At 39.6% G+C, this 60,948-nt stretch overlaps 1 protein-coding gene across 5 annotated transcripts; it reads right to left on the minus strand.

The window, feature by feature from the left end:
• Positions 1-33,632: 33,632 nt before the first annotated feature.
• On the minus strand, positions 33,633-55,085 carry rnpc3 (RNA-binding region (RNP1, RRM) containing 3). Of its 5 annotated transcripts, none has more exons than XM_085467753.1 (16): positions 55,025-55,085; positions 54,067-54,217; positions 53,920-53,967; positions 53,715-53,824; positions 53,487-53,576; positions 50,285-50,396; positions 49,573-49,641; positions 46,982-47,124; positions 45,960-46,085; positions 45,429-45,574; positions 41,202-41,399; positions 39,092-39,186; positions 38,373-38,431; positions 36,271-36,403; positions 34,106-34,183; positions 33,633-33,986 (listed from the first exon to the last, which is right to left on the minus strand). In XM_085467753.1, exons 2-15 carry the CDS (start codon positions 54,211-54,213, stop codon positions 34,115-34,117), a joined length of 1,545 nt encoding a protein of 514 aa, XP_085323879.1. In that variant the 5' UTR covers positions 54,214-54,217; positions 55,025-55,085; the 3' UTR covers positions 33,633-33,986; positions 34,106-34,114. The 5 variants fall into 5 exon arrangements, with proteins under 5 accessions (XP_085323879.1, XP_085323880.1, XP_085323882.1 ...); XM_085467754.1 differs by having other exon boundaries at positions 54,867-55,055; XM_085467756.1 differs by having other exon boundaries at positions 33,633-33,696; positions 54,288-55,055.
• Positions 55,086-60,948: the final 5,863 nt, after the last annotated feature.

Consider the following 60,948-nt stretch of genomic DNA (forward strand, 5'->3'; position numbering starts at 1 on the left):
TATGGTTTTGGGAATACCCCTCATTCATGTGGTTGATTGATTGGCGCACTGTTGCCATCCTGGTGTCAATCAAACGTTTGCTCCATTGAATGAGACCACCAGCCTCAAAGCAACTGAAAATATAAATATTCTTAGCAGGCACGTGCTTTTTGGACATTTCTTTGCATTTGTATTGTACTGACTACCAGATTGCATGTGAATGTCACTATAACCGTGAACTACAAACCATTTCTTGTTGCTCCATTGCTAATTTTTACTGCAACACTGGCGACAACAGTTTCAAACAGTAAATTATGATCTTAGTCAAGATTTCTCTTTGTAATGTTGGTAGTATATTACAAAATATTGATACCCATGAACATATCAGATGAAAGATGCAATGAAAAGTGTTTTGCATGTTACCAAACAGTAATACATGCATAATGTGGCCTGTTAGGGGCCTCAAAGCTGAAGGCTCTTTCTCTCATTCTACTTGTAAATACTCTAGGAACCACAAGTAAGCCTGCAGTCTGAGACCAAAGAGCTCTAACGGGGTGATATGGTACTATAAGGTTATTAAGATGGGGCCTGATTATTCAAGACCTTGTATGTGAGAAGCAGGACTTTAAATTCTATTCTGGATTTGACAGGGAGCCAATGAAGAGAAGCCAGTATGGCAGAAATAAGCTCTCTCTGTCTAGTCCCTGTCAGTACTCTTCCTGCATCATTTTAGATCAGCTGAATGCTACACAGGTCCCATGATGATACAGTGCCACATTACTGCAACCCTATGTAGCCTTGTCACAATCCAGCACAACTGAAAGTTACAATAAAGGACAATTGGCATGCAAGGTCTTCTCTCATCTCCTGCCATGTTTTCTTGGTTGAACACACTGTGCATTTCACCTGGTGGGCAACAGCTGGAGGGCTGTTTGATTAAAAAAAAAAAAACCTCCCCGCTTACCAGCCCATCCTTTTGTGCTCACAGCACATGCAGGTGGAGAACATCTGAGCCACAGACTTGCTTTTATTATACAGCATGACATAACCTGTTAATGCTCACTCCCCAGTCATTCTGGAAAAATTAAAGTCACATCATATTTCACATTTTCTCTGTGTGAAATAAGATGACGGTGGAATATAAACTACGGTTTCATAAATAACGCCGAGGCCCACAAATGTGTGTGTTTCTCTGTGATTAATCGTCACTCAAGAGGCATTTATCATTATCAAAAGTAGGATTTATTGCGCCCATGGCAGCATGCAGAAACAAAACTTTAAAACGGAAGACAGTTTCTAAATGGTTAGTTTGCTATAAAAAATAAACAATATAGGTACTATACGAATAAAGGTATTTTCAGGGGATTCTTTCTCAAGGACTTTAGCATCATGCTTGTGATGCATCAAGGCCTATTTTTTTGCCAAAAAGAGGCTATGGAACATAAAAAAAAGCTCAGCCCAACCATTCAGACACCTATTCTCTGTGTTCCAGGACACCAATTCCTTTCTTGTACAGTTACATTAAAAAATGCTTTTGTAATCTTCTCAGATAACAGTGTATCGACACAAATACACCATACGTACATCTTTTTGTTCTGGAATATTTAAACTGTTGGAAAATAATGACTCGTGAATAAGCCACACAAATTTAGCCTCTCATTAATTGAAAGTAGACTGCTTGTTCAACTTGGCTGCATCACTCATCAAAGTCTTGGCTGTCTGCTTTCTGGCTGCGAATGAAAGTTGTTCATGTCTACAAATCTGAAAAGGCAAAATAACATGTAGCTCTTAAACCGAGGGTTGATAGGTCTTTAATGTCTCAAAGAGGCAGCACAATGGCATTGTTTTACAGTTCTATAAAAAAAAGCAGGCTTTGAAATGTGCATTTTCGTTGTAGTCTGCTGCTCTGCCCCCTCGTGATGACAATGTCTGTATTTTTTTTGCTCTGCCTTTAGGTTCGGCTTTACTTATGACTTGCCAGCAGAAAAAAAAAATAGAACATTTGGATGGAAAAGTACTGTTGCCTTGAATGGTTAACATGGGAATTGCTGTGAGAGTTGTAGAGACAAATGTTATCCATCACATTGATTAAATTCCTCTTAGCTAGTGTCCTTGGCCAAGTAAGTTTGTGCGAGCGGCTGTGGTGCTAACAGCAGTCCCATGGAGAGTTAGTGGATTAATTAGAATTGTACCAAATGGCTGGTCCTGAAGTCAATCTGCTTCCAGTTATATCACTTGTCACATTTCTTCCTGTAATTGTGATGTTTTGCGACTAATGTAAAGTACATATTTGTGAACATTGTGGCGTGCTGCGCTTTCTATATTTAGGTGAATAGAATGTATGGGAAATATACCAATGGGAAATACATTGGTATATGTAAAACACATTTTGTTTTTAAATTGAAAATGAGTGCTGAAAATATCACAGAAAGATTGCTACTGGAAACTACTCTTTGGTGGTATGCAATCAGCGGCTGTGAATTCATCTTTTTCATACAGTATTCTCGAGAAAAGTTCAAAGAAAAGATTTCCTTCAAACGATTAGTCGTCTCTGGGTGTGCCAGCTGTGCACTAGTATTCTAAAGGCACATCTTATCGTAACCCCAATCTCCATCTTAAGTGCCCCTGGGTTATGTTCATATTGAATTAGCTCACTTCAAAGCCATTCCACATAACAAGCCTTTTAAGATTAAATGCACGTTTAATTCTCTGATTACAAACTATTTACTACATTGAGACACTCTTTCCTAGATAAAAATGATATCAGTCCTACAGTTTATAACTGCATTGATAACATGAACAATTTTTAAACAAAACTCACAATGCCTGCAAATCAAAGAACAAATTTTCAGTCAAATACACCATGTTTCACAGATTTAAAGCAAACACATAGTTTTGTATTCAGGACTGTGTGTAATGTACTTTACTTTAAACATCTCTGTGAAGTCAAATACAAGACAGGACACAAAGAAAGGATCAACATCAAAGAAGACACCAGCACTTGCTTCCACCCTCATTTTGATTCATTACTGTAACAAGGAATGACTTATAGAAAAACGTGGCTAAAAGCCCTTCTCAAAAGGCTAATGCCATTAACTGCTTACAAGAAACAAATGTAGATAGATACTAACATGAACGTCAGTGTCATCTTCAGTGGCTGGATCCCTTAGCTATTTAATCAGTAGTTTGATATAAGCCTTGAAAATCTGTCAGAGTTGGTTATACTATGAGTCACTTGGACAGTCAGCATCAGTTGTTGCAGGCATTCACTGAGATTGATTCATTTTAAAGGAGGATTGGGCTCCACCAGTCACCTAATCTTGATAGATGTGACCGATTTAGGAAAGCTGAAGAAAAGGGCCCAGACAGATTAAAATGGATGATTATTTTCATGATACAGCCTTTACTGCAGACTAGCAATTGAGGCACCTACAAACATATATTTTGAGAAAACTTACTTTGTATTTGCCACAAAATGCCCCGTCTCCTTTAGCTATTCTCCTCCCCTTTGTCATTAAGCTGCCAATCAGAGTTAGGGAGAGGCTTGGGATCCAATCAATCAAGCTGATTGGGAGTGTCAGGAAGTAGCTGCTCTAAGCAGCCAGAGGTTGTGCCTGTTGCAAACATCATTTACCGACACAGCATGTTTAGGCAGCATAATAATTAGGACAATGTCCTTGCTCATCTCCCCTCTTAAGCTCAGACCAAATGTAACTCAAACTGTTAAAAGAACAGACTATGCTGTTACTAAATGTGTTAAATAATTAAAGATACTGTGCTTTGATATTTTTATTAGAGCGCAAACTGAAGAGAAGTCTGGATCAGAAAATATTATTTTGGAGATTACATGCTGTGAACAGCATATGACCAAGGTTGTACATCATTGTGTTTCATTGCTTTTCCAAGTTCTTTATCAATACCCCAAAATACACAGCTATTTTCTAATTGGTGAGACTTTCTCTGCAAAAATATATCAAACTGCTCGTCCATAAGATGAATTTCTGGCTTCAATTAAACCCTTTCAAGATCACGCTTTAGTGGATGGACCAACAAACAAACTGTGTGTTTCAAATAAGCCTTCACAAACATCCTCAGGCAAAATTTAAAGATAGTATGTGTCACAACACAAAACAAATTTCCATATAAAATTTTACAATAAAGCACGCCAGCCATTACTAATAATGATTAGGATTGCCGTGAAGCTGTATGAATAAAAGATAGCTGACCACCTTAAATCTCAAGCAACACTTAATGTCAGGTCAATGTACACAAACTTTGTTTTTTATATAATGTAAAAAAAAAGAATTAGGTAGTGGATTAGAAAGTAGTCCAATCCAACTACTCAGTATATTACTCAGTATAAGTCAGTATATTAAATTCAATAACAATCCAAAACTAAAATCTGTTTTACTGTAGTCCCAAGACCCAATTTGTCAATTACAGCCTTAGACCAACCAACTGGATCAGGAACAAAAACTAAATATTTAGACCAATAAAATACATATTTGATCAGAATATTTGATCAGCTGACTATAATTAAATTTTTGGTGATGCACATACATTTTACAAAATACACAATCAATGGGCTTATTCTTAACAATCTTTAAAGGAGTGGCTCTTTGCTCCTCTGAAGCTGAGTCCTTTGGTTGGGTAAATTAATGTTATTAAGCACAGGTTATACTGTTTATTTACAGAAAGCGTCAGTTCATTATCCATAACTATTTATACTTTTAGTGTTGCAGAAGGGCTAGAACCATCCCACCAATACGGAGAGCTCCCGCTGTCTCTTGCTCCTCTGTTTAGAATGAGTATATATCCATCCATTCTCTTCTGCTCATCCTTAAGCATGAGAAATAAGTTTGGTTTGAAAATCAGTCAGATAATATATTTATACGTGGATTTATTTATTTACTTATTTTAGATAAACTATCTAGAAACTTACCCACTAACATTCAAAATTGTGATTGCTGCCAAGTGGCAGCACCTCAATGTCTGTGGAGTTGATGTAGCAATGTGTCCAAGAGTCAGTGATGCCATTTCTATGTGACACAACCACACAAAAGTCAGAGATGTCATTTGTATGTGACACAAACACATCTGTAAATGAAACAAACCTTGACACAACAGAGGACGTACCTGCTGCTCGGTCTACGGCTTTTTTTCAGGGGCCATGGTTTTGTTTTTTGTAGCCATTTTCCTCGATGCCAGGTTTCAAAAATGTTTAATTTTTGTGAAGGAGTTGCTCTCATGACTCGTCAAGTGACACCACTGACTGGCCAATCAGTGCCATGCAGTCTGCTGACGCCACGTTTTCAGATTGACTCAGATTGCTTGGAACCCCAGTGGAGTACTAAACAGTACTTGGTACCTGGTACTACCAGTTAATGGAAAACTAAGCAAAGCTGTGCTGAGTAGCTACTTGTGGAAAAGGCCTATCATTTTAAATACCACAGCCTACTTGAGTATTGTATGCATCCTTTTATAGTCTACCCATCTGATGGATACTTCCAGCAGGACACCATGCCATGTCAAAAAGCAAAAAAACCATCTCAAATTATTTCTTGAGCACAACAGTGAGTTCAGTTTACTTAAATTGCTGCATGATGATATAATGTCAGTATGGACAAAAATCTCACAGAAATGTTCCCAACTGTTATTGGCTAGAGGTATTATATTTTTATAATAATTAAGGCAGTTCTGAAGTCCTAGCTGTGGACCATCCCGGCTACCATAGTCACCTTGACACTGTCACGGACCGGCTCTGGGGACTCGGGGTCCGTGAGCAGTGGGGACTATGACGTTATTATTATTATTATTATTATTATTATTATTATTATTATTATTATTATTATTATTATCATCATCATTTGGTGTGTTGTCTGCACTGCCTCTGTTCACATCTGTATGTAGGCATGTGTGTGTGTTGCCTCTTTTCTGTGGCCAAGTTACAGGCACCTTCAGCCCTGGGGGCGTGGCCTGGCTTGAGGACTGGCCACACCCGAAGTCCTTGCCACACACCTGCTCCTCATCTGGGCTCGTCGGGGGAGCTATTTAGAAGAGCGATGGAGCTTCCACCGATGCTGGATTATTGCGTTTGACTTCACGTCAGTCTTATAGCATAGTCAGAAAGTCTGTGAGTGTATGCTTGCCGGGATAAGGTGTGTTAAAGGCTGCCTCTATTGTTTTCCCTCCTGAGGAATGTGGGACGAGACGGTGAGCACGGGGAGTGCAGACACACTGGAGCAGAGGAGACACTGGAGCAGAGAGCACTACACTGGGACTTTTGGGAAGAAGACACGACACGGGAGTCTGGGACACTAGGGGATTTATTGTTGCTTGCTTTCACCACCTTGTAAATAAACGCACTGCTTATACACAGAGCACCGTGCCTGGATCCTCCTTTCCCCACCTCCCCACGGTCTGCCAGCCAGACCGTGACAGACAGGTCGCCATTCTCTCGCAGAGGTGCACTCACATTCACACGCATTGGCAATTTAGAATCATCAATTAAAGTTGCATGCCTTTTGACTGTATAAGGAAGCCAGAATCCCAGGAAGAACCCACGCAAACAGAGTGAAAACATGCAAACTCCACACAGAAAGGTTATTGGCAAATTTCACTTCACACCAGCCTTGGCATTGCTATGGGGGTTGCAGTTATCCTGTTATTGTACAATCTGCTCTTGAAATATCTATGTCTTTGAACAACTAGTATAGAATGCACAGAAATTAATGTACAGAGATTAACCAAACACAAATCCAAAAAATAGCTTTATAAAAATAACATCAGGATTAGCTTTGTTTTTAAACGCTGTGTCACCTGGCACTACAGGCTGAGGTCTCCTCTTATGCAGGTTAGGTTAGGGTCTTGATAGTTTCATAATTTTAGAGCAGGTACTTCCAAAAATAATATCAAACTTATGAACAGAGCTTACAGCAAAAAATGGGCTTGCATGGATTACCACAGTGGCCAGCTTCAGTAGAGAATAAGACCCGAGCCCCAAAGCCATCTCTCCATCACTCCCCCCTCCCATCTCTGCTGAACCAGTGCTGTCTGTCTCCCTGAGCTGTCAATAGAGCTGATGGCCCTTTTAGACACTTATCAATATTTAACCAGCCTCCCCCATTGACTCAGCAATTACTGCCTAATTGATCCGGGATTGATTATTATTTGCACCATAACAGCAGTGCTAGTCAGAGGCAAGAGATGATAAAAATCCTTAGTGTAAAATTAATTAACCTTTTTATGCAACCAGTGTGTGTGTGTGTGTGTGTGTGTGTGTCTGTGTGTGCATGCGTGTGTGTAAAGAATGAAAAGGGACTGTACTATATGAAGGTGGGTGCAAACTTCCATAGCTTATCTCAGCTGCTTCCAGTGAGACATCCTCTTGTTGACAACAATGAAAAGATGGCTGCAGATATGTTTTCTCCCTCAGGCTTTCTTCACAACACTGAAGCAGAAATCCAAATTTAATGACAAAATCTTGTTAGCTTATTAAAAGAGAAATCCTGCTGTCACTGTGTAATAGAACGTCATAAGGCTTGAGCATTGTACAACAAAAGAAGTTCAGAGATATTTAACCAGAAACTACTAATTTCTTTGGTAACTTAAAGCTTCTTTTCCTATACAGATTCAACTGAAAAGGTTAAGATGTTGTGGTGTTTTTGGTCGACTAGTACAAGCCCAAACAGTATTGTTTTTAGTGCTTATGCTGTTGGCAAAGTGATGTACTTAATCACAGTGAGAAAAGTATAAATAGGGTTGGCAGATATTGTTTATTTGCTAAAACAAAAAGAGGGGTGGGGGTGGGGGGGGGGGGGGGCTTCCACTATAAATCCACTTTTGTGGCTATAAATGAGATATTGTTATTGTGAAATTAAAACGACAGGATAGGATGCTTGGATCAGATATTTTCTTATGGTACTCTAGGTATATAAAGGTTTTAAGACAGATCACGTTAGCCTGCTGCTAGGTGACTGCCAAGGAACCTTATTGGGTCTAACATATTTCATGCATAACCTCAGTTTTGTAGATAGCAATTTGATGTTTTTGTTTCAAACTAAAAAACAGTAATGCAACACTGTGCGTTGCTAAAAACTGGTCATTTCAGCCTATTACTAGGTTGTTGCTAGGCAATGTGACAACTATATGTGACAATTATATCTGCTATAGATAAGAACCTTTAATGCCTAAGATTAACTCCTGGTGGTGTATGAGTTGGAAGTTGTAAATTGTATTATAGTAAGATGAGACAGGAACATTAATTTCTTTTTCAGCACTTTAAATAATGACAACCTGTTAGGTAACCATTTTTGTCTTTTAAATACATGCTACTCAAGGAATGCAGAAAAAAAATCAATCCAACTCATATAGAACCTAACATGTTACATTACCATGACCATAGTCAATTGTCTTCCAGGGGCCAGAGCAGAGCAGAGCAGGCGACATTGAAGGAAATTTAAAACTGCTGGCTAAGGGTAAACGTAAATTCAGTAAAATCATAATTCACGTCGGCAGTAATGACACCCGGTTACGCCAATCGGAGGTCATTAAAATCAATATTGAATCGGTGTGCAACTTTGCTAAAACAATGTCGGACTCTGTAGTTTTCTCTGGTCCCCTCCCCAATCAGACCAGGAGTGACATGTTTAGCCGCATGTTCTCCTTAAATTGCTGGCTGTCTGAGTGGTGTCCCAGAAACGATGTGGGCTTCATAGATAATTGGCAACCCTTCTGGAGGAAACCTGGTCTTGTTAGGAGAGACGGCATCCATCCCACTTTGGATGGAGCAGCTCTCATTTCTAGAAATATGGACAAATTTATTAAACCCCCCAAAATATGACTATCCAGAGTTGGGACCAGGAAGCAGAGTTGCAGTCTTACACGCCTCTCTGCAGCTTCTCTCCTCCTGCTACCCCCCCAAAAACCCATCTCCATAGAGACTGTGTCAGCTCCCAAACAGACAAAAAACAAACTAAAAACCAGCAACAAACAACTTAAACATAAACAATTACAAAGAAAGAACAATAAAGTATCCACATCTGAACCAAAGAGTAAAACAGTGAAATGTGGATTATTAAATATTAGGTCTCTCTCCTCCAAGTCTCTGTTAGTACATGACTTAATAATTGATCAACAAATTGATTTACTCTGCCTTACAGAAACCTGGTTGCAGCAGGATTATTATGTTAGTTTAAATGAATCAACACCCCCGAGTCATTCTAACTACCAGAAATCTCGAAGCACAGGCCGAGGGGGCGGTGTGGCAGCAATTTTTCACACCAGCCTGTTAATTAATGAAAGACCAAGACAGACTTTTAATTCATTTGAAAGCCTGATGCTTAACATTCTCCACCCCAGCTGTGAAACTCAGAAACCAGTCTTACTTGTTATCATCTATCGTCCACCTGGGCCTTACACAGAGTTTCTGTCTGATTTCTCAGACTTTATATCTAATTTAGTTCTGAGCTCAGATAAAATAATTATTGTGGGTGATTTTAACATCCATGTAGATGCTAAAAATGACAGCCTCAACATGGCATTTAATCTGTTATTAGACTCAATTTGCTTCTCTCAAAATGTAAAAGAACCCACCCACCACTTTAATCACACTCTAGATCTTGTTTTAACATATGGCATAGAAACTGAACATTTAACAGTGTTTCCTAAAAACCCTCTCCTGTCTGATCATTTCCTGATAACATTTACATTTACAATAATTGATTACACAGCGGTGGAGAGTAGACTTTATCAAAGTAGATGTCTTTCTGAAAGCGCTGTAACTAAGTTTAAGAATATAATCCAGCCACTGTTATCATCTTCAATGCCCTGTACCAACATAGAGCAGAGCAGCTATCTGAACGCTACCCCAACAGAGGTCGATTATCTTGTTAATAATTTCACCTCCTCACTACGTACGACTCTGGATACTGTAGCTCCTGTGAAAACTAAGGTCTCTAATCAGAAGTACCTGACTCCGTGGTATAATTCTCAAACACGTAGCCTAAAGCAGATGACTTGTAATCTGGAGAGGAAATGGCGTGTCACAAATTTAGAGGATCATCATTTAGCCTGGAGAAAAAGTTTGCTGCTTTATAAGAAAGCCCTCCGCAAAGCCAGAACATCTTACTATTCATCACTGATTGAAGAAAATAAGAACAACCCCAGGTTTCTCTTCAGCACTGTAGCCAGGCTGACAAAAAGTCAGAGCTCTTTTGAGCCAACCATCCCTTTAACGTTAACTAGTAATGACTTCATGAACTTCTTCACAAATAAAATTTTTATCATTAGAGAAAAAATTACCAGTAATCATCCCACAGATGTAATATTATCTACAGCTACTCTTAGTACCATTGATGTTAAGTTAGACTCTTTTTCTCTAATTGATCTTTCTAAGTTAACTTCAATAATTACTTCCTCCAAACCATCAACGTGTCTTTTAGACCCCATTCCTACAAAACTGCTCAAAGAAGTCCTTAATTAATTCTTCGATCTTAAATATGATCAACCTATCTCTAATAATCGGCTATGTACCACAGGCCTTCAAGCTGGCTGTAGTTAAACCTTTACTCAAAAAGCCATCTCTAGACCCAGCAGTCTTAGCTAATTATAGGCCAATCTCCAACCTTCCTTTCATATCAAAAATCCTTGAAAGAGTAGTTGTCAAACAGCTAACAGATCATCTGCAGAGGAATGGTTTATTTGAAGAGTTTCAGTCAGGTTTCAGAGCTCATCACAGCACAGAAACAGCTTTAGTGAAGGTTACAAATGATCTTCTTATGGCCTCTGACAGTGGACTCATCTCTGTGCTTGTCCTGCTAGACCTCAGTGCAGCGTTCGATACTGTTGACCATAATATCCTATTAGAGCGATTAGAACATGCTGTAGGTATTACAGGTACTGCACTGCAGTGGTTTGTATCATATCTATCTAATAGACTCCAATTTGTGCATGTAAATGGAGAGTCCTCTTCACACACTGAGGTTAATTATGGAGTTCCACAGGGTTCAGTGCTAGGACCAATTCTGTTTACATTATACATGCTTCCCTTAGGCAGCATCATTAGAAGACATAGCATACATTTTCACTGCTATGCAGATGACACCCAGCTCTATCTGTCCATGAAGCCAGATAGCACACACCAATTAGTTAAACTGCAGGAATGTCTTAAAGACATAAAGACCTGGATGGCCGCTAACTTTCTGCTTCTTAATTCAGATAAAACTGAGGTTATTGTACTCGGCCCTGAAAATCTTAGAAATATGGTATCTAACCAGATTCTTACTCTGGATGGCATTACCTTGGCCTCCAGTAACACCGTGAGGAACCTTGGAGTCATTTTTGACCAGGACATGTCCTTCAACGCACATATTAAACAAATATGTAAGACTGCTTTCTTCCATTTGCGCAACATCTCTAAAATTAGAAATATCCTGTCTCAGAGTGACGCTGAAAAACTAGTTCATGCATTTATTACTTCCAGGCTGGACTACTGTAACTCATTATTATCAGGATGTCCAAAAAACTCGCTGAAAAGCCTTCAACTAATCCAAAATGCTGCAGCAAGAGTCCTGACAGGGACTAGAAAGAGAGAGCATATTTCTCCTGTTTTGGCTTCCCTTCATTGGCTTCCTGTTAAATCCAGAATTGAATTCAAAATCCTGCTCCTCACATACAAGGTCTTAAATAATCAGGCCCCATCTTATCTTAATGACCTTGTAGTACCATATCACCCTATTAGAGCACTTCGCTCTCGCTCTGCAGGCCTACTTGTTGTTCCTAGAGTATTTAAAAGTAGACTGGGAGGGAGAGCCTTCAGTTTTCAGGCCCCTCTTCTGTGGAACCAGCTTCCAGTTTGGATTCGGGAGACAGACACTATCTCTACTTTTAAGATTAGGCTTAAAACTTTCCTTTTTGCTAAAGCATATAGTTAGGGCTGGACCAGGTGATCCTGAATCCTCCCTTAGTTATGCTGCAATAGACTTAGGCTGCCGGGGGATTCCCATGATGCATTGAGTTTTTCCTTTCCAGTCACCTTTCTCACTCACTATGTATTAATAGACCTCTCTGCATTGAATCATATCTGTTATTAACCTCTGTCTCTCTTCCACAGCATGTCTTTTATCCTGTCTTCCTTCTCTCACCCCAACCGGTCGCAGCAGATGGCCGCCCCTCCCTGAGCCTGGTTCTGCCGGAGGTTTCTTCCTGTTAAAAGGGAGTTTTTCCTTCCCACTGTCGCCAAAGTGCTTGCTCATAGGGGGTCATATGATTGTTGGGTTTTTCTCTGTATCTATGAAGCGCCTTGAGGCGACTTTTGTTGTGATTTGGCACTATATAAATAAAATTGAATTGAATTGAATTGAATTAATGCAAGCTGTTAAATTATTAGCATATCTGTAATTTAGTTCTCAGGTCATACCTACTCTTAAAGGTTGACAGAGCTCTTTGCTTTATCCTTAACTTGTCTTTTCAATGTAAACTGCCACTGCATACAATGAGCAACAACCCAAATGAAGCCTCTGATCACGTTTGCCCTAGCTAACCAGTGTCAACTATTAGCTTGAAAAAGACAGTCAACTGTTACACAAATGAAGAAACTTGACAAGAGAGGCAACTAACAATAAATCACCCTTCAATTACACTGCAGTTGTTCCAAGCTTAACTTGTAATCCTCTGACTACAATACTATATACAAAAAAAAAGCAACTGTATCACCCAATGAGCTAATTAGCCGTTAATAAGCACCAAATTAAAACGGAAGTGGCCATTGCTTATGTCAGGGCAGCACTTACACAACCAGGGGAAAATTGCTCATTTATTACTTACACATTTATAGAGCATAACATCTTGTTCACTCACTTTCACTGAGCAGGAAACATAAAGTAAAGTTCTCCTCAAACTTTACTGGCAGCTGGGCTCAGGATGAGGAGATGACTTGTTGAAGCTTTGCCTTCAGTAGACATTTTAACCTATCACAGCAAGAAAAGCACAGGAGGAAATAATCAAATTAATTATACCTCAAGTACAATTGGATGTGCAATAGCATGTGTAGCTAAATGCATTTGGTGTATTCTGCAAAAAAGGTGGGGGAAAGTATTTCATTTATTCAATTAATTTGGGGCACAGTTTTATTAAATTATCCCTTTTCAATCCTGATGAGCCATTGTTTTCATACCATATTCGTGAGTCTCCCGTGGGCATTGCACAACCATCACTCATGGGTGAAGTCCCTCACGGTGCCTCCTAACCTAACCACGTGTAAAGGTGTCTGTGGAATGCCATCTTGTTATCTGGTGAAACCTCTTTTTGTGGTCTCAGTTTTGAGGGCAGTAGTAAAATGCTACTGTCTTATGCTGTCCTCAATTCCCCGATGCTCCAGTATATCTTAATTCACAGACTTTTCAATAGACTTCTTTTATTACACTGCTGTCCTAAGGCCAATTTGGGATTTTGCAGAATAGAGACTTGTTTAAGGTTTTCCCCACCTTGTGCCCCATGACAGCTGGGATCCAGCTCCTGTGACTCCAAATTGGCTAAATGGAAGGAAACGGATGTATGAATGGTTTATCTCCAACATAAGTGTCAATCCTAAATTAGCAATAGAGAAAATCACTTAAAAATTGTTTCACAAAAAGAACACTATTACCACTCATGAACTGGGCAGTTTTACAGAATAAGACAGTGCTTTACTAGTAAGTGTCCAAAAACTAACAAGAGGCAGCAGAGTGTCTTCAGTGCAAGCCCAGATGAAGTACAGGTATATATTTATCCACAGGACTCCACAAGGTTAGGAACAAAGTGAGTGCTATGTGTTGCCCCTCGTTGAACATGACAGCTTAGTAGAAGAGGGTGGTTGTGAGGACCAATACAGGTCATTAGCCTGCTGAAATACCTCTGGCTTAATTTATTTCTGAAGTGATTATGACTGCATGATAGGCTAATTACGAACTCTGCTTAACATTTTACAGAGACTGTTTGTAAAGCATTAGCTTCAACTGATTAAGTGGAATCCTTGATGAGCGCTCGCCTGTGTGTTTGACAGGAGAATTTGCACTACAGCTGCATGGAAATTCTGCATTTAGGAATTTCCTTGAAAGACGAACAGTCAAATGCGCATGATTCTGTTTACATGAAATTATTCTGCTGCATGAGGCAAATACAAACAGTTCTTCTTCACAAAATAATCAGCCATTTTGTCAAAAAACTGGAATCTGCTGTCAAAAAATGAAAGGATTTTCTTGATGTTATTTTGCTCTTTGTATCATACTTTGTCTTCAACCTTTTCTACTTAACCTATCTGCTTACACTGATTTGATTTTGTCCATTTTACCATCTCCCTCATCCTCCATCGCCGTCTTTTCCTTCCATCTTCCTACTGTCCACTTATCCGATTCTTAAAAGTCATCCCAGGTTAGGCGGAATGTCACATCACTCAAGTGTGGCCTCTGGGGCAGCTCTTGTTATTTTAAGGGGTCATGTACATTTATCCAAGCAATGAATAAAGAAGCACTCAGAGGCCCGAAGAGCCATGAATGAAAGGATGGAAAACATTTACCTTGGAGGAGCATACTTGGAGCCTTTCCAAAGGTCACAGGTCAAAGATCATTTGCCACGTGTCACTGGCTAACTTTAGGCCTGGCTTAGTAGCCCATGAACTCCTGGTCGTTGAGAGGAAATATGGCAGTATACTGCAAATTTCACTGTCCATGTATAAATGTTACCACCACAAAGAACCTCTGAAACATAAGTGAGCAGCACACTGAAAGTCACATTAATGAGGTTCCTTTAGGGTCAACAGCTCCTTAAGGTGGTCTGACACCTATTCAATTAATAACCATGACTTATAAATGCAGGGTGTTTGAGTCCTTGTGTTTGTTATATATTTTGATTTTTAAAAGTTAAAGTATGTAAACATGTTAATTAACTCAAGAGATATTCTTATGTGCACACAGGGGGGAAAAGTCTATTTTAGGCTTTTTTTCTATTAGCTGCTGCCTGGAATGCTTGCAGTGGGTGCAGTGCTCATTAAGCAGTGATATAAAGCACAATCTCATAATGACTAAAGATCTGTTGTCTGGTAAGCACTAACAAAACGATTGATTCGTAAGCAGAGGAAGAGAGGAGGCCAGGAGGAAAGGGAGAAATTATAATGAGAGTGTGAGAGAGGGAGGGAGAAAGAGGCATTTAGTTGGCAGACAGTTTCCTGATTCAGCCAGGCTGGAGAGCAGGGGTAGCTGTCTTCTTCCATGTACCTCATCTATCACTGCCTACTTCTAGGAGACTCACCCATTTCCACTACCACACACAGATGGAAGGGAGGGAGAATTCAATCTTTCCCTGCCTCACAGTCATCTGCAGAAATGCATTCGTTCACCCTTCGCGGCAGGGCCACAAAACCTGCCAATAATCATCCACCGGGGCGGGAAAGAATGACTGCAGGTAACTAAGCTTTTCTCACGTGATCTTTTTCCAATCTGTAAAGTCCCACCAGTAGATTAGGAACAAGTGGAAACCCGATTTGAAAATTGCACTGGCCTTTGAAAGCAGGGGTCCTGTGGCACTTGTGGAACACACATATGCACCATATCATTCAAGAGCTGAGAACCAAATTCAACAAGGAATTACTCCATTTCCTTTTCAGGAAAATTATTCGATAACATTTTCCCAGAATTTAGTGTGAGGGCAGGCTAAACCAGTGCCGACCACAATGCTTACCTGCAGTATGGTGACATGCCAAACCTGCCTCTTTAAACATGCAGCAGAAAGTAAGCAATATTATCATTCATTTGGAGTTGTGCTACTCTGCAGTTTTTATGGAAGACAAACTCCACAACAAAGTGGAAACAACACAATCTTACACAAAGTATAAGTACTGCTATAAAGGCGATATGACTAACACTAGTGAGAAATCATATCTGTGCACGTCTGGTGGAAAAGAGAAGCATCAAAAGTATTTATTTTTAGTCATTTATTTGTTCTTTGGAATGTTAAAGAATATTTTTTGTAAGAGATTCTGTTAAACTGCAAATTCTCCATTTTTATCACCAGCTACCTGCCATTCTCTCTGCCACTGAGCACTGAACAAGAAGCAAGACATTGTGGCGTAATATTATAATATGGTGTTTAGAGCACAAGTGCATCCTTTCAAACATCTGGGCATGGAAGGTCACATGTGTGCTAGAAACTGGGGAAAGCATTGTCCCAGAAGACATGTTAATATCAGCTGTTTCATGGTAATTTAATGTCACGCTGAGAGACATTTATTATCTTAGTCTACCTAACTGTTGGTCTAAAATGCTATCTGTGGAAAAACGGAGCAGGCCCTCAGGGGACTGCCTCGATGGCAATAAACTGTTTTGTTCAGGATGTAATTTATTTATTTCATGTTTATGCGTACGTACATTTCCGATGTTGGTGCAAGCTGTTATGTCGACATCTGCTCCGCATCGGAATATTATTTATAAGGAAATTCCATATTAATATGCAGTCTGGCTCTCCCCTTGAATACAACAGGCTCATCATCAGACTGACGGGCTAAGAAATGCTTCCACGCTGAGCACCTTCAAACATAGAGACGACCTTTTCACCAGAACTATCTACATCAGGTCAGAACAAGGGGACGATGATCACAGCGTCTCAAATAAAACTATCTCCCTCTGGTGAATGCCAACACACGTTTGCTGACGTCCAGACTCTTCCTTTTCCCCCCCTCTCGTTGCTCATCGCTCTTTCTTAGTTATTTGCATAATCCCTGTGACTCTCTGATTAATAACTCCTGATTTGCATATCTATGCTGAAATTTAGGACAGACATTCACAGAGTAAATACAGTCCAGCAAAAAAAATAAAATAACATAATAAAGTAAAATATACTGCCAAATGTGAGGGTTTTTTTATGGGATCTTCAGGGAGATGGACAAATGTAGAATGCTCTCATCTTATAACATGCACAAATGTCCAGGCATGCATGCACAGACACACATATTTTAAAGTGTGCTTTCTAACTTCACCTGCATGTCTCCTCTCTGGTCCTTGTCCCAGACACATATAGGAGGGCAGACTTAACTACTCCAGCAGTTCCTTGCAGCAGAGGAAGATACAACACCCCAAAAATGACCAAGGCATCCAAACAGACTCTGATTAAACCATTTTGACCACTGAAGGCAGATTAGGCGTTACACTTGTATTTGCTTCAACAGTGCCCCCCAGTGGGTGAAAAAAAAATGGCTCATCATCATTTCTGCTTGATTTACCATCAGATCACTGCACTCTGCAGATATCATCAACAAGTTAAAAGTCCATTAACAGTGCACTTATTGCATCACAACAGCAAATAAACTGAATATTTCCATAAATCCAACATTTTCAAACAAGACATTTATCTTTGGTTGATTTATTTACTGAAATAGGCAAAAAAAATGTATTCACATTTAAAATGATTTGGCGTCTGTGTATTAAAAAAAGACATATCCCATAAGTTCTTCTGATTCGTGCCATTATGTTCATGTTTATGTCACAGCCTGATGAATATTTTCTGAAAACTTTACTATTATTTCACTGCCATCTGAAAATACCCATCATTTAACACATTTAATTATATAAATACATTTGATGGAACTATAATTACTCCAGTTTTCATAATGAACATTTTAATAAGAGGTTTACAAGTCTCTACAGAAGTGGCTATAAACAACGAATGTATGACTGGGCGGGTCTAGTTTTCAACTATCTGAATCCTTCTATACTAAGATGTTTTAGGGATTTGTGATGAAAGCAAGAAACTTTTGAGATTTTGTTTTATGAGCAAAACACTGAGTGTCTCACCACATGTCTGGCGGATGAGTGAGTTGTGCACACACCTTTGCACGCAAGCAAATTCTCGCTGTCCCTGGGAGACCAAAGGCTGGAAATGACAAGCCTGCAATGAGGTAATGACATTTCCTCCTGCGTAATGTGGCCAAAGGCATCTCTTTCTCTCTTGGGCGACCCGACGGAGATATCTGGCCAGCTCCTGTGACAAGCCCTGCTCTAATCGGCAGGTACAGCTTTCACTGCAGCTCAGGACCGAGCCACAGAGTAGCAGCTAAATAATTGAACAGGTGCAATATGTTAAGGCAGGGCGGGGGGGGGAGAGGTTTGGTAGTGTGTGGGGTGTGGGAGGGGTCAACCAAAATGTCTGCAGTGTCCTATGCTTGGGGTAAAATTCATCAAGTGTTGGTTTGGGGAAAATGTCAGAGTACTTGCCTCATCCTGTTTGGTCCACAAACATGCTCCCGTCCACTTTATTCCCCCAAGGGCATTAGCTGTCAGCAGCTATTATTATTTATTTATTTTTTTTTAGCTTTCAATTCTCAGATTCTCCAACACATTGTCCCTTCATACCAGATGTTGGTAAAACACATGATTTATTATCACGTCTTTTTGCTTTCAGTTCTTATATCAGGTGTTCAGGTTGCCATGACAAAAAATTGGGATGTCATGCTAGCATTTCACCCTGATCTTGCCTCATGCGAGCAACGACTTGTTGGCCATACTGATTTCTGATTTCATGGAAAAGGTTGTCAGCGGTGGGAAGTGAGGGGGAATAAGTGTGGGGTTGTGTGTGTGTGTCAGGTTGACTGACCTTGGGAGACTGTCCCTGTGCAGGGTATAGGGAGAGGGAGGAATGGATTCAGCTGAAGCAGGTACATAGTCTCCCAGCCACACATGGCAAGTGCCACAGCTGCAGTCAGCTGAAACAGAAGTGGCCTCTTTGTGAAGGCAAGGCGCTGCCCTCTGACACAAACAACAACAGTCCAGTGTACAAGTTTGGGTACATGAGCAGACAGTATATTAGTTAAAAGGTTCAAATATAAAAGGCTCAGGAAACTTAAAAGAGGCTTAGTCAAAGGGAAGAATGATAAAATGACTAAAACTAAAAGAATTTAATAAGGTAAAATTTCATTTCCTATGGCCCACTTTATACTTGCCCTGCAACTGTTTCCAGCCTGTAACTATGTCATATTTAAAGATGTATGGCAAACTAACCTAGCAATTAATCTATGTACAGGCAGCTTTTGCTTTAGTCTGTCCTAATTTATTATCATTAATTACCATGACAAGCTGCTGTGTTTATATAAAACAAACCGGTGGCGGATGAGAGCTGCTAAAAAGTGAACTTTCATGTGTCTAATGGGTGGTTCGATAAAAGAGTTTTTCAACTCCACGTACACTAACAAGTGTCTAGTATTTCAACTACTAACAAAAAAGTCATATTACTCTTACCTTCATGTCTGCATTATCAAGCATATGGTTGAAAAAAAATGCGTAAGCTGAATTTGTTTGTAATACGTACTATATATTGTTCCTAAATACATTTTATAGTTTGCACACATCCAGCTGAACATGCATACAAAGGGAGTTTACATGCACTCATCATGGGCATGAACGTCATGGTAATTTTGGGCTTTTAATCATTTCTTTCAACTGTTTGAACTTTTCCCAGTAATTTGAATGACTGTGAGTTTACATCTTATATGACTTGAAAAAAAGTGTGAATTTATGTTGGATTTTCTCAAATCTTCACATCAAAATTAAATATATAAGCTTAAATACAAACATACACCCCACCTTGATGTTAGCCTGTTCTATTCATTACAAAACCAGCTGTGATGTGTTGTGTGCTTGGGATCACTGCCCTGCATCCAATAGTTTCAATCCTCTAGCTGTTGATTTGAGGAAATGTTTAAGAATTTGAAGGTAGGCCTTATTCTTCATTATGCTATCCACATTGCGCAAAGTACACCATGATCTCAGAGCATCATGGTACCACCACCATGCTTTACAGTCGGTACGGTGTTTTTAGGTTTGAAACCCTCACATTCACTCCTCCAAACATACACATTGTCGTTGTGGTCAATTTTTGTTGACAAAGGCATTTGATTTGTCCATGTAGGGAGCTGAAATTTCAGTAAGCAGGGCCTTCTTTCTTGGTCAGCGCACTCTTTCTCCATGGTTACATAAACTCATTTCACTGTGAACAGGGGCTCTGGTGTTGCAGCAGTTTCCAGTTCATGCTGGGCTTGAGACCCGGTTGTTCCTGCGTTGTCCTCAAACATCCTAACCAATTTCCTCTCATCAGAGGGTGACAGGTCTTCTTTCAGATGCTGGCAAAGTGGGACACATGTGAATAACTTGTACTTATGTACAGTTGTTTGAATTGGAATCTGCAGTTATTTAGAAATGGATCAAAGATACTTTCCAACTTTTTGTATGTAAAACTTAATATTCAGGCATGTAGTTTAAAATTTGCCAAAAGCCTTTGACCATTATTTAAAGAATAAGCCTTTGCAAATGAATGATTCTTTTTTATACACCCTGAATTTTGGGCAGTATGACAGAGTCCATCATCTTTTGCTTCCTCTTCCTACACTCTTGATGTGTAATATGAATTGGTTAATGTAACGATTCAGACTTCATCACCTAAGTGTTGGGAATTAAGTTTTGGTGGGAGCAGCTTGAGTAAGGCTTTGAATCACACATTCAGCATTCATAAAGTTTCAGTGGGACTCCTTAAAAAATAATTATGTGTCAAAGTCTTCTATGGAAGCTTTCACTCTTATAAGTTTGACTGTGCCAATCAATCAGATTGGCGTTTTAGGAGAATAATATGTGTTTTCTCTCAAGAATGCCCGTCAAAGAGGTATTGTGGTTGAAACCTCTTCTGGACCCACAAAGGTGTCACAGTAAGCAAGGGTTGTCAGAGGCTTGTCACTGCTGGGTGGTTTGAAAGCATGAAAAATGCCCTCTCTGGGGATGGAAGGACAAGTGCTGAGGAAAGAGGGAATGTGTTGGTGTGTGTGTGCATGTGTGAAGACCTTAACTTGATTTAGCCTGTTGCATCAACCCTTGTCAATCCTCTAGACAATAGGTCTCCATCCATGCAGCGGACCTTTTTCACCTGCAAGGGTGATGGCTATATTATTCAACTTGACAAGCACTGCCACAGAGAGATCAAAATCTTTGCCTAATTGAATGCTGACAGTTTAAGTTCACTCACACTCAGGGCTGTATGGAGACTGATTATTTGACTGAATTGGATTATTATGGGGTAAAGATTCCATCAAAAAGTAATTTTGGCATTCAGCATTACTTATCTCTGACAGCAAAGCACCTTTGACACAGCTGACAGCTATGTCCTAAAAACAATATCCATCTCACAGAAGATTTATCCTGGGTGCCATCTACATTTTTCAGTGGCTTCGCTTCAAATAGATGACTGGTAACAATTTCTGGGTTTTAAACATTTATATGTAAACACTGCCCAACAATCATTAAATGTACCGTGTACTCTTCCTGTGCCACATACTCTTGGAATACTGTTGAGTTCAGCTACACTCCAACAAATTCAGTTTCAATCAATTTTTGAACGTATTTTTGTCTATCAGCCGGTATTGATGCTTCTGAATTAGTACAATCTGTGTGACTATAATTGATGATTCTGACTCTGCTATGTTTGTTCGACAACGTCAGTGGATAAGCCGCTGTGTTTGTACATGCTGTAAAAGCTTCCACCCGCAAAATCTCATACGTCCAACTTGTAATTATGATACCATGACTGAATGCAGCAGTCCCAGGCAGCAAATCTTCAGCTAATACAGCTCAAAATAGCAAGTCTGCAGTCAGTACGTGGATGCATTATAGTATATGATAAAGAAAAAGTTGGTAACAGGTTTAGCTGCAAACTAAAGGTAACAGCATCATTGACGTAAGGGATTTTATTAAAATAACAAATGACCTTAACAACCAGTCCTTTAGAACTGAGTCAGTTCTGTTAAATTTAAACTAGTCACATTAATGCAACTCCTCTGTATTTTCTTACATACTTACTCACAGTGGTTTTTAAACTACAATATCTCCCGAACCACAAAATATTTTTTTGGTTCAGTAAGGGTTATCTGTTATTAGTCTGGGTGCCGTGCTCCTCCTGATGACGCATTCTTAATTAATTTCTTTGCCCCCTGCAGACTTCATTTTAATCCATTATTTGTTATCACAAACAGCTGCTCCTTTTATAAGATATCTGAACTGGAGCCCAAACAATAAATCGGTCCACACTGGTCTATCACAGATATGACTGACAGCATGTAAGCATCTGATAAGTAGTGTATAAGGTGTATGATATAAAAACTGTCAAAGAACAATATGGCTGGGGTAATTCATCCCAGTCTGTATTAGCATCGGCCCCAAACACTTGAGTATGTGTCAGGCTCTAGTGCAGCCACTTTCACTGCAACTTTTGAAACATAAATTTGGCCTTTTAGGATACATCTATATGCACCATCTTTATGCAGCATAAGTATTATTTAGCTTATAAAAAACCCAGAGCAAACAATACAATCTGATTCTGAAATTCTGAGCAGAGAATGAAAGCTAATTAATTATAACATATATAGTTATTGTGTACCAAAAGACAATGTAATCTAAAAAGGAAATCATCGTCCTTGAGCTAAACGTCCTATTTTGGTGTGCTTCTTTTTTCATGTCAGTTGTGATAAGAGACAAGTAGAATGGATTTTCGGGGGTCTCTGGGGATTGGCTTGGCTCTGGTTAGAATTCATTTAGTCAGATAGCCTCTGTGGATTATCCCTGTTTTTCAAAAGCTTGCATTTCTGACAGGTCATTATTGTACATCACACTGGGACCTACTGCAGAGAGCATCACACAGAAAGCCCCACCAAGCAGCTGAAGTTCTGTTCTGTACAGCAGGTTCTATGTGCCCACATATTTTAGAATATGCAAATAAATAAATAAAACTTGCTCATCTGATACTCTGAAAGTTTAGTGGTGGACCTCATAGATCCTGTGCTCTGGCTCTTTATCATCAGTAGTGTTGGTATACATAACCGGGGCCATGGAGAGGACTCATATGTACAAGCGATGAAGAGAATGCCTGGTGGGAAGACCTGAAGCCTTCATTTAAATAATGGAGATAGGAGTTGGTATTGACACCTCTGTATATCATGCATATGAAAGACAAAAGTGTCAATGTACTTGCATAAACATGCTTTCAGTACTTTAAGTCAAAGATAAGCAGGTAATTCTAGGGTTGCTGTCAATGAATCTAAATGAAATTGAAAGAAATGCACTATTAAGTGTCGATAGATGCTACAATCACACATTCTGCTTTCTGCAATGGTCACAGAAAACAGAAAAAAAAATCTTTGTGCTGCAGATACACCTATTTTATTTTATTTATTTTTTTTACTGTTTTTGATAATATGAGAAACCAGCTATGAAACATTTGTTTGTTTGTTTTACTGAAATGAAAAACATTAGATACACAGAAAACAATTTCTGGGCTAACATCTACCGAATAATCATGTCTGAGCAGTGTTTAGTCTATGATCCATTGAGTGCCCAGAAACATGAATATATTGGGCAATAAATAATATCTCATACTGAAACTTTATGAAATGGCGCCTCTGAGAATCAGCCAAATGGGAATGTGTTTACTTTTCTGCAAAATGAATCGCCATTACCCCTGGAGAGGCAGGCAAGAGGGGCTTGAAATTCAGCCAAACATGACTCCACTTGACCTCTAATAAACACAAATGATTGAGGCTCTGACAAAGACCTGACCTGGCTGTCTGACAGTTGACTGACAGTTGGACTTATGCTTTATCTCCCCAAACTGAGGCAGGCTCAAGAACAAGAGCAGACGGCTCATCATATCCCCTAAGAAATATGCAACTGGTCCTCAACATACAGTGCCTTGGTTTGCTGGCTTAACTCCCAAATTTAAAAAAAATGTGCAAAAATAATAATAATAGGAATTTCTGTGCAGGTTCAATGGGATTTCATATGAATAAGGCCTTGCAATCTGCCATAGTAGTGTTAACAAGTGACCTGACAACCATTAATGAGAATTAGAAGAAAATTTCCAGTACCACACACAGCTAATATTCACAGCTAATTAGTGAGTGTTAGCTGCCTGTCTATCAAAACCGTGACAACAGAGAAGAATTACAAAGAGCTGCTATGGGAATGAGTGGATATCTAGATGGGATTAATGTAAACAAGTGAGAAATTGTTTATGATGAGGTTCCTGCCCGTCGAGGGACCGTTCCTGGAGTGTAGCTCAAAGAATTAAGCAGCGAGGAACTATACTGTCCCACTGAAAATGTGTCACTGAGTACACATCCAGGAACCAGGGCGCCTGTTGAATGCTAAAACGAGTAAAGACAATCAACCAGCAACTCGGCAAGGTCACTGTTTCTGAATCTTCCTTGTAATTATTCTTGATACAAGGATTAATATCTAATTCCAAGCGAAGGCCTGGATGACTCTTTTGTTATTAACTTTGGTACAGTGGGGGAACCTTACAGGATTATTTCAATTCAGTGATTACTTTGGGCCTAGCAGCTGATTGCAGACTGTGCTGGTAGGTTTACTCACCACATTGATTTCCTTGCCAATATTGAGGGTAGAGCTCCCAAGACATATCACCCTGGTCTCTCTACTATACTTTCTGTAAATCTTATTAGAGATGGAAGCTGATAGAAGCGCCTTCCCTGCACGATACTGAGAAGAGTACAAGGTTAAAGAAAGAGACAAGTTTGACTGAGGTTGAAAAGATGTTGTCTCCAACTTACAGTGCTTCTGTCATAAAAGAGATTAACACACGTGTGTGTTTACTGCGGGAATGCCTGCCTGCCTTTCTTCTGCTGAATGATAGTGAATTTCTGTACTGCTTATGTAGCCCAGGATGTATGTTATAGTGAGTGTCACTGAAAAATATTTAAAAGTTACATTAACAGCAAATTTGTTCCCCCTGCATCGGCCATCATTTATGCAAATTTTGAAAGGTACTATAATTTGTTGCACACGTTATTATCGATAATACCTATTTTTGTTCCCTTTGTTTGAGTCCTTTGTTCCACACTGTTTGGATGTTTACAGGAATAATACCCATATCTCCACCAATATCCATTACCGTTTACAAAGGGACAGGAAAACAATCCCGCCAATCCAACATGGCTAATTAAAAAAAAAAGACTCAATATGACAAATGCATTTATACGCTTTTTTTCTGGAAGTCAAACAAACATGCTAACACAGAGAAAAGACCCATTACTGTAGGTCATAAATGTAAATATAGCTATGTCAAGTCAGTGAGAAGGCAGGAAACCATGCAGTCATAAACATTTTTACAAGCCAATGATATGCAGCAACTGTTTATGTCAGCTTATTCTGCTGTTGTCCTGTAGCTGTTAGCAGTTAAGACAAGTGCAGAACAATTATGTGCATAAATAACTACAAATATCTGGAAACGGCTACCGATAACCAGAAATTCTTAGAATAGTGAGATGCATTAATGTAGACAGGATCTTGATGGTATTGCCCTATAAATCCTGCATCGATGTCAGGAAATGAATCAGTGTGTTTCTCCATAATCTGATGGTTTGGTAATCTCAGTGTTGCAATCAAATTTCCTGTAAGGGATCATAATAAAGATTGAGCTTTAGTCCCACTTACTGTGAAAGTAACTGGCTTCTACATACTGCACATACTATGCTTGTTACACTTTTTTTTCATAACGAGCTATAGCTTTCACTATAACTACTCCCTCCCAAGGACGGAGTGCGTGATACACAAATAAACCCCACACACATGCATACACACACACACACACACACCCCTACGAAAAGTTGCTGAGTCAGACCCCTGTTGGGTGTTAGGTAATGATACCAGCTCACGGTAGATGGATAGCCAGGCGGCGTTTCACTTTAGAGGCGAAGGCCATCTTAGCCGCATTAAAAGCACAACAGTGTCGCCATAGCACTGTTTGGCATGCTGCTCGGCCTCTGTGTGTTACTCACATAGAGTCACCCGGGGAATACTTTCCACCTCTACTGATCACCGGCCCGCACCTCCTGGCCCTGAGAAATCAACAGCCAGGATTTATAGATTTACCTTAGATTGGCTGTCCCGCATTTGTACCCCCATAAATACTTTTACAGCTTTGCTAATGCCACTGTTGGGAATAAACAAGGTTACAGCGGACAAGATGAGGCTGAGATTTAGTTGGCAACTCGGACAGCGCAGGGCAGAGCAATGAGGAAAGAGGTGTTATGTCAGAAAAAAAAGGAGGCAGCTCACATTGGGGATGAGCAGTTTATAGCATGCAGTCTGCACTTTTACATACCGACAGAGGCTTTATAGGGCTATGCAATAACCAGCCGAGAGCTTACGTTCACTGCATAACTTCGGAATGAAGTTCTTGCGTTCTTTGGAAAAGCTGAGCCTTAGCTATTTTTTTCTGTCACTCATCATATAAAAAAGAAGAAGTCCATCCATAAGGTTCCGAACATAAACAAGCTAAATATGCAATTAAGATGAATAAATAAGCTTCTTGGCATAAATAAAACTGATGACCTTGGTTGTACTTCTCATCAAAGACATTATAGATTAATTATTCAAGCACATTACTTCACTTCAGTTTTAAATGCTACTCATTCGGACAACTTCATGAAATTTGCAAGGATTAAAAGCATGAAATATGAATGGTCAAGCCATCGCTCTCTTCATAATGAATTAGCATACCTTAGAATTGACACGTTCACTCTTGGAAAGACTTGTAAGACTGATGACATACATAGACTCTTGAGTTGACTAAGCAGTGCGTGCCTTCCTGCTATTTGCTCCGTCAAAGTCAGCAAAAGCTCACGGTTAAGTTGATCGAGGCAGGAAGAAAATTCAATGATGGACATCAATTGTTTATAATGGTTTCGGTTCAAAAAGAGGTCAAGAGGGACAAAGTGATTAATGCAGCTCGGCAGACAGCTTGTTCTGTCTGCATAGATTTAATTTAGTCTCCTGAAAATATAAACATGATAGACTAAAAAATAAGCAGTTAGAAAACATTAAAGGTCAAACAAACCTGCTGTGAAATAGAAATACAATGACAAAATGATGGAAACACATAAAACCCATGACCCTTTCAGTAAGGGCATTTGGTGGCTGTGTTATGCTGTCAGGAGCATTTCACTGGAATTTTTTGGGCCCACTTGTCTTCTTGAACAGAAGGGCCATTGCAAACCAAGACATGTGTGCTCTGAACAACTATTTCTATCTTTCAGAGCCACATTTTTACCCTGATGAGAAAGTGACCTCTTCAAGACTGACAATGCCTTCATTCACAGGGCATCACGGGTCACTGATGGTGCTGATGGTTTGATGAGCAACTACGAAGCTACTGCAGTTAGCACAGCTCAGCATGAAGATTAGGTACGGTAAAGAGCTAGCTTGGTTATACTGAAAACTTGTAATGTTTTAAAGCCCAATAATTAGCATAATTGCCATTATAGTGTTAGCATTATATAGTGTGTATACACTTGTTTTGCACTTTATTTGAATATATGTCGTCGTCTCTGGATTGAGTGCTAGCAGTTTAACGTTTTTCTGCTAAGCATCACTTTCATCACTTCAGGACTGACAATGCCCTCATTCATCATGAGCATGAAAATGATCTGAATCAAACACTGTGGTCTTTATAATCCTTACACAAAGGCAAGTTGTTCTGTTTTGTCCCTTTAATTTGTCACCATCTTGTATGTAAAATTCCTTTTAGTGCAACATCTTGTCAGTCACCTCAAAATGAACCCTTGTGGTGCGCCAATGTAACCAGTGACTGACAGTCTGTTAGAAATGTTCTTCATGTTAAGTGAACATTCACAATGATGTTCTTTTTATTGATATGTCAGTTTATAAAGCTGGAAGCTTTCAGGGTCAAAGAAGCAGTTTTTTCTTTTAAAGAGAATACACTTTGAATGTTTTTCCACCTACACTGAATGGGTGTATATAAATCTACTGCAGAAGGCTACTTCACTTTCAAGGCAGCTGAAGGTAATACAGTCATTAAACACTGAGACCATGACGATCATAATCTCGGGAGAAGAAGCCCAGTTTAGGTAATCCCTGCTAAAGAATACAAACAAACAAACAAAAAAAAAACCCCCACTAGCAATTAGTGAAATAGGATTCAGCTGCTACATCTATACATTAACTATGAAGCCACTGCAGTTAGCACAGCTTAGCATGAAGATTAGGCACAGCAAAGAGCTAGCTTGGTTATACTGAAAAATAATATTGTTTTAAAGGCCAATAATTAGCATAATTACCATTATGGTGTTAGCATTATATAGTGTTATTTAATCTACAACACTGGTTTTGCACTTTATTTGATATTTGTAGTCATCTTTAGATGGCGCGCTAGCAGTTTAACGTTTTCCTGGTAAGCATCACTTTCAAATAAATATTCTGAACTTTTATTTATTTTTATTTATTATGAGCCTTATTTATTATTGCCCTTGCTGAGTCAACGCAACTGTAGATATGATTTATTGTCTGATCCTCTGTTGTGTTTGCCTGTTTCCAGAAGTGAGTAAGGGTTTGATGGGTTAACAATTCTGTCTGATATCAAGTTTCTTTTATGTCTTGTAACCTTTTGAAATGTGCATGTGTTACCTGTATCTGTATCGAGGCATGTAACACTTCTTTGGTAACACTGATGTGGAATTAAATGTAGGTTTCATCTCAACTTTATGTAAGATTAATTAGCAAACTAGAAAAAAACAGCTTAGAAACCCAAAAATTGTACTGTCAAGATTTACTTTAACAATCTTTTTATGGTTATTAAGCAGTCTGTTTTTTTCACAGTGCCAGAGAACCTGCAGACTGAGATCGCTGTGTATATTGGAGATGATTACAGTACTTGTGTGGACTCATAATTTCTGAAATCTACAATTTTTGCCACATAGGTGTACAGGTAAACATCTGAAACTTGACATAAAGGAAGAAGAGTGAAAACTGGAAGAGGAACAACAGAACCAAGAAAAACAAGAGATGAAGTAAAACCAGAAGAGGAATGAGCAACAGTATAACTGATGAAATTACGCTTGTTACAGCATTAGGAGGCTGGGAAAGTGGTTTGACCAATTGTGAACCAATACATCCAATATGAGAGGGTATTTCCTACTTCAGTTTAATTTATGGAATTGGATTTATTCAATTTGTTTGCTGGAATTTGGGCTGCTCAAATTTATGATTTAGATGATTTAATATAAGCTTTTTGGTCAGTGTTGTGAGGTTTGCAAAGGTAGTCTCTAAGCAGTCAGAAAAACATGTAAGTCATATTCTAAATTAGCAACATCGTGTGAAGAAAAGATGATAAACTAAGAACGAGACATCGAAATCAAAATTGCTGATGCATACCTTAGCATTTTTAAGTGTGCATACTGAGTGCAGGTTTCATGTATTTTCTATACACATCAGTTGGTGTGTGTGATGAGAGCCGCAATGAATACTGTGGGGGAAGAGGAAGGCAGAAACCTTAGGGCTGTTACACACTGTGTTGAAAAAGAAGATGCAAAGAAAAGATGACACAGAGTATGCACCACACAAGGAGACACAGCTGAGAGTTAACATCTATAAGAAACTTTAAATCAAGAATTTGCAAGTACATGCTGTAGGTGTTAGTTTTGTCTCTGCTTTGCCGTCAGCTCAGAGAAGTATCGACAACAACAGCTCATTATGTGTATCCCTGCTGCTCTTTTACCTCGTGTTTTTATTTTTGAAAATCTCAAAAAAGGATAGCACGGAGGTATAATTTTCACCAGACTGAAATGCTGCGGGTGATGTGTATTAAGGAATATTGAAGTAACTTTGATCAAGATACAGTACATCTCTATTAGAGTGTGTCGTTTGCCATTTAATTGGTTAAAACCCGACAAGTTTAACTCCCCGCATTTACTCAGATATGTATGCAAATGAAGCTGTGGCCGATGAGAGGCCCGTGCACCCCAACAGCTCCAGGCTATGACTCATTGGCTGTGAATTCTACAGTTATTCGCTAACATCAATTCACTCAGGGAAGGCAATGCCTCATAATGTTGGTTCACTGTCAGGTTGAATGTTATCCAACAGCTGGTTTCCCAGTACCGATATACTGACAGAAAAATGCATGTATTCTCTTTGAACCATGCCTTTCTAAAAGTTTCCATTTAAATGCCAGCACAAATAAATCAAACTATTTTAAAATATTCTGTCTGTCTTTTGTTTTTATACATATTAATTCTAAATCGAAAATGACATTTCAGTGTCACTGGTGGCAACGCCTTATTTAATACCCCCTCCTTTGGTCCACGGTTCTTTACAGTATTGCTTCAGTTCATTAAGGTTTGGGTATTTTCATTTATGGACACATTTCAATCAGGTTTACTAAATTAAATAACGCACACTACAACATTACAAAATAGCTCTAATAAATACAAATAGCTCTAACTGTGAATATCCCAGTATATTAAACAAAATTACATATCTCTGGTTGACATTGAGGTGCATACTGTCGTACTGTACTTTATTTTCTCTGTAAAGGATGTGCAGATAGTAATGTTGTGCAACTATTGCACAACATTACTATGTTGTGCAATATGGAGGAGTTGTCCAGGAATGATTTCCTGTGTCATTCAATGTTGCATTTAGGTAATCTCAGTCTATCACAGAGCATCCTCCTATGACTGGCCAGCACGTTATGGAGTGGATAGGAAGTTTTGTCCAGCATTGTCCTTATCTTGGACAACAAGGCGCCCAGGTCCTATGGCTTGATAGGCTGTCTTTGTTTTTCATTAAAACATGGAACACATGTGTACTATGCCCAAACACCTCGATTTTGGTCTCCTCTGTCCAAAGGACATTGTTCCAGAAGTTTTGTGGTTTGTTGAGATGCAATTCTGAAAACCTAAGATGTGTTGCCATGTTCATTTTAGAGACAAGGGGCTTTCTCCTGGAAACCCTCCCAAAAAGCTACACATGCTTTGTCTTTATCTAATTGTACTGCTGTGAACTTTAACATTTAACATGCTAACTGAGGCCTGTTGCTCCTGGGTTTTTTGCAATGTCTCTATGCACTGCAGTCTGACCTTGAGGCCAGTTTTCTGTGACATTCATTCCTGAGAAGTTTTATGACATTTTGTTAAAACATGCTTGAACGGCTGAATCCAGACTAGCAAACTGCAAAAACGTGTAGATTATATCCACAATAGAGTGCATGCTGTATCTACTCAATAAACAATAAATCTAATTTTGTGTTAATGCCCAATTGCATTAAAACTATTTTACTAAATATGGTTAAAACACTGACAGACAATATAAATATATATTTTGGGATAAATTCCACCCTGTAAAATTGTTGATGAATTACATAGTTTTTTCATAGACTTCATACAATTTCTCCACCATGAAGTACAAAACGAATTGATGAGCAAAATGCTTTTTGGCTTCACTTTAAGCCAGCAAAGTGCTGATTGTGGACATTTCTTTAATTTTCCTCTGTCATTAATTCCCCTTGACACATAATTTTTTGATAAACTGCATTCAAGCACAGGACCTTACCTTAATCATCTGATTAACATCAGCTGTTTTATTCACGCTTCACAATCACTGTCATTCACAGCTGACACCCAACACTCAGTTATATTGATTCAGGTATAGGTATTATAATCTGACAGCACAAATGGATCCCTTACATGCCAACAGCTCTTAATGTATTACCTCCTCCCACCACCCCAACGTTGTAGTTTCATTCAGTTTTAGCCTGAACGGAACATTTAAGAAGTGCTTATAAAGCCAAATCTTCTCTGCTGCTTTGGTTCCGTCAAAGAGCATCGCCTCCCTCCAAATCTATCAGTTTAACTCTTAGCTTTTGTGTCTGATTAAACCTTCATGTAGCAAACCAGTTCTTTACTGGTATTAATAATTTTATGAGCACTGCATTCAGACTGTACTGGGGATATCCAGTACACAACCACAAAGGCTGAAAGCCTGTTGATTCATACAACTGTGATCAGTGACCAGAACAGGTACTTGCAGGCATCCAACTTAGCAACATATAATGCCCACTTGTGGACACACATTCAGCAATCCAAAGGCTTGGCTAGACTCAGTAAGTATTTTGCACACCTGGTTGAACCCAAAATATGAAACATTATCACGATATTACTTCTGGGTAGTTGCAGTAGGTATTAAACAAAGACAGAGCCCGTTTAGAGGAAAGGAAGAACATACATCTTTATCAGCGTCCACTTACAAAAGGTTATCTTCCCTATTGCTCAAATGTTACCTGATAAATGTCCTGGTAACTCTCAATATTTTCACTGCGGGTGGCACATTTGTCATCGTTGAGGTGGCGGGCAGAGTAGGGCACAGATGGGAACTACTCCTACACACTGGCGTTGACATATGAGCAGCGGGTCGGACCAGACAAGCACGTGTTTGATTGATAACCCCTCGTGCGTACATCTTAACTACCGAGAAGCTGAACTCATGTGCAACGCTGGAATGTAATGAACTACAAGAAGCTTCATAGGTAAAGTTATACAAAAAGTAAGATTACCCCGCATTACTTGGGTAAAACTGTTGCAACGGCAACCACTCTCTCTGCCAACTTTAAATCATACCTCCAAGCTGGTATATGAAGCCTTTTGTGCTTACACGCGGGGGGGGGGGGATAACTCAATGAAACAGCATTGTGTGATGTAGCAGATAGCACATTCCTGATTTGTGATTGGTGGTAGAGTATCAGCTACTTGAAGGTAGTATGCCCACTTTAAAATCAACTTGTCAAATGTGACAAGGAAGATCCAGTAATTAGTACATATTGTCATTCCCTGAAAATAGATGTATTCAGACAACTCGTACCTATACTGATCTGCACATTCATCACGACCCATTTAAATCTATTCTTTGTTGTATGCTTTTTTTATTGCCGTTTTGGAACCCTTCCACAGGCTGCACTGTACACTTGTCATGTGTGCATTCAAATTTATTAAAAACCTGTAAGATAGAACAGTAGGTGTATGTGAAGGGTACATCCGTGTGCTTTCAGAAAGAAAAACACCACCACCAGTTTACGGGAGGCTCGCATGTTACTGTGTGTGGGCAAGCTGAGAAGAACGGCTCGAGCGAATACAAGAAAAGATACAATGCAACCCTTGTATGGATCTGACGCATTGTAAAAAGGTGTCCCTCGGCTGCTCTGCATCTACTTTTAAAGCGCTCCAAGTTGGGGAAAGCTTAACATAAGGACAATCTTCTCACATCATCAGATTAACGTTTTCTCTTCTTTTGATGCCTAAATATCAGCGACATCACAAACTTTACTTTGTGATTGACGTGAGCCAAAGCACACTTCCAGTATTGCTCATACCTAGAGGACAAAAAACAATTTTATTTCCAAATCTTTAGATATGATGGCTGCTGAGGGGAGAAGTTCACCCTCCAAGGTTTACTCTCTATAATCACACAGATGGAGCCAGCCAGGGATTGTAAAGGTAAGCTAACCCAGTCCCAGCAATTTTTCCACACACAGCAATCTGTTTGGTTTGTTTGCTGTCTCTTCAGGACTGTGGGTTTTTTTTCCCCCCCACTGTTTTGACAGCCTACCATCTGCTTCAGAGCCAATCTCGATCTCATATACCTTCCCCAGTCTGTATTTACTCGGCTGACAGGACTTCAAGTTTGGGACTAAAGATAATCAGTAATGATAGTTTGACTGAAGTGTACGCGCAAATGCTGACACGTGTTTGAGGCGATGATTGGAATAAACCACGACAAAAATAATTTTAATAAAATATTGTATTTAATGGCAGAAAGGAAGAAAACATGCTCTGATGACCTCCACCTGAAATTCAGTCAAAAAGGGCAGAAATCAATGAAGAAGTTTAAGATTCAAAAATAGCTTATGGTTACAAAGTCAGTGCTAAAAAAAGACATAAGATACAATAGGCTAGAAAAAGAAAAGAAACCAAAAAAAGCTATACTATAATAATATATTTGTGCTACAATATCTGCAGTTAAACCGCTCCACCCTCATTTTTTCCCCAAAGGATATGACACAATAAGGATACAAATGGTTCTGCTGGGCCACAATATCAAGCCTTGGTATCTTGAATAGATAAAGTGTAAACATAACTGTGAAGCGAAAACACCATTGCAATAAACATAAGGCTTGTTCTATATATGCACAGTGGCATCATGAGAAAAGGCAAATCATTTCCATATTATCATTTCATCACCATATCATCGCTCACCTGCTGACTTCACCTCTGTTTTGGCCCTCTCTTGGTAGCTGTGTTGTCTTGTTTCGGTCTTGCAGATCGAGCAAATTGCTGAGAATTGTAGAGTTAAGGTCTGGGGCAGCAAATATTTTCAATTCTATGTACTACTGCAATCTATAATTCATTAATTATCTCACAGCCATGGAGTGTCATTTATTTCTGAACTTGCACAGAGCAGCTTTAGGCCACATCGGCCTTCTTCCTTGTGACACTCACTGCCTCATGAATTTAATCTGAGTAAAGGTCTCAGCTATTTGTTCATAAATGCCAGAAGACTTCTGGCCAAAATTGACCTTATAAGAGTTTGGGTCTCTTGGTTTCCTGAGGTTGCCTCACTTACTCAGTGACATAACCATAATCATAGACTGATAAACAGTTCACCTCACGTAGCAGGTTAAATAAAGAGAAGAGATCCAAATGTGTGAAAGACTGTGACCGGAGTGTTTTTGCTAACAAACCTCAGACTAAAACATATGAGGATTTTATGCCGGGTTTTCTTCAAGCTTACTAATTTTTGCAGCTCTTGGTAAGTGCCATACTGCAGTCTCAGGCTGAAACTGAAAAAAATCATGACAGGGAATTCAAACTGGGACTGGCTGTCCTCTGCCTAAAGATATCTGTACCTGAATGAACCTCTGTTCACTTTCTGATACTGCAAACAGACTAGAAAAATATCACATTTAAGCTATGAGTACATGCTTATTTCATTTTACAACAAACGTACGCAAACAAGCCAATCCAGGAAACATTTCTCAGAATAAAGGACTAATTATACAATAATAATTGTAGCGTATAACTTAATATCCAGAGCAAAATTTGGGATTAAAAATCTTAACATTTTTACAGTAGCAGTAATTATATAAATAGTTTTTGGGAAAACTTAATTTTTTGCTCAGAGTTGGATGAGAACGTTGACACCAAGCTTATCAGTGTAGCCAGCAGCCACTGTGAATGGTGCAATAGCAAGTGGCACAGCTGTTTGTTATTACCTGGTTGGCCCTTGCTTTATGCTAAGCTAATCTTACTGGCAGCCTCCATCAAATTAGTTTTTAATCAAACAGACTTGAAAAGGCACAGCATTACACACAAGAGGAACCAATAAATGCAATCTCAAAGAGTCAAGCAGCTGAGATTGACACAGAGATCAGAAATGAAGGTGAAAGGTAACAAAGTTAACATGTCAACTTCAGGTCAGCCTGCCAAGTGAGCTTCTCCCAACACTGCTGTTGCTGCTTGGACTGCTCCATCAACTGAGAAGACTTCTTTTAATCTTTTATTGCATTATATTCAGATTTTAATTTATTTAGATTGAATTTTTTTTAATTTCCTATTTATTTAGCTCCCACTGAATGTTTTTTTTAAGTTTTCTGAGCTACTTTGTATTTGGATATGTAGCAAGGTCAGTTCTCCTGCTTTGGAATAACGTCCAAACTTTTGGAATAAATAAAGTGCATTCCCATACTGATATCTTCTGACATAAAAAATACCGGCAACCAAAAAAAAAGACCATCCCACATTTTACTAATCACATAGTGGCTAAAATATTATAAATATGAATAAAACCGAATTGATACTGAGAGACAAATTTTATCCTCTTTTTTATTTTTCCTGCAACACAGCTGAATGCAGGACAACACCTGAAGTCAATTATGCTGCAGACATCTCTGTTCACTCTTTGAGCTGAAAGACTAATATGCTGTCGACAAGCTAATTGGGTGCAGGATGCACATTAAAACACTATCAAAGTCAATAGCCTTGTTCCATTAAACAAGTTCAAATGTTGATGCATGGTTATCTCTGGAAAGAGGAAGAAAAACAGGTGGTGGTTCAGAGCTGCCAGATATTAGACCATATCCTCCTGAAGGTACCGAGGACCAAAGCCAAAAGCACATCTGTGAAAGCAAGTGCCCACTTGATAAATCATCTCTCAACTACCCCTTGATGTCTGTACCATTTTCTGCACGTTCACTTACATGTCATAGCCACTTAGATCACTTCCTTCTGTTTACCATGTTTTTACCTGCACTGTATTGTTATGCTAAATAATGCACACTAATGGTTACGTTTTTAAATCCAAACAAATATCAGTGCAACCTGAATTCACACGTTGTCTTTGTTTCATCTGACAGAAAGGATACAACAACCAGAGGTTTGTCATAAAGTACGTAGCCGTTGGTTTCCTTCAGGGCTTTCTCTGCACTCTGCACACTGGGGAGTCCGACGAAGGCCTGCCCTTTCATCCGCCCCTCCTTCATTAACACAATGTCAAACCTATGGAACAGGAATAAAGACACATCATTATCATTCAAAGCTTGTGGCCTGGTCGACTCAACGTTAAGCTCTGGCTTTTCAGCGTTACAAAAGGAAAATGTTATCTGCTCCTGCGAGCTCATAAAACAGCGGCTGTCGGTCATGCGTTAGTGAGACCCAGCAACCTGCAGGTTTTTATTCCAATTAATTGATTCAACTGAGTCGATATTTAGCTGGTAGAATAATTGAAACTCTGTATTAAAGTGCAGTCTACTACCAAAACATTAGGCATGTCTAACTACACTGAACACAACATGTCTATCCAGCACACAGTGAAACCTGAAACACTGAATCTCTCTTCTTCATTTCTAATCATTTGGCAACATCAGGTAAGCAGATGGACAGAAAAAGGTAGCTGACTAAATCATTATTTTAAGGTTGACTTCATCAATATAAGTACATGTTAATGACAAACAGCTGTGTAATCACACACATTAACAATTTAAAACTGTGATGACAAAGAAATTTAGAGACGACAGAAAGCTGTCTTTAATTTTGCTGCTGCACAGCTGACTGTGAGTGAGCAGCTGCAGACAGCTGGTTAAGTTATCAAGTGACAACATTCACTCACGTTCACCTTAGTTCTCTTAGGACCAGCTTTTCTGTGCTACAGTTTATTTGAATTCACTAAAGACAAGCTGTCATTTGCATAAATCATCAATTCCCCAAAAACCTGAGATGCTGTTGAAAATACAATTAAAACCAAAAATCTCCCAATTTTCAAAACCCCCATAGTTAACTTAAAACAGGATATTAAAAAATCATATATAATATTTGAAGGTAAAAAATGTACCATTTTAAGAAAAACATTAGCTCATTTTGAATCTCCCCCCATTTATGAACGAGACCCAGAGACACTTGAACTTGGCCCAGAGTGGGCACTTCACCCTCTTCTGGAACCATGGCCACAGACTTGGAGGTGCTAATTGTTATTCCCACCACTTTGCACTCAGCTGTGAATGTCTCCAGCGCAAGCGGCAGGTCACCATTTTTGGAAAACATGCACCCTGCATACCCCATATATGCATATATAAAGGTTTTAGAGCAACAGAGCTCTCATACAGACAACAACATATTTTGCATATTTCAGCAATACGATGCTAAACTGCATCCTGCACAAACATCTTTGTAGATTACTTCAGACCTTTCCCCAACTGGAAACATTTTGCAGATCATAAAATTAAAAAACATGAAAGCCAACAGGAAAATATGAAAGTTCAGGACTGTTGAGCAGCTAGAATTCTAAATCAGACAATAATGGGGCAACATTCCTCTCCCAGCAGACCAACAGCTGGTCTCCTCAGTTCCCAGATGTTTGCAGATTGTTGTTAAAGAAGAGTGAATGCGACACCATGTTAAACATGGCCCCACAACAACTTTCTTATACATGTTGCTGCCTTCAAATTCCAAATGACTCATTTTTTTCCCCTTGAAATTGAACATTTCCGCAGTTTAAACACTCAAAATGTTTTCACTGTTGCAAAAAAAGCTGGTGTTCAGAAGTCTTTTTCAAAAGTGTTGAGGTCACTAATTGTTGTAAACGCCAAAGAAAAAAGAAAAAAGCCAAGCAGGTCACTAAAGTGAGAAACTGATTGGCTCGCAGAGTTGCAGTTTCCTTTCTATCACCTGAATCTGTGTTCAGAGTCCGTCCTCAACATAAGCTCGGTTTGATGACTCAGGTGGAATATTCATTTGAAGTAGTGCTGATGCACAAACATAAAAACATCCCTCATGATCTCTACATCAGTTTAGGTACTTATTAATAACACAAGACAGTGTCAGCATGAATAACTAAAAACTCTCAAGAGAAAGTGACAAATTGCTAGAGTCAAAAAATAGCTCATGAAGAGAAACTTGGGGGGGGGGAGTGAATCACAAGTTGTGTTAATATGAAGTAAAGACATGATACGGAGGATTGATGTTAACATACATGTTTCTCTCCTCTTCTGACGAGAGGTTAATGTATCTCCCGTAGATGTACTTCAGCTCCTGAAGACAAATAATAAACATTAGCAGCAAAAATGATTAGGATTTTATTTATTTTTTGTGATGCATCATTACAAAATTGAATAAATATTAACCCAAAATGTTGATGACACATTTGCTACGCACTTAATTGAGTCTCTCTGCGAACTAGAAGGCAACAAAGTAGCTTATTGGATAAATCAGCTCGACACAGCCGGGAGGTTAACGGTGGAGATTAAGGCAGCCTGACCTTCAGGTGAGCCCAGAGACGCCCACACAGAGAACACTTTCGCTGCCACCTTTTTTCTCACCTTCACCAGGGCCGTTACTCACAGCTGTGAGCTACGGCTAAGAAGGCCTGCGAATTCACTGAACAGCTTCCGTATCAAATGTAAGGGAAGAAATATCACCATTTTCCCAGGAAGCATAGGGTCAAACAGTAGTAATGTATGACATCATCCTGATATAATGCATTGCAAGAACACCTTTTATGAGGTAGTGGCACCTGTTATATGCTTTATGCAATAGCAGTTATCATCAAGCTTCTAAAACAAGACATTTTTAAAGATAACTGATGCTATGCCAATTTAATATATAGGACGATGATCCCAGACTCTCACGAAACAACTCCAGTGAACCAAACAACCGCATAAAAGTGGATCAAAGAGCTAAAATTGGACCTACCTTCTCTTCCACTTGCTTTGCAATGTTCTTCACGTATAGTCTGCAGGTCGGCTCGCCAGGTTCATAATTTTTAAACACAGACATCCTTTTTATCTCTGTTTTAAAAGAGAGAAGGAGGGGGTGCCTTGATGCAAGGTGAATTTCAAAAAAAACAGGTACAAAGGATCACAGGGCTGCCTATACCAAAAAATTTAAATAAATTCAAAGTCGTTGCAACTCAATACCATCCGCTCAATGTTTTATTTAAGACAGGATTGAGAAAGAACTAGGCTTAGAAGCTCCATGACTTTAAAGCAATGATTACATGTATGAACTTGTTTTTCAGTGTAATTGGGCATATCGTGTGTTAGCTGGTGTATACGTGCTTCTAAAAACACGGCGTCAGAGAACGTGAGACAAAGTATTGGTTGGATAGCCCAACTATTTAATAAAGGTCTACCTTTCTGTCAAATTTGCTCTCATGCCAGGGAGAAACAAAACAAGTTGTATAAAATGGTTTAAATATACATGAAAATGTGCATTTTTCCACATTTAAACCTATGTAAATGGACAGCAGAGCCAGAGGAATGTCAGTGTTTATTTGGAGGTGTGTTTTCACCTATTCAACTAAACAGCAGGATTTGAAAGCAGCTCTGCCCTGAAGCTGAATTTAAGCTAACCTGCCCTGCAAAGCCGAGTAGACCTGTAAATGATAATTCTGTCTGTGAGTCACTGGATAAATTGTAAATAATTACGATAACGGAATCTTAAAATCACAACCTCATTAGAGAAAATGACTTGTAATCATCATCATCCCTACAATCCTGCTAATGTCAGTAATGTTGATCATTTTTGGCCTTCCTGAGTAATGGAAGTTTCAAAGTTTTATTTAACACACCCCAACAGCTAGACAGACAAAAGCACTGGGCCACCTACCAGATCAGTCTTTGAGCTGATGTCTTATGAGTCAGCAGAGCGTTGGTGACTTTTAGCCACTATACGCCTCAGCACTCAGCGCCACCGTTCTGTAAATTTATGTGGCTGCCACTTTGTTGCCGACACGCTGTGGTTCCTAACCGCTTCCACTTTGCAATAATACCACTTACAGCTGATTGTAGAGTATCTAGGAAGGAACTGATCGGCGGCAACAAGTATTACAGTCAAGCTACTTTCGACTGCTCGCTTGTCACAAGGGGCTGCCGCAGTGGGAAGCTCTGCATGTTTGATGTGGCAGCTTTACGGCAGACGCTCTTCCCAACGCAACCCACAAAGGGTCTGGAATTACCTTCTGGTGGTAAACTCGGGCTGGAATTGAACCAGTGACCTTTTGCCTGCCAATCAAACATGTGAACCACTAAAGGTAGACTGCACGGCTAGGTTGTTGATTCTACACAGGGAGAACGATGTTACTTTACTCCCTTATCTCGTCTTAAAATGTTTCAGATTAACAATATGCTGACGCTGAATGCTTTGATATTTTGCACTCAAAAAAAGGTGAGTGTAATATTAGACAGTCACAGTCAGTAGAAGCTAATTAGAAGCAGGGTTTTGCAATGCCAAAAGAAAATTCTGTTCCATATTTACCACCAACTCCTGTTTCTGTGAAGGATTTCTTTCAAGGCAGATTTTCCACAATTTGCACTTCTTTTTTGTTTTAGCCATGATGCCTCTCAGCTAACTGGCAGTTTACGCTAATATGCATTTCAAAGTATCTACTGCTTCTACTCTACTCGCATCTAAACAAAGGAGGGAATCAGAATATATTACAGCTCCTTGAAATGGAAAGCAAGGACTTTTGGAAACTGACACAGCAGCTGATGCACAATAAACTGGACCAACAGAACAACAGTTCCATGAAAAAGTGACTACTGTAATCACATAGCTAACCTAAAACTGCATTTTTGGATCGTTTCTTACTGATTGATTAATCTGGTAAGCATGAAAATGATGTGACTCAGATCCTGTGGCCTTTGCAGTGACTAGATCACACCCTGCATCACACTATGCATTTTATCCTTACAAAGACTTTGAATCGATGACATGCTGATAGCACGAGGTGGCCCAACCCCTTTACTAAGAGACTTTGTTGCCTTTTCCTTTAATCTGTCACATTTCTGTGCGTTACATTTACCATCTCTTGACAGCCGTCCTTTCTCCAGCTCCTTCCTCGAGATGACATCTGAGACGAGATCCTGCTCGTTGTCGCTGCGCTCCTCCTGCTGCTTTGATGCCTGCGTGCTGAAGTAAAGCTTCCCAAAACCTTTAGCCTCTGCTTCCTCCTCATTGCTGCTGGGCTTGATCTCGCTCTGATCCACTTGAATGGACGATGCTAAGGGAGAAAAGTGTAAGCGTGCTAAAACCTGTGTATCACATTGTTACATTAATTATGCACGTATTTCTCATGTGCCACTAGGTTAGATCTGCTCAACCGCTTTATGGTATCAAAAACAGGAGGATGACACTCTCCCTCTAGCACAGTTGAGGTTTTCAAAGTGTTTACCAGTAGCAGATGGTGAAATAATCACTTCCAAAATGTTTATCCTCTTGAGTAAACAACACCAGCTCTGGATGGGGATGGGAGGGTGGAAGCAAATCCTCTTGGTCACAATTAGTTTAACATATTGATATTTAAATTTCTAACTGTGGCATCAGTATAATCCGAGTTGGAAATAATGATTTCTTTGTCGGGATTAATACAACAGGGTTTCATAAGGCAAAGAAATAATGAAAAAGGTGGAAGGTTAAACTTGGTGGTGCTGACTACTGGAAGACGAGCAAACATAAGCACATTCAGTCTCTGTGAAATAAAGAACTGTAATCAAAATTCCCTCCTGTTTTGCAAACATGAGTTTGAAAGGCGGTGGAAGGATAACTCTTTTGAGGAGCACATGAATGCACACACACACACACACACACACACACACACACATGTTGTAGATGGAATTACTAAGAGCAGTGAGCCTCTACAAATCCGAGGAGGGTGGGGGGAGTTGTCACCCACGCAAGGTGTATGTGTGTGTGCACTGGAGCAAGCAGCGTTGGGGAGCTTTTCTGATACACTCTCTGCAGAGAACTAGATCGCTGCTTTCAAAATTATCCTTCTCCTTATCTACCCCCACCTCCCCTTTTCATTTAAATAGCTTGTTTATCGGATCCCACACCTCCACTTCCCCAAAACAAGACTAATCCAAAAAGCCACCTGTCATAGTTTATCTTTCCCCTGCCTTTAGGAAATCTTTTGTGTTTGACTTTGAGATCTATTTTACTTCGCAGGGACTTGCCAGAGAGTGAAGTTGTAGCTAGAGAGCAGGGAGATAAGGCAAACAGGGAACTGCACAGCTGACAAGTAACACAGACTGTGCCCTCAATGACATTTGCTCATACAGATAATGGTTAAACCTTTTTGGTGGCAGTTTCTACCGTGATATACTGCTGTGTAACACTTGGCTGCGACTTCGTCCATGGTGCGGGCTTTAACTTATGTCAATAGGAACATCAAAACACCTCCTGCATCAATGTGATAATAAACATGATGTATAGTAATAACTAAATCCCTACACTGCCTCAGCTGCACAGAAGGACATAAGCAAACCCATCTTTAAACTTTTGCGATATATTTGGAGACTGCAGCATTGGTCTGATTTATCTTAACGGTAACTATAAAAGTAGCTTTTTGCATGTCTTAATACAACTTAGCCTTTGTTTCTCACATGCTAGAGATTTAACAATTTTCCACATCTGTCGCTCAGTACACATGTGGATTTTTTTTTTTTTTTTTATAAATAGAGGGGGAAAAGCAAACTTCGGGTGGGTCATCCACATAAAGAACGCCGGTGGGTTGATCCCTGACTTCTCCAATCCACATGCTGAAATATCCGTGGCCAGGACATGGACAATACATCCATCAGCATGTGTCAATGACAGAAAGTGCTTGAAAGCTATGTGTGATCATGGTTAACTAGCACAATCAACATTGGAAACTGACTAATTAACATTGCATCATTACATAGTTGTCATGGCTGCCACTTCTCATTTCTTAATGATGTCATATTTTAACACTGCTTATGCTAATTTAAAACACGCGGTAAATGTCTGGAGCTTTTCTACTCTACCTGAACACTCAAAGCACTTTACACAACTTTCATCATTCACTTTTATTCATGCACGTGCTCTCTGTCGAACATGCACACACATTCATTGGTGCACTGGAGAGCAGCTCTGGGTTAGGATCTTGATCAGAGGTATTTGACATGCAGACTGGAAGCAGCCTGGGATCAAAGAATCAACCTTCCGATTAGTAGATGACCTGTCCTACCTCCTTCTACAGTTTCTGCTCTTCACCTTTACCACATTTCTACATCCTCATAAAGTTTATTAGTAACTCACTGAGAGCTCTATAGCTCTGGCAGCAGGTTGGAAGAAGCAAATTATAGAGATCATATTTTATTGTTGGAAGTAGGGCTGCTCAATTAATCGAATTTTAATCACGATTACGATCTGGGCTTTCAACGATCATTAAAAATGACTGAGCCGATTATTAGCCCCTCCCTCATTTATCCGCGACACCTTAAAGGCCGGTCCGTGAAAATATTGTCGGGCATAAACCATCCGTGGCGCAAAAAAGGTTGGAGACCGCTGATTAAGGGGACCCGAGGGAAGCTCGGAAAGCTAAGCAGAAGTTATTTGGAGAGTGACTGCCGTTGGTTGAAAAGAGTTAAAAAAAAAAAACTTCAGTGGTGTTGCACACCATTTTATATTATTTTTTTAAAGTCATTGTTAACCCTTTAAAGCCGGTCAGAGCAGCACGCTCCGTTTTGCGTAACTATTTTTAAATCCCTGTAGAACCTGAACCGTGTAAGCTAGCGCAATAATTTGTTTTGCATATGAAACCGGAGGAGTTGTACTTACATCTTATGCCATCAGCTTGTCCTCGGTCACGGTTTCGTTCCACATATAGCTTTGCAAAAATTGCATAAAAAGCGCTTGCAGGAACAAAAACATAATATTCCAGAAACACGCTTTGCCGTTCCTATCAGCTGTTCGTAACACTTCCCACAGTGAAATGATGCACATGCTGTTTTCTTTGCAAATTTGCATCATAGGATTGTTTTTTGTTTTTCCTGCAGTATATAAAAATTGCTGTATCTCCAAAATAAAACTATGAAGACACTCAAAATAAATTTCCTGTGGTGGGAAACTATTTTTTGCAACTTTTTTTGTATTTAAAGTTTTGAGGGATAAACCTCTTAAACTTCTCCAAGTAGAAATATATGTAAACAAAACAAAAGCGATTTTCAATTTTTTTTTGTAGTTTATTGCACTTTTTTGCAATTTATGTAATTACTATGCACTTAATGCATACATATTATTAAAATATGGGCTATAACAGTTGTATTGATGTATAGCAACTTGAAATGCTCCCACAAATGGCACTACAGCATGTAAAAAAAATAATATAAGCTCTGGTGGACTTGGTTCTATAGTAGGTCTTAAAGGGTTAAATAAATATCGTCAAATAATCGTGATCTCAATTTCAGTGAAAATAATCGTGATTATCATTTTTGCCATAATCGAGCAGCCCTAGTTGGAAGTATTAAATCCACCTTTAGCAAAGGTCTGTATATCCCTCTTTGGAATCGCACTAAAAGTTAAGCAGCGATTAAAAGTAAAAATAAATAAATATCTTGTGATAATTAAGCACAAGCATTTGGATGGTACCTTAAAATGTAAATAAATTAAAAACAGATAATTTACTGTGAAATGATCCTTGTCATTCTGTAATCCTTTAATCATATTATGTTACATTGATCATCGTCTGTGCCTCAAGCTTTCATGTCTTGTGCATAACTAAACACAAACAAATTACGGTCTTGCAAAGCCACCTGTGGTTGATGGACGACTTCTTCTATCTCAATTTCCTTTTCAAACAGTAACTCTGGCTGAACTGTATCTTTCCAGCGTCATCAGTACAACTTAAATAAGTTCAGTCAAGAGAAGGACCAACAATAACTTTGATAACTGGGACAAAAAGTCTCAATTTCATTTTTGTACCTTTTTTGTTACCATTTCTGTGAAACAGTTATTTTTACCCTTCAACAATGGCAGGCTCCTTTACCTCAGCTCTGTTTGTCCTTTTCAAAAAAAACAAAACAAAAAAAACCCATCATGAATTTCTACAACTGATTAACTACTCTAAACTTCCTCCTGCTTTCCTCTTTATATTACTCGAAACTGAATATCTCTCGATCTTCAGTTTCAGAGGCATCAGCTTGGAAACTGTCATGACTCAACAAAAAAGCTCAATCCAGTAAAACTAGCCAACATAATTGACAGCAGAAATTGTGGGAGGGAGGATTACCTTTGCCTTCGTCGTCTTCAGGCTGAGCTGGCCTACTTCCTTCAACAGCAGCTGCTACATCCGGAGCTGAAATGCGGAACTCAATTTTCCTCGGACCGGCGGCGTGGGGCTGCTCAAACACATCCGAGGGCTGCAGAGTCGCAGCACTGAGGACAACAAAGACAATCACTGCTACCCTCTACTGCAATCTCTAAAAATAACCTACAATAAAACTGAGCTCCTGAGCCCCTTACGGTTCAGGATATTTTGTTCTGGTCAACCTGAGATATTTCCCAGTCCACAAACATGTGGCCAGGAGACTGTGTGTTTGTGTATATTTATAGTTTAGTAACAGAGTTTGTGGCCTGTCATTAAGGGAGTGTGTGAGTGTGTGATGCTGAAACAACAAGTCTCCAAGCCGCACGAGGCTGTGTTTATGAGGAAGACTTATTATCTGGAGGTTTTTGCCCTCTCTCTTTAGCTGCCTGTGAATACTGTCCTGAGATGAGCTATGCGTGAGGACTGTGACATGCATGAGTGCCTTTGGTCTACCTCTGAGAGTCTGGCTTGGGAGCATAGAGTAGATCCTTGATCCTGGGCTTCTTTCGTTTTGAAGCTGTTTTTGGTCTCAAGGGTCGCTTGCATGCTTGGTTGACCAGGCCCATCAGACGAACAATCCTGAAATAAACCAAGCATAGGGAATAAGGGGGAAATCATCCAACTTGGTCCAAAAAATAAAAAATAAAAAAATCTATGAAGCTAGTACTGTAATCACACATTTGCAAATGTATATGGATAGTTAAATATCTGCTGTAATCAGATTTAGAAATGTATAAAAAAAAAAAAATTCTCTAAATTTATATTCTGATTTGTAAATGTGCAGAAGGATCATTGATTTTCCAGGTCTCTGGAGCTCAGCTGGAGGGCTGGGACATCACTTTGGTGATTATCTTCTATAACACGTCAGTCTAAAATCATCCATAGGTGGTCAACTAGGGAGGAGACCTGGTGACCGCAAAGACAATAGTATATGATTCACACTAGTTTTTTTTTTTACTCATCAGACCATTCAGCATCCTCAGACCCTAACACTGGAGGCACAGCCGTTCTGGAAGATACCACTCCCATCAGGACAGGAATGTTTCATCACACCATAAAGGTGATCACTCAGAGCAACTTCATATCGATTGGCAGTGACCCAAACCATGCCAGTATCATTCCACTGACAGCCAGCCAACGCCATCGATGTAAGGTTCAAAGATTCATATTTGCCCTTTAGTTTGTCACCTGCTGCTAAAGTGGAGCAAAAGTCAGACACGAAAATCTTTGCATTTACACAATTGTGGATCTACACGAGCTTTCTGCATATTTAGAAAATATGACAGGGAGTGAGATACAGATGTGAAAGTCTCCACACACGTTTGCAACTAATCTTTTCTCTAGAAAGATTAATACTGATGAATAATATGTTAATACGCCGGCATGACCGTTAGCTATGATGAGGTGCAAAACTATCTGAAAGCCAGTCTGACTGTCTCAAACAGTGTTTGTGCTGCACTCTGTCGTCGCCTCACCTCTCTTTGTCTTCGTCGTCTCCACTCTCATACTCGGATTCTTCCTCGCTGCTCATTTCCATCTCCTCCTCTGGTAAAGGGGGATAATCGGGAGGGAAGGGAGGAGGCATGGGGATGGGTGGAGCAGGAGGCAGGAGTTCAAACTGCGGGAAAGAAAATTACATGGCTTAGCATACAAATGGGAGAAGCGATGGCTGATTTTGATTTTAAATTAAATACAGATATTTTAAATTCGACAACAGTCAAAGGAGACGACTTTACGGTACTAAAAACAACAATTATTTTTGCAGTTGAGCAACCTGACGACCAGCTTCTAATAACTAATAACTAATAATGCTGCAGCAAGACTTTTGACGAAAGCTTCTAAATTTTCACATATAACACCGTTGCTCATGCAGTTACATTGGCTTCCTGTTGAATTTAGAGTCCAGTTTAAGATTTTGGTTTTAACTTTCAAGGCTCTTCAACAACAAGCACCACCATATATCATTGAACTTTTACAGCCCTATGCCCCTAGTAGGTCTCTGAGGTCGAGTAGTCAGGGCCTACTTGTCATTCAGTATACGAGACTGAAAACTAGGGGTGATAGAGCTTTTGCTACTGTGGCCGCCAGACTGTGGAATTCCCTTCCTCAGGACTTACGATCCGCTGATTCATTGATTACTTTTAAAAAACAGCTAAAAACACATCTTTTTAAAACTGCCTTTTGCTAACTTTGTTTGTATTTTGTCTTTTTAATCTGTTATATCTTGTAAAGCACTTTGTGATCTCTATCTAGAAATGTGCTATATAAATAAAATTTTACTTACTTACTTACTAACTAATAAAATGTAAGAAAATGAGCGCACAATAGAACCAACGTGTCAGAGGAAAAAAGGAAACTCCTAGCACAGCTGGACACAGCATTCCCGGACATTTTGCATGAGAGAGGATCTCTCCCTTCACATCCTATCAATTGTTTTTTTTGTCTATGACTTTGACATTTTGAACATTGGAATTTCCTTGAATATTGAGCATCATTGCTCTGCTTCTGAACCACCATGTCAGTTACATACAGTTAAATGTAAAGTTTCTGTTGTATTCTCTGTCTCTGCTGTTTTTGCTGCTTGCATGTGTACAGTATATGAACCCTTTTGTAATCACTAAGGCTGGAAAAGACGAGTGAAAGCCTGACTTTAATAATTAACGGACCCTCTAATAGCAGCAGCCTCCATCAGACCTTGGCTGTAGCTGCTTCTGACACTTCCAAATGGTTTTTGGCATCTTTTTGGACCGCTCCTCTTTACAAAGCTGTTTCAGTCCATCAATATTTCTGGGATGTTTTGATTAAACACAATTCCTCAGGTCATGCCACAGAATGAAAACCGAGTTAAGGTCAGGTCTCTGTCTTGCGAGTTTCATCCTTTTAACCATCCTTCTGTTGATCTACTCGTGTGCTTTTTGTCACTGCCCTGTTGCATCACCCAACCTCCCCTGAACTTCAGGGCATGGACTTCTTGCCTGCATTTCTCCTGTAAAATTCATTATTCCTTCAATGATAGCAAAGGAAAGTGTTTTGGGACAGGCGGTTGATTTTCTTTTCTCTTTTCCTATTTTGCAAACCTTTTTTGTGGACTGTAGCGCTTTGGGGTGTCCTTCCATTAACACAATTCTTTCTCAGCGCTTTTCTAACAGTTGAGACATCAAAAAGGATTTCACAAGTTTACCAAGAGATTTCTGCAGGTACTTTTATGTTACCCTCGGGTTGTTTTTTCACTTCTTGCAGGACTGCACACTGTGTTCTTGTGTGATCTTTGCCCACTCCACTTCAGCTAAAGTAGCAACCTGTCCTGAATTTGTCCTATTTGTATGCACTTTGCAGACTGATGAGCACTCAGGTCTTTAGAACGGCCGTTGCAGCCTTCTCCAGCTTTGGGTATAAAGCCTGCTGTGATTTTGTTGAGGTATGGTTCATGCCAACCAATCATTTGAGGGAAGAGCAGCACCTGCATCTGCTTTACTGAAACACCAAACTCAAAGTAGTTTTTGGAGAAGTTCTGAATGTGAATATTTACTCATTAGTTTTCCCTGTTTGTGTATTATTAGTTTACTCAGACTGTGTCTGAATAAAGTACTCATAAAATACCTTTTATGAGTACTCAGTGTAGAAATACTGATCATACCAAAGTGTTCCTGCATCTGAAAGTGTGACATGAACACATGAAAGTTCTGATGATTAATAAACAAGCTAACTAGTACATTTGTATATTTATATGTGCATTTTGACAAAAAAAAGAATATGAACTATGAATGGAGAGAAAGTAGGAATATTTTGGCTGATCTGGGAAAAGTGCTCACATTTACTGCTCAAACATGTTCTTTTTACATTTAAGAACTTTCAGTCTCCGTATTTGGGAGAGTCAAAAAGTTAAGGAAAGGTAGGGATCTATAGTTCTGCTCATCAACCTAAAGACACACAGCTGAGTGTTACTGCCTTAACAAGCTGTCTAACTCTCAGAAGTACATTTTGTGAAACATAACACCTGCTTTTATAAAAACATTTACACACTTGGAAAGAGCTTTACATTCAGTGATGGTGTACAGAAGCTTACCATGGGTGGTCTGGCTGTGATTGGGCCAAAAGGACATGGCAAATTCATCTTGTTCATCAGATGAAGTACCTGTATAGTTTGAGATACGAGTTTGAGAACAGTGAAAATTCATAGCACAGGCTGGGGGGAGAGAGCAGGTAATATAAATATATATTGCCGCTCTCAAACAGGCAGCCGGAAACTCGGGCTCCATATGTAAAACAGATTTCCAGGCTTTCGCATACAAATACGAGGATCAAGGTGAGATTGAGGCTCGAGTGAGATGCCTACAATGAGGCAGAGCACCGGGAGAGCTTCTCCGAAACACACTAGCACCACCAAGCTGCTGACACGGGGAACAGCAGCAATTAAAATCCAGGCAGCGCGGCTCCCAGGGAAATGTTAAACCCATAACTCATGCCGCCCACTTATGGTTTATTATTAATACTTGCTTCCCAAATTGAGATTTAAAAGGCAAATGTTTGCTGTTTGATCTTTAAGAGCCTGGATGCAGTTCAAAAACCTCTGGGACACTTATTCCAGAATCATATTCCTATTTTACAATATAAATGTAGGGACTCGAAATGCTGTCACATTAGCTTGAGTTTTTTCTTTCCTGCACTAATTCCCACTTACCAAAAATGAACACAGGGACATCATTATTATGGCCAGCATCTGCGCATCAAGGTAAAATAACAAATAAAACCACACAAAGGAAGCTGTGTTTACTCACTTGAACATAAAACTTTGGCACGCTCATGAGGGCGTGTGTTATATTTGTCAGAATGCCATTAGAGGGTGGTGGATATAAATATTTCAAAGTGGGATTTGATTGAAACTTCAACCTGTAGGAGACAAAGAGAGGGGGGAAAAAAAGAGTGTTAGTTTAAACCTGCAACTCTCTGCCTTAAACACAATAAAGCCTTCACTGAAAAACAGTCATGGAAATTAGCGTGGAAACAACTGACGTTTTGAATACATCTGAAGGAGCAAACACTCGATCCATTTCAAATGAGTGCATACAGATGAAGGTGATGTACTCTAAACAAATTCAGTCATTTTCTCAATTTCTATACACAAAGCAGTCAAACGGGAACGAAGCATGTACACTTCTATATTTATCTCCTTCACCTTCAAATCTAAAATTGGAATCCAGATTAAAGCACAAGTGATCGAGTCTGCTCTGGGGAACGACAGGCGGAAACGGTCTGAAGCCAAGAAATCCTAGAAAGGACTAAACCACGCTTGGCTGGTGACCAGACAGGAAAACACCCAACCTTTAGGAATAATGTGCTCTGTACTAGCAAATCAAAAACAGTGTTTTGGGGTTACGCTGTTAGTTTATGGCTTTACGGAGCATGTCCCTTGCAGTCTCTGATTCAACTGTAAAGTCTGCATCACACCAAGGACTGCTTGAAGATCATTTTAGGCCATCTGCTCCAAGAATTAATGCTGAACCAGAAGTGACTTTTGAAGAGGATAATGATCCTAAGAACAGCAGCAAATCCACCAAAAAATGGTTTCGGCATGAGAAACGGAGAGGTAGAGGAGAAGGAACGGTCTCGTCAAAGCTCAGATTTAATCCCACTGAAATCATGGGATTAAATCATGCAAGAAAACCCTCAAACATCCTGAGAATGAATGAATATTGCATATAAATTGGTCAAAAGTTAAAGCAAGATGATGTCAGAGACTGGCAGACAATTATGTAACACGTCCCTGTTTTGTTTTTTGTTCTTTTTATAAGCACTGTTCAAAGATAATCACGCGTTTGCTTTCTCAAATACTTTTTATGGGATAAACTTCTTCACATGACTATATGTCAAAACAGTCACACATCAGTGTGTGGCCCAGGCAGTGGCCCTACCTCTTGCTAGGAGGCCTGTCATTAAGATTAAAAGCACAAGCCATGCCGTGTCAGCACAGCAAGGTTGGTCCTCGGGAAATAGATTTCTTAAGGTGCCAATCTACACAGCATGGGACAACAAATTCACCTACACTCAAGACTAATGAGCAAAGACTGAAGGTAGGAGAGAGTTATTTAATTTGCCACTAGAAACAGCAGTTAAAGGTGCGGAGGCCTGGTAAATGGTGCCTTAACAGCACTCCAACTCACCTTCGTCATCATTTGATTTAGTGAATGTAGATTCTGTTGTGTTGCGGCTTGAAGCCACGTCATCAGCAAGATGTTTTTCCCCACAAACATTTCTCCTTTGTTCCAGCGCTCAACCACAACTTCTCCAATTAGAATGAAAGCAAGCTGAAGTTAAGGACTTAACCACAGGGCCCGACCGATACTAATATTTAAGGATTTTAAAAAGTCATTCTGATCTTTTGAACCACTGTTTTTTTTTTTTTTAGATTTTCCAAACATTTGCAACATGTAGTCATTTATTTACCCGACTTGACTGGATCAGCTGGTTGTTGTGCTTGTGGTTCCAAACACGTGCTTCTTGTGTTTAAAATTGAAAAACAGGGATGTTGCAAAGCGCCCTCTGGTGGGCAAACTATGAAACATCAACACTCATAATATAGTTGAAGGGTGTTTCTCCCATTTCCTCTTTACTTTTAAAACGTTCCCTTACCGACCATTATGAATGCAGCTAATATTATTGGTCGCTAGCAGCAAACAGCTAGTAGGGGTCGCCGATAAAGTCGGACTGTGGTTGTATGCCTCTCCCAGCTCAGTTTTTTCCAGTTTGCATCAATGTGAAATTTGCAAGATGATTAAAATCTCCCCTTCTGCTCTTTAATTATTAATGGCCAGGAAAAAAAATACATGTTTTGCAACGCATCAGCATATGAGTCTGTCTGATTTGCACCTACTCAAACAGACTTTACTTATTTCTTCTAAAGAAAACAACGTAAAATTGTTTTCTTAATTATTAGCATATAATTTGCCACAGAACAAATTGCAAAAATGTAAATGTGTACAAAATGCAGTTCTAGCCTTTCTGCTTATACAATGATTGAATTAAGAAAATGAGCATAGCTGACCACTATTTTAGAGTCCCCTTTTTTTAAAAGCACAGATTAATGTATTTTAAATTCACTTAATATCCCTCAATGTATTATTTAGTCCATAAAAGGAACCAAAGACTAGTGAAAAACAGTGAAAAACATCAGAGTTCTCCTTCTGCAATCACATTTTTGCTGTACAGGAGATTTAAAATACGCCGTCATTGGTGAACTCAAGCTCAAAATAACCAGCAAGTGCAGCTAGCAGGACATCTCAATTTGTCCCTAATCCAACCTTTCTACAAGCTCTAACACACCTAAATGCAATATACTCGTCTAACCAGACAGCACATTCTCTCAGTTTGTGCAGACTAGTATTAGAATATGGAGCTCTTAAGTCTGGGTTGCTGTAGCAGCAGCAGCAAGACAAACTGTCAGAAATGGAGTGAAAGGTATCAAAGACCACCTGGTCCCACCAACTGGCAGGACAGACGGCCTGTCAGGCGCTCAGTGGCGGCCTGGCTATCTAATTGGACACAAGGCGTTTGACAGCTCCCAACTACAGCTCTCAGATTCTCATCCAGGTTTACTGTCAGCCAGCCTCCAGGCAGTTTCTGCATAGCCAAACTGGCAACACTCTGACCGCAGTTTGGAGAACATGTGTCACACATACATATTTAATCGAATAAGACAGAGTTTGGGCAGGTAATGACTCACAAACTCTGGGTAATGGGAGACAGGGCCTGTCACCAAAAGGCAGAATGCAATATAGTGTTTTTGTTTTCTTTTTTTAACCCCACAAAATGGCAAAAAGAACAAAGACTAGAAATCTACAAGGTATCTAATGAATAATGCACTAGAGAATAACATCAGCCAAAAAAATAAAAATAAAATAAAAAACAAAACAAGTGATAAAAATAAAATGTTTCCTTCCCTCATGTCACACCAGCTTCATGATGACATGCTTTCATTCTTACCCGAGACTCGGTGCAACGCCCGTCTCTATGATGGGAATATTTGGCTTTTTACTCTCCTGCTTCTTCTGCTCTTGTTTGACATTTTCACCGCTACAGAAAGGCAGAGGGGAGGTTCAGACCACTACAAGGGATGCAATCATCTGCTGTTAACTGACAGAGGCATTAACAGTCCATCAATTTACATAAGAATGAAGGTCTGTGCAGCCCGGGGTTATTCAGACAGCTCACCTTTCTGACACAGGCGGGTCCTTTAGCACTGTTATGTGATCTTGGCCTTTTGCAAACTCCACAATGAGTGTCTGATCAAGAACCTCTAACTGATGGAGTCTGCTTAGAGCCTATAAAAAAAAAAAAAGATGTTAAGGGGACTGAAAAAGACCATACAGGACAAAGTGAGAGAAAAACCAGAGGAAGTCTCAAACAAAACGCTTACCCTTGCCGCTGACTTTTCACTCCTAAACGTTGCAAAGGCTGCATGTTTCTGTGGAAATGGACAAACATGTTCAGACTGCCTGGCAACTCAAATGAATGTCAGGATGTGAGATACAGCTCATGGGATAATCGGTGAGGAGAAACGTACCAAGCGGCCCCTGTTTGAGAAGACTCTGACTGACTCAGCTCCAAAATACTTCAGGAGGTCTTCCTTCTCTTCCTCGCTGAGCTCAGCTGGTAAGTGGTGGACAAGCAGTGTTTTACTGCAGTTTGTTTGGACTGGGTCTTCATTCATTTTGCTGCAGGACGGCAGCAAGAGAAATGGCAGCAAGTTAAGCTCACAAACCTCCAACAGTGAGCAGCACTCACCTCCTGTGTCCAGTGATAACCACTACCTAATAAGCAACCTTTCACCTAAAAGAGCAATTTCACAGGCTAACTGGTGGTGCAATGCCTCTTGATACTGTCTGCCCCACTGATGCTTTTGACCGGCCCTATGTTCAATATCTAAATCGTTTAATTTGGTGCCAGCCTTCGCATACAATCATATATAATAGTCCTGTGACCATACGAGTAGTGAAGATTTAGGTTACACCAGATGCAGCACATCAGTCTGATACTAACGCTGATGTATTAGACTGGACATCTGACACGTGCTTCTAACAGGCTGAGCAAGCCTCTGTTCAACCCCTAGCAATCGTTAAAGACAATGAGAAATGTGCGTGACTGCAGGCTGAGGTACTAGGTTTAGGCTCATTTATAGAAAAACGTTGGTATTTATTTAAATAAATGATGCCGAATTAATTAATTAATTATGGTCATTTAAAAAAAAAAAAAAAAAGCTGAAGTGAAGCGATATAAGACGTGCTGCTTTTTCCACTAGCAAAGCCAAGTTTAATATGCCTTTCCTCCAATAGCTGCTCTACTCCACGATGACTAAGTCCTTACCGTAATGTGCCGCTAACGCTGGTGCTACACGGAGCTAACGTTAAGCTAATTTATCTCAGCCTTTATATGTTCTGGACACTTTCGAGAACCAAAGTAAAGATTTTAAAACATAAAACAGAGTTCCGAACCGCAATAAACCTTTCTGATCAGAAACTTGCCTCCAAAACCAGCCAGTAAACAAACCCACTTCCGTATTCTCTTCTTCTTATAACATTTGACAGCATCAGGAATGTACATTAGCGCCACCCTGTGGACTGGAGTATAAAATGCCTAACTTCTTTTTGCGAGTCCCCCTTCCTCCGGGACTCTCGTACAGAACACGCATATATGTAAATATAATTTTAAAAAGTACTAATATGTAATATTTGATAGTAATACATAGCTCACTGAAGCTTCTTTCATCACTTATTTGAAAGCTAAAGCTCTAGTGTTTATTATGAAGGAAATACCGGAAGTAGTTGGTGTAGTCATTGAGTTAGACCACTATAGAACATACACGGTAACAATAAATGGTTAGTTTTGGTCTCATGTTTTATAGATGAACTTAAATTATAGCTCGCATTCTGTATTCCTTGTTCCTCTAGTGCGCATCATTTTAATACTGATTTAAGTATTAAAATGATGCGCACTAGTGGCTTCAAGTGAAGACTGACAATGGGAGGCAAACCTGAGCAAAGCAGTCGAATTAATAAGCCGATAACGTGTTACAGTAAAGACTGACATGATACCTTCTCATTTCCCACAGAGATGGCTACTTGAAGATGCGTGTTTTTATCGCCCTCTAGTGGTTACAATGAATTACTAAATTCGTCAAGTCAAAGGTGAGAGCACGTGGACACTTCCAATGACTACCTCCAAAATACAACGACAAAAATCGAGGAAATAAACAAATACGGGAACCTGTCAGCGTGCCTGCTCATTTCGAGGTTTCTTGTGCACCCACACGTCCAGCCGATACATTACGATTTAAAAAAAGAAGAAGAAGCATATTTAAGCTTCCTGTACCAAAAAAAAAAAATCTTATTTTTTCTTTTTTTAAATTATTAAATCACAATACGTAGATATCGATTCATAGAAATTTGTTACAAAATTGCTGAAAACTATATTTTTTTATGCTAATTGCTCTTTCAAAAGTACAATAAAGTACACACTTTCTTCTTCTTTCCCGGTCATGGATTCTATATCATTTAGTACAATCCATGTATAAATGCTATAAAAAAATTCAGAGGCACAATAAATTCACAGCTCTATGCAGTATAATGCGTTAGTGGTGATTTTTCACCAGCAGGTGGCATACTCACTACATCAGACTCTGATTAGTCTGACTGCTCTAAGCAGGTTCAGCAGTAACTTCCAGATTCTCCCTTAAGCCACAGTTATATTGTATTTTATTATTAAACAAAACAGTGCGATGTGATTAAAGCTAAGCGTGTTTTAATAATACAAAAAAACCTGTCTAATGTAACTGACCATTTTCTAAGAAAAACAAGTTTACAGTGTTCTTGTTTGTTTATATTGTATGAATTCTGATCTGTTACTGTCACAGAGACTCAAGTTAAGATCTGTCCTTCTCCTGTCCAGCCTCGTGAAAACATCCAGGTTCCTATCCCCACCTCTGAGAAAATCTCCCTACACCTCTCGAGGTCCCTCCAAATTCCTGGCCAAATGAGGCCTTTTCTTTGACGAGCGACGCGAGGGCATTCCTCATCAGGGGGACACAATACCCCCTTTCACCGTGGCCTGGCTCTGAAATTTCACAGGTGATGGGAGGAACGGCGGACACTCGATCCTCCCTCCCCTCTCCAGTGTAACACATCAGCCTGAGGAAGCGGGAATGTGGCTGCTGCATGGAGAAAGAGAAAAAATGCGGAGTGTGGAGCACTGACTCAGTATCTGTTGACTGTGCTGAGAGCATTATTTCAGGGACTAAAGATGCAGATTGTTAATAATTTGTGATGAAATCGTGATGTTTGACATATCAGAGGTGGCTCAATCGCACCGTTAATAAAATGCAAGCCCCACCCTACATATGGGTTTTAAGGAAAGAGGTGAAAAGCAGGGCATGGACTACTAAAACTGTAAAAGAGTTTCAGGTAGTGAGAGAGATGAAGATGAAAGGCTGTGGCTGCCTCTGTAAGAAATCTGAGGAAATGACACAATTAGAAAAAGGCCCCTGTCTTTCTCAGTAGGACATTTTAAATGCAGAGAGGCCCCCGTGGGAGATATTGATGCTCCTACTTGTCATTTAGCCAATCCTCTCATCCAGACACACTTACAGCTTTGGGATGCAGAGTAAGATTCTCATTTCAGCCCAAAAGAAAAAAAGCTTAGCAGCCTTTCAGTGATTTATTGGAAAATCAAACAGAGTCATTTGGAGACGTTAAGGCTCAATATAGAAGCAGCATGCTCCTTTTAAGTGGAGGTGTTAGATCTATTATTTTTATTTCCATCACTGCTGCACTGCTTCTCTATCTCTCTCAGAAAACACAGTATTACTGTTTGTTTTATTTCCAAAGCTCATTTTGATAGTTTTTATGCCTGCTAACTCGACATTTGTTACTACAGCCAGGAAACTGGTTGGTGGAAGCAGTAGAAAGCAATAACAATCATGGCACATGAGCTGAGTTGATCTGGATAGTATATGTCAACTGTATTTCAGTATTTAAAAAAAAAAAAAAAAAAAAAAAAAAAAAAGCATTGCATATATGAAGGTGTCCACTTAAAGTAACATCCTCTGGAAAAGTGTATGTAAGTTCTTACTGCTGTGCCATCAGTGTGGTATTAAAACATGACAACAAACAACAACAACAAGCCTGTAAATCTCCCAGACTTAATCTGTAGTCTTCTGATTTCCTCTACTTCATGAAATTTCTTGTAGACTTGGCACAAGGTGGGCTCGCTCCCCCCTCCTGCCACACAACAACAACAACAATGCGTTTTGGTCTTTGCACAGAAAAAACTATAAATGCTTTTGTCAGTGCTGAGCAGGACAGGCAGGTGAGGTCTGGTGATGAACAGTGTTGTGGAAATGGTGTTTGACGTGTGATTAAGGCATGAACAAGACCAGAGGCAGGGGTTTTCTATTTGTAATCACTGATATTAAATCCTAAGGAGATATCCTGATTTGGGTAGTTAGCTGAGGCTAAATGAGGCTAATGCGGGATTTGTGGTACTGCGTTTGTGTAGGTATTTGTCAGAATGACCTTTGCAGATGTACTTTTGAGCAGTCCCCCCCAAAAAAACACGGTGAGTGTCAGGTGTAAGGATTGTGACCAAGATGCCCAAACAGGTGTGTGAAACCTCTTGAGATCTGTAAGTCACGTGACAGTGATCCTGGCTTAGAAAGAGACACGGTGACAGTTTACTGCAAGTTTTTGTTGTTTTTAATACTTTCTTCCTCTTCACTATAAAATAATTCTTTGTATATTCTTCCTTCACTTCATCAGCGGCTGAGCTAAAACACCAACAACAGCAAAAATGTGAAGAAGAGCAGTTTTTGACTCTAAACCCAGTGGTCACAGTGTTGGTCTGCAAAGCTGTGTGTAGGCTTTTTAAGGGACCAGCACACAACCGTGCTGTTCCTGGTACTCAGCTGTGTTGTCAACAGCGGACCAAGAGTTAGGAAGTTCTGGCCTAGTACCAGTTACCAGATTATGGTTAGGTTTGAGGTGTGAAGATCCGGGCCTGTTTGGGCAAAGAATTAGCACTTTTATCCTTATTTATGGACCAAATATGACCTGAACTGAGCAAAAATGAAATTTTGAAAAATTCGCTAAATTGCTGCTTTACTTAGTCAGATGTTACAATAATAGTTTATAATGCGATATGAAGTGACCTTGCTTAGGTGTTTGTGTTGAATTAATTATGTTTTATGTTGATGTTAATCTACCAGACACAGTTTCTCTCCTGGCTATTTAAAGTGAAGGCACAAGGATTTAGGGGAATGCTTGAAATTCTACTTGCCTCTTCAGTATTGCATCTTTTTCCCCCGAGTTTGCCCACCAAAATACTTTCCTGCGTGGTTCTACCCACACAAGAAAAATACTGGAAACTACACACACCGACTCCTGTTTGTGAGTTTGAGGGACAACCTGAAAAAACAAAAAAAGAAAGAACCTTACAGCATTTCAGCTGGAAGAGCGATCCGAATAAATTCAAATAAACCTATAAGAAAACGCACGCTTCCTTCATATGTGATGAGTGTTTTTGCCCAGAAATTCAAACTAATTTGGGAGCAAAATAATCTCTTCAGGCTCTGCACCTTCAACAGGGTCCTACAGTCCTCATCAACTCCCCATGACCAGTTTTCCCTGACTGGACACACAAGGATTTAGGCTAATACCCCTTAGACAGTAAACTCAGGTCATGCCCAGCCTCTGACGCTTTAAATGGACTCTTTCATGGTTGGGGGCAATGTACAGGGCAAAAGGGGGCTCTGTGGTGGGATAGTGTGTATTTCCAGAACCCATCATGGAAACAGCATTGAAGAACTTAGACTCCACTATAACATGCCTCTATTGTGCTTGTACAAATATGTCACATCAGACTTGGTGGTGCTGATTGAGACATGTCTGTTTGTTTTTTTTTGAAATTTCCTTTTATACATATTTTTTAAATAGTCTTTGTTACTTTAGTATAGACAGACCTAGTTACCCGTTTCCCAACCCTGGGTTAAAGTATTCTAACTGACTGTCTGCTCTGGCTTCACAATGAAGATGTGACAGATAACTTAACATATTTGCCCAAACGTCAAACTATTCCTTTCACAGTGAGTGCACCTAGCTTTCATTTTGCTAGTTGCATGCAGAGCAGGCAGCTGAATCCCTTCCTCTTCCTGTCTGTCTGTTTGAAACTTTGCATGTGTGTGTTTGACAAAGGCCATCTCTCGGATTGGTGTGGAATGCAAGCACACAGTCTTCGCTCTCCTCTCTCTTAGAGCAGCAATCTTTCGCTCCGGTCATTCATGGTTATAGAAGTGTAGAAGCCACAGTAAATATTCAAACAACAAACATTCACTATTTATATATTTGTGTGTTGTAAGTCGTGACTTTCACAGAGGCACCTGCCAGTAACTAGGACTGATTGTTACTAGAATTTAACTATTGTGTGAAATGGTAATCGCTGAAATAAATAAATAGCAATTTATTATTGCCTGTTAGTCAATACACATTAAACAGACTTCCATGGGACTAAACACGCCTCATGATTCAACAGCTTGTAGAACAACGCTTAACAGTGATATTTATTGCATGTTATCAGTCTCTCACATTGTTGTGGAGGAATTCGGCCACCTGCTCTTTACGGCGTTGCTTCAGTTCATTGAGGTTTGAGAGCATTCATTTGTGCACAGCGCTCTTAAGATCCCACCGCTGCTTTTCAATCAGGTTGAAGTTTGGACTTTTTTCTCTTTCAGCTGTTCTGTAGCAGATTTGTTGCTCATTGTCCTGCTGGATGATTTGAGACAAGCTTTAGTTGTCAGACAGATGGTCTCAACTCTGGAATCCTTTGGTGTACAGTCATCAAGTTAACTCGATGACTGCAAGGTTGCCAGGTCATGTGGACGCAAAACAAGCCCCAATCATCACCCCTCCACCACCATGCCTGACGGCGAGTATGAGGTGTTTGTGCTGATGTTTGAGTTGTTCATTAGCTTTAACAAGTTTAACAAAGTTCCAAAGTTTTTTTCTTTTATAGAGGCGCTCACATTTGCTGATGATCACTGACCAAATACTTGTGATTAATCGCACCTGACTGCTACTTACCCTCTTAATTGCTGTGGAAACAGTAAGGATGTACTTAGTTTTACACATGACTGCACACAGTAACTCTTTTTCACATGACTTTATATTGGTACAGTGGTGGATGCCCTTTAACCATGGCCAAGATTTTCAAATAAAAGGGTCAAATTACGCCCAAGTAAGGCCTGTAAGCCAAAAACTCGGCCTAAAAAATCAGTAAAAAGTTCTGCACAGTGTATCAATGTATTCTTTTAAAATTAAGGAATTTTTTGTAATAATATCCATCCATCCATCCATCCATTTTCTTCCGCTTATCCGGGGCTGGGTCACAGGGGCAGCAGCCC

The sequence above is a fragment of the Copadichromis virginalis genome, linkage group LG9, assembly GCF_057382275.1.
Source record: "Copadichromis virginalis isolate Kocher_CV1m ecotype Utaka linkage group LG9, C_Virginalis_male_GT1.1, whole genome shotgun sequence".
Taxonomy (NCBI): domain Eukaryota; kingdom Metazoa; phylum Chordata; class Actinopteri; order Cichliformes; family Cichlidae; genus Copadichromis; species Copadichromis virginalis.

Excerpts from the sequence above, each read along its gene's own strand:
- rnpc3 (XM_085467753.1), bottom strand. The coding sequence starts at position 54,213 with ATGAATGAAGACCCAGTCCAAACAAACTGCAGTAAAACACTGCTTGTC. Across the intron at positions 47,125-49,572 it reads TCACAGCCAGACCACCCATG|TTTGAACTCCTGCCTCCTGC; the intron begins GTAAGCTTCTGT and ends TCTTTCCCGCAG. Across the intron at positions 36,404-38,372 it reads TCAGAAGAGGAGAGAAACAT|GTTTGACATTGTGTTAATGA; the intron begins GTATGTTAACAT and ends CCTGTTCCATAG.